Source organism: Theobroma umbraticum, unplaced genomic scaffold, assembly GCF_002168275.2.
Source record: "Theobroma umbraticum cultivar Fairchild unplaced genomic scaffold, ASM216827v3 scaffold_12.1, whole genome shotgun sequence".
NCBI lineage: Eukaryota > Viridiplantae > Streptophyta > Magnoliopsida > Malvales > Malvaceae > Theobroma > Theobroma umbraticum.
Genome location: NW_018397269.1, coordinates 2,835,493 through 2,907,581, shown reverse-complemented (window position 1 = coordinate 2,907,581; position 72,089 = coordinate 2,835,493). Strand labels below are relative to the sequence as shown.

The following is a 72,089-nucleotide window of genomic DNA, read 5'->3' as shown; positions in this document are numbered from 1 at the left end:
TTAGGCTTTTCGTTTTAGCTTTTGATGCTCAACCTGCTCTAAAAAATTATCTGCTAGACGTTCTACGTCACACAGACAACCTTGTACTTGAAAACATTTCTCAATTCTTGGTACTTTTCAAAAGGGTTTAGTTTAGTGAGTTTGATTTGCATCTAAAATGCACCATAGTGATAGATTTTTAGCCATTTGCATTGTATATAAACATGTTTGAATTGATAAATAGCATGCATAAATTATTTAAAATAAAATTTTAAAATTTTAAATAGTTTTCTCATTATTTTTTACAAGATGTTAACTCTCTATATCACCTCGAGAAATCTCTGCTAAGATTCTTTTAGCGGGTTAGGATCCTATCTATCGAGTCATAGCTTTGAATGTGCTCAACAAACCATGATGGGTGGATTAGGTAAGTAACTGAGCTTACCAATTGTATCTCTATACAGTTTCCAGATTAGCTAGGTGACAATACATTACCTAAACATATCATATATATTTTGCTTAACATTTGCCTCTAGTTTCCATAACAATCAAGTTTCCAAGCATCCGAATTTTATGAAACTAATTGAGTAGGACCCACTAATAGCTCAAACATACTTGTGTAAAAGTGTGACTTTGAGTGTGCTCAACAAGTCTCCAATTAAAAGAGCAATTAGGTTATCTTACTATATAGTGGAAGGCAACTTAATCATACACGATACATGATTCAATATTTATCAAGAAATTTTGTTATTTGTTTTTATTAAAGTCTCATCCTATCTTGCATAACATTTATTAATTGCATAAAATAAATCTATCACATGCAAACTACTTTGGATGATTATGTATTTTATTTAAACTAATTTCCTTGAGCCATTAAAGGAAACTAGATTGGTCAAACTTAGGGTATTACATATAAGACTCTTCAAAAATCTGTTTGTAATCTCTTTGTCTTTTGTGGCGCCTCGGATCTTCATCATCAATTTTTTTCAAAATTCAACTCCTAATCTATCTTAATTCTAATTACATTTGAATATAGAAACTTCGAGTTACATTTTAGAGGAATAAGATAAGGAAAGAATTTTACAAATTGAGATAAAGAGATAAGACAGAAGACGTAGGCCCTATTTAAAAAATACCAAAAAAAATATTGAACCATAGTATAATTATATTGGACCTAAATCCATAATTATCCACATACGTCGATCAATATGAATATATATATATATATATATATAGATTTATATAAAATTTAAAACATGTCTTATTCAAATTGCAAATTATTTTATATATTTGGGACTAGCAATTTTTCAATATTTAACTTCGCCAATTTCAATTTTCTGGTAACCATTTAATTCTATATATGAAAACTTCTTTCATATATGGTAAGTATTACTAAGCAAAATTAGTAATTTATCAAATCCTAGTCTTATTAGGATTTGAATTAAATTTTATTATGAATTAAAATATTTTTAATTTGTTGTCCTAAACACTTTAAGCAACTCTTTTACTAATCCAATTTAATCAAAGATTACATATTTTTTATTACCTAATCTTTATTAAGTAATTTAGATCAAATCTAAGACAAGAAATTCTTTAATTTAATCTTAGTATCTTATTCAAACTTCCTTTCTTAATTAAAGGAAATTTATTCATGACAAAAGACTTGCCTTCATTTATTTTTGACTTCCATAATTCTAAGAATCAAATTCCTTAATTTTTGGTGTTAATAAATAATTTCAGATATCTTTAATTTGCGGAATCAAATTCCTTAATTCAAAATATCAGAATTTATTATCTTTGTGGAACTATTTTTATAATTATCCAATGAGCTTTTGAATATTATTGACTCCCATAATTTTAGGAATCAAATTCCATGATTTATAGGTGCCATAAATTAAATCCTGACATCTTTTATTTAAGAAATAAATTCCTTAATTCTAATTATGTCAAAATTATCTTTTAGGAAACCTTTCCATAAATATTCAATTGCCAATTTATAATTTAAATCTCACCAATTAAGAATGCAATTCAGGCATGTAATTAATGCCAAAATAGTGGCATTAGTTAGCTGTAGGAGGCATTGGTGTAGTCAAAATTTTCAGTTTTTATAAGACCTTAACTTTGGGAATTTCAATTTCAAAATTTTTTTTCTGGTTAGCCAACATATGGATGCAAATTAATTGGTCAAATCACCCCAAAATCGTGACTCTTTGTTGTTGCTGGTGGCAGCAATGATGCTACTAATTCTTTTTTATGGTCAGCTAACATATGGAGCCCTTTCATATTCAATTTTCATAATTTTTGGATGCAAATGAGTCAAAAATTGTGACCTTTGTCTGTTAATCACCCACGTTTCCATCTTTCTTTGATCTTGGACAAAACAGTTAAATAGAGCCAACCCATACAGGTTAACTAGGACGCAATTTACAGTTACTATGGTGGTATTAATTAAACTCTTTCAAAATTTAAAATTTTAGCCAATAAGTGCAATTAATTGCACAAATTTAAGCTCCTTTCAAGTTGCCCAAATTTGTCAAAACCATGGCCTAAAACAACGGTTGGCAGCAACGGTACCAGCCATGATTTTGTGGCTATTGCACCACCATTCACCTTTGGCTGACAATCCTTCTTAGTACATTGGTTCCATGATTTTTTCAGAATTTTTCAAGGCCATTAGATGCCTTTTTGATACTGAAAACCGAATCACAACAACTGTTGGACAAAATCGAATTTTGCACCTTAAACTGCACAAAAATTTAATTTGTGCATCTTATGCACTTCTTAATCTAACCAAATCAAGACACTAAAACTTAGATTAGTATATCCAAAATTAAAATTTAAAATTCACTAATTAAATCTATCTAGAAAATTGAAACAATTCCAAAATAGATTTTAAAAATTTTAAATCCTTACCAGCTTGAACTCGAACATATAAATGTTGAATCAACAACAATGAAACATCATTTATATTATGACGAGCCAAGAGAGGCTCTAACGCCATTACTAAAACGGCATGAAACTCAGAGATAACAATTATCATACGCTGCAGAAATTAAAATTTAACGTACCATGCCATGCCACCACCAATGGATTCCATTGGTGATTTTAATACAAACAAAATTTAAAAGGAGTAATAAAAAATGTTACCTAGCCAAGTGATGTCGTAATCACGATGGCAAATCCTCTTTATTGAGAGAAGATACAACACTACTCTTGTTTCCACTCAAACTCGTGAACACCACAAAGGGTGAAAGAACCCAAGCCATCCAAGCATTTTGCCTTCAATGGTATCCACACAATTGCACTTGAACCTTCAATAAGGTAGGAGCTTTTAATTACTCTCTGTTCTAGTAGAGTGGACAACAATTGTTCTTTTCTTCACACATATTATAGGTCAAACCACTCTAGAGAACTTCATCATAAGAATTTTCTCTCAAACACGAGAGGCAGCCAATTTTTTTTTTTTTTGGTTTTGACAACTAAAGTTTCATAGTCATATGTTTTTATACCTAGATTAAACAACTCCCATAATTGCAACTAAGGGTCCAATATTCTAACCCATTATAATATTGGCCCAATACTTAATTAAACCTTTTTAATTTAGCCCTTGAAAATTAAAATCAAATTAATTTCCTTTGTCATGTTTGCAATTAAGGTTCTAATATTATAACTATTTATAATATTGACCTTACACTTAATTAAACTATTTTAATTAAGTTCTTAGATGTTAAAACCTAAAGTATGATTTAAGTCCAACGTAGATAATCACACTCCCAATTTAATTCATAATAAAACTTTTGTGTGTGATCCATTAGATTCCTAATAAGTTGGCAATGGAATGAAATTGTAATATTAATCGCTTAATTCAATTCTATAGTTCAAGATTGACATCTAACAATGTATTATGGCCACCTAATTGTTAAGAAAGTCAAGTATCCTTTGACAACCTTTTAGTATACAGTCTATCAATATTATTCATTCCATCATCATATATTTTAGAGATGACAAGAGCATGGTATAGTTTCTACGCTTATTAACCTCCATATTGATTCCTATAGTTAGATCATTAGCTTTTTAGAGACTTATGAAACTCTTTTCATAATCTCCAAGTCGCCTTGACTAAGGACTTCAATAAGCTAATGTCAACTAAGAATTGATAGGATATGTCTCCTTAAATCACTTAAGGTAATAATTCTTATCTTGACCATTTATTTGCCTTCATATGTTTCATGCTATATCTAAAAATATCTTGTTTTGGCATATTTGGTTAGGTACTAGTGGGGATGAAACCAAAGCATAACATTGCACACATAAGACAGCTTGGTGTCTCAAGTTTAGGTAGTATTTATACAACTAACACATGAAAAGTATTGTATAAACACTTAGGTGAAATATTAAATGCACTTCTCATGGCGAGTTATGTTCAGTAAACTTGCTTTTCTAGGCAAGCACCTACATTTTAGATCCAAGTATATTTATACTTCAACCAATGAGAATGGTTGCTTACTTCTCAAGTAAGAAAAAAAGAATGTATTAGTCTTTAGGCATCATTGACGTGCAGTCTCAACGATACATCGATAAAGAATATTTAGAGATTATATTTTGATGCATAGGGATTTCATAATTGCAACTCATTATAATTCCCCTACAAAGCATATTAATTTCATATAACACATTATAATTAATGTCTTATTGATGAAGGAAAACTTCTGATAATTTAATATTAATGATATTATTGCATGATTGGAATCAAACCTTAATCTATCACCATCTAATTTTGCATAAGGCCAAGATCGAGCATCACTTTTTTTTTGAAAACCAATAATTTGTCTTCTTCTACTTTTGATTGAAGTTCACGAAGGCCATTTTGTCCTTTCTTCTACCAATTTTGAAAAGAAAGGACCAATTTGTTGCCGTACCCTCCTTTCTCCTCCCATCTCAACGATTTATCTCTTTTCCAATCTTTTACCTCTACCTATTTCTCTCTCATCTCTCTCCAAAATATCCTTAAAACTCAAAAGAATTGAAATATTGTAAAATAACTTAAAAACTCTAAGATTAAGTGTTATTGTCACGGGTCATTACCTTCTCCTAATAAAACTAACTTGATAGAGTGTGCAATACCATACTTACAGGTTTTCCAAGATCTTCTACTTTCTCAATGTGAGATTAATTCTTTTGAAATGCTTGATATGGCATTATTTCTTGCCAAATTCGACAATGTCCTCGCATTGTTGGCCACCCTACTTGCCTCCCCTTTGGAGGTGCTTGGCGTTGGTAGATTCTTGATTAAGTTTGCTCTGATACAACTATATTACCCAAAATACATATATACTTCCTAAATGCGATAAAGTTTTTGTCTCTACCATTACCATTGCATTTGTTATGCTTCAAATATCACAGAAAGTTACGAAGCCCACTTAAAAGTTACAAAACAAAAAGAAACGGCTGACAAGTGGACAACAACTCATGTTAACTTGGACCGGTGGGGCCCAAAATCCAAACGCCACGATTTCCGAAAATCATTTGAAAACACAGAAGCGCTCGAAAGTACCTCTCGCTGACGGTTAAAATTCCTTCTTCCCTAATTTCTCGATCCCTTCCGAAAACCAGACCCACTTAGGGTTTTATAATTCGTTTTCAATCCTGTTCTGGGGTTTAAATTTCGATTCTTTGGGGTTGATTGGATTCGAAACGACAATGTCGGCATCTAACGTCTCCATCTCTGCCACCCCGCGGCGGTGGCTCGCCGTCGGCCTGTTGTCGTCGGCGAGAAGAAGTCGAGCATCGAGTTATTGACCGCCGAACCGAACCCTAATGGATTAACATTGGGGATGATAAAGCCGGTGCCGCTGCCACTGCCGGTCACAGCAGAGATCTGAGCCACCACTCCGTCCGTGGCGAGGCGTCGAAGGACACGGTGCAAGCAAGAAAAGCCGCCTTGGGTCAAAATTCGAACGCTACGCTGCGGCGGACACGGAAAGGAGTGCTCAACAAGACTGAGAAACCCTGGTGGTTGACTGTTGTTAGTATCGTTACTAAGAATTTAGTGCTTTTGCTTGTTTGTTTGGGTTAGTTCAGATTATTTGGAGATTGGCTATGAACAGTGGGGAGGCTAGTCGGGTTGGGACACAGATGGGATTAACTGAATTTGAGGGCAGGGTTGCTGAGGTTGAGAGTTTTTTGAAGACTACGGCGAAAATGATTCAGGTTCAGGTAGAGGTTGTTGATCGGAAAATTGAAAATGATATTGGTGGGTTAAGGAGAGAATTGAATGAGAGAATTGATGATCAAATTGGGGCAGTGGAGAGTTCATTGAAGAAATTGGAAGAAAAGAGTGAGGGATTGGATAAGTCCTTAAGTGAATTGAAGAGTTCGAATTTGTTGACAAAGGAAGAGTTTGACAAGTTGTATGAAAAACTGATAAAAGAGAAGGGTGAAAATGGTGACAATGAAAATGCAGTGAGTTTGAGTGATCTAGGAGCCTATGCAAGAGAGATTGTTAAGAATGAGATTGAGAAGCATGCCTCAGACGGGCTTGCGAGGGCTGATTATGCTTTGTTTTCGGGTGGGGGAAAGGTTGTTATGCATTCCGAGCCCTTACTTGTTGGAAAGGGTAGCAACTGGTTTTTGAAAAGTAGTCAAAATGGGGTTCATCGTGATGCAGACAAGATGTTGAAGCCAAGTTTTGGAGAGCCAGGACAGTGCTTTCCATTGAAAGGAAGCAACGGGTTTGTTCAGATCAAACTCCGCACAGCTATTATTCCGGAGGCTATTACTTTGGAACATGTTGCCAAGGTAATGTTTTCATTATGATTACATTGTTGTAAACTTGTTAACTATTTATTGTTCTACTTATGTTGATGCCTTAATTTTTGGTTTGGTTTGTGATGAAATGTCCAATTAGACTTCAGTTTCTTTAGATATGGAGCCTGAAGCTCTAACATAAGATTCATAGGCTGTGAATATTCGAACTCGAGCTCCAATAGCAAGTCTTTTTAGCTAAATAATTTACAAGTGATATGAGTTATAGCTCTATTCTCAACTCTTGATCTTCTATAACAGTCTGCTTCTTACTTCTTCAAGACCCTATTTTTCCACTAACTACTAGGTTATAACTTTTAATAGACTTCTTATAATTAGAAGATCTAGCTGAATTTGCCTTTTAATAGGCCCTAGTTTGACGGTGGAAACAATACTTATAAAGTTGGATTACATGGAACTTATGGAATCAAAGAAAAAAGCATAAACAAACATAATACTTGGATCTCATTTTAAATCTGAATTGTCTTAGTAGTCTGTTATAACACCCTACTCAACCCTGTGTCCTACCTCTGAAAATAAATAGATAAATATTTGTGTATTATTTTTTCCTGTATATGTATATAATGAGGTTTAGTATTCTTTCCTTTCCTTTAATATTGGTTTCAGGCAGAGAGAAATAGGTTAATAATACAATGCTGAGGCTTGATTGAAGAATATTTGTCAGATGAGAACTAATTAATTCATTAATATTTATTTTAACAGAGGCACACTTTTGGAAGTAGTGGGTGAAGATATAGATATTTGTAGCATTGCTAGATTTGCATTGGGTAAAGAGAGCAAGTGCCACTTTTACAGATAGAAAAAATTGGATAGCTAGGACGGGACACTTGATGGTTTGTTTTTCTTCTATATCTCATTTTTAGTTTTCACTAGGCATTTGCAACCTGATAAGATATTATCAGTTACTTTGAGAACAAAAACATCCTTTTACTAGAATATTATTTAAGTGGTTAAGATTGCCTAAACGCCTTGTTAGTTTTTGTCCTTTTTTTTTTTAATTTACAACATCAAACTTGAAGTTGCATTATTAATTCTTGTTAACTTGTTTGTCTTGTTGTTTGCCTATCTTGACTAAACAAGCATTTTATAAGGAACTAAATACGCATTTTAAATTTAGAATAAGAAAAGGTTGCATTTGGATGAAGTCATCTTTGCATCTTTGATCTAAGTGCATCTTGTGGTGAGGCATAATGGGTGATGGACTGCCAAATTTGTAATTTACCTTAGTCACTCGATTAATGAATGGAAAAATCATTCTTTGTTGAAATTTCCATCTATCATTCTTGATGCCTAAATTAGGATGACTTGCCTCTTTCTCTTTCTTTCTTTCTTTATATATATATAATATATGACTTGGTTTCATTTAGCATTGCCTGTCTCATAATTTTAAGATAATAGCTTCCAAACATATTGTTGAAAATGTTGAAACATTGAGCCAAACAAACTAATATGACAGCAAGAACTTTCACAAGAAATATAGCCAAATATGCAACAAGAAATAATAGGCATGAAAAATAAAAGCAACAAGAACATTGGGATTTATGTGGTTTGGCTTTAACCCTATTGTCCATGGGCAAAGGCAACGAGGAATTTTCACTATAGTTAAAACAGGATGAAGACTACAAGTTTTGGTTCCTAGAACTCACCTGTGGATATTATACACCCCACAACCTAAGAGCAAGAGCTCTTACATATCTCTAAACTCCCTAAACTCTTTCTTGTGAGAAGCAAAAAAGAAAACAAAATGGAATTTGATTACTCTTTTTGACTTTTATACTTGTCATTTCTTGCAACTCTAAATATGTCATTAATGAAGGTAAAAATAAGGGCAAACAATGGCAAAGGGAAAAAAAAAACCAAGGGTAATGGAAGGAAAAAGAGAAAATGGTGGGCAGCACTGGAGTTGTCTTATTTTTCAAAGTCATTTACAAAAAATTTCAGATATATCACTTTGTTATATTGGATTTGAGAGTTAATGGGCTATATAATTATTTCTTATTTCGATTAATCCAATTAACAAATTTTCAATCTTATAATCGATATCGATTAATTGAAGGTCCATTTGGATCTGCAGTGTATTGCAGTGGGAGCCTCCTTCCACCGCATTGTACCACACATCCAAATGGGCATTTAGTCAAACAGAACGAGCTTGTGAAATTAATCGAATAGCTGAACAAATTGAATGGTTTTAATTGAATTCTTTGATTAATTGGATTTTGACCAAATAATGCTTAACCCTAGGAATAGTGTTGCCTGACCATTTTTTTTTCTTTTTCCTTGGTTTGTATCTTTGCCCTTGCCATTGTTTGTCTTTCTTTCTACCTTCATTAATGACAAGTTTTGGAGTTGCAAGCAATGGAAATGGCAAGTCAAGTAACAAAGGATGGACAACCTCAATTTGATTCGTTTTTGCTTCTTACAAGAAAGGGAAAAAAAGTGAGTTTAGGGAGTTTAGAAAATTTGAAGAGCCCTTGCTCTCGAGTTGTCTGGTGTAGTTAGGGATCACAAAATAACTTGTACTTGATTGGTTTTGCTCTAGTGTTTTTGTTTGAAATCAAGGGTGAGGTCGGGTTTTACTATAAAAAATGGGGAGAGTCAGTTTGGGTTTAGGGTTCCCCACCTCACCTCTCCGGGGGTATAGATAGAAATAATGTATTTTATATCTATAGATATATGTATATTATATTAATAAATTAATTATTTAATTCTAATTAGAGTGGTTAACTATAATACTATAATATATTTAAGGTAAGTAAGATGCAATTTACATTAAAAATAAAAATTTACATAACTATTAAACTAAAATAATATCATAAAAAAACCAATTTTGTGGCAGGGTGGAAGGGATGCGGGTTGTATATTTTTCTCAAGTCGGGGCAAGGTATTATAGTTGCTAACTTGGTGTGGGGGCGAGGCATTAAAGTTGATAACTTGGTGTTGGGGCAGGCAAAAAATCACCTTGCCCCATTTTATCTAGGTGAATTGTGAGCACCGATACTTGTTGTATGTTTATCTTATTTTGGCTATAGTGGAAATTTCTCATTTCCTTTACTTGTATACTTAGATTTAAAGTTGAACCATGTAAATTCTAGTGTTTCTGTTTCTTTTTATTTTTTGCATTATCTCTTGCTGCATATTTGAATATATTTCTGGTCAACTTTTTTGTTGTCATGTTAGCTTGCTTGGCTTGGTGTTAAGGAAAATCTGCAAAAGAAAAGCCAGCCCTTAGGATTTCGCTATACTCATCTCATAGCTAACGGGGCAATTATTGTTTTCTGCAGCAAGTATAATTTTTAATAGAATAATGTTTTATTGTTGCTTTATGTGCTTTATGTTTTTTGATTTTGAGCAAGATGTTGAGGTAAGTCTGTGGCAGACTGGCATGCTTGCAGTTTATTTAGTATAAATTTTTTTATGTTTTATTGTTGAGTGATTCTCTAATTGGCACATATAAAATTTTCATTTTCTTTTTAATTGTAAATTTGTTGGTTTTTTTGGATTACTACATTTATGTTTTATTTGTTCAGTGGTTGTCCCTTGTGGATTTTTGCAGTTTATTTTTTCAATTTCACATTTCTAATCTATTTTTTTACTTCTTTTTCCTAAAATTTAGAAATAAAAGATGATTTATTTATTTTCATTTGGAACTTTTTAGAAAATATTTGAAACCTATCTTGTGATTTGGCTGATAGAATGAAAGACTTACTGATGAGGTCATATAGAGTAGGATATGGTAGAGGTAATATTGAGGTGAAAAGAAGCAGCAATCCATTCAGAATAACAATGGTGGGTGGATAATGAATGTCTTCCTCCTATATGTAGAATTCTGTATATTTGTAGGAAGTTGATGATGAATCTTGACTTAAAGGAATCTAGCCTTTAGTTAAATCTCAACTAATGCGATTTTTATACTTGGAGTGCAATTCTGCAGCTGGATTTGCCACCTCACCTAATTTTCTCTGTATAGGCCCCACTGACATGCACCCCAAAGTGGTTGTCATCAAGGGAATGGCCTTCAGTTTAGCTATCAAAACTCACCTCAATTTGTAAAGGAGCTTACTGTTACTGTTACAGAACCTTTCTTCTGTAAATGTCTCAGTAATATAAACCCTAAAATGCTTGTCTACAAAATGTAGCCTTTATGCTAGCTATCAAAACTCCTGTAGTTTGTCTTCAGTCTCCCTTTTGGTGTCTCAAGGTTCATAATATGGAGCTCTGTACTCCCTATTTTTGTGGATGAAATGCCTATCCACAGTACTGTTTCTTTTTCTATTTGCAGTAAATCAGGATCCTATAAAGTAGAGACTGATGTCTTTTCTGTGTATATGCCCTGAATCTTTATTTGGGTCCTCAAATGGGTGTTTAATGCTTCAATCAGGCTGGTTCCCTCAAGATTTATGTAAAGCCACTTACCCTGCAAACATCTAGCTTCTAGGTTTTTTAATTTAATAAAAACATTTACTTTTTGCAAAGATGCAACCTTCTTATGATTGAGAGTATAGTTTTTGACAGTACGAAAATTTGAAGTCTGCATTTATCATCATTTATCAACGGTGCTTGCCTTTGCTATTAGCTACTTTTTTCCAGCAAAAATAAATGAAGGGCTAATTTAAGAGAGTGCTCTTTCTGTTTCTGTTCTCTATCAACTTTATCGCAAGTGCTAAATGTGTTGCTCTTGTACTGTGAACAGAATGTGGCTTATGACAGATCGAGTGCACCCAAGGACTGCCGTGTCTCTGGCTGGCTGCAAGGTCGTGATCTTGATTCACCAGTTGATGGCTATAAGATGTTTCTTTTGGCAGAATTCGCGTATGACCTTGAGAAGAGTATCGCGCAGACCTTTGATGTATTGTATGCAGCAGGTGTTGGCGTTATTGACACGGTCAGACTGGATTTCTCTTCCAACCATGGGAGCCCCTCACATACCTGCATTTACCGTTTGAGGGTGCATGGTCATGAGCCTGATTCTATTTCAGTGGTGAAAATGCAGTCTTGAAGCATATCATACTTTGCCATCTGCTGCATTCCTCTTGTAATTGTTGTTTTTTGTCTCTGTATTTAATTACTTAGGTCATTGTACTCGCTAGATACGGACTTCTTACTGTGTTAAGATTTTCTTTTCTGTGTAGCAAATGAATGTGATCTACGTGTATGTTTTTAGTTAGGCTTTACTTGAATTAAGAACATTGATATGTATGAAGTTTGAACCAGAAACAGATGAGCTTTAGTCTCTCCTCCTGGAAGGAAAAGTTTGATAGAAAAAAGACAATTTGCTTTAGTCTTTTGGTTCATTGGGTCTTGGTTATGTTGTACAAAAGGCATCTTGTAGGTTGAAGATAGTGTGAAACACATAAATATTCAGTCTCACTCTAGTATCAATCGATACAATTTTTCTTATTGCATTTATTTATAAAGATGAGAGCATGGCTGCTCAACAAAGTGTTACTGAAGTGTAATGTACCCTGAAAAAAGGGGGTTGGAAATTCCTATCTCTGTTGGATGATTCCTTGTTTCATTGGACAGGGGACAGGTTTCTTCCACACTGCTGTGTCATGCAACCTATGAATTACAATAATACCATATGACATTTTTCATTGTGATTTTTTATATGCCCAAAACATGAGCAGAGACATCCATGTGTGGGTCTCGCAAGGGCGCACGATCAGTACTGCTGGCTCATGTGATGCAAGGGCCCTTTAGAAGTAACGTTATCATGAGTAATCTAATCAAAATCTAAAGCATAATGATTCTCAGCCACTTAAAATCATATAAAACGTATGCCAGTTGAGTGAAGACAGGATGACTAACTCTTAACTATCGGTGGAATTATGGTTATTTTCTTTATTTCTCGTATTTATAATTATAATGATCAAACAACTTTTCTTTATATATATATTAAAAAAATAAAGTTTGGGGAATATTAAATTCAAAAAAGTTGTAATCGTTTACCAAAAGTAGTTGATCACCGCATGATTGTAGATGCTCTAACACAAGCCAAAGTTCATAGCCAGAAAAGAAGAAAACAATGGCAGGCATGCTGCAAGCAGCTGGTGCTTCTCTTTCTGTTTCAAGTCTCGTAATAATGCTGGTGATTCTGCTCAACTCAACTTCATATGCAGCAGCAATAAGTGCTTCACTGAAGTCCCTCAACGGCACTGCCTCCGTCGCCGCCGACGACGACATGGAGGTGGAGTTCGTGATGGATTCCAATATCAATCGGATGCTAGCAGGAGGAAGCCCACATCCGATCGACGCCAGCCTAAACCCTGGCAAACCAGCTGGGAACTCCCTGCCTCCTAAGAACTCCCCAAAGAAAAATCAGCCCTGTGGTATCTACACTCGTGATTGCCACCGGTACAAGTAAGCCGAGCATATCCATTACCCTCCCAAATGGGAAAATAAAGCTTGAATTAGGGTCATCATTATTTCCTTAATTTTGTAATTTTCATTTCTGCTTCATTAATTTTGTATGCATGTAATTGAAATTGTCATGTACCTACCATTAGCCTCGCATCACATAAATAAATATTGCCACTTGTTTGATATGTTTTTCTAGGGAATTTAAGTAGTTTAGATTACTGAAAATCGTTATTATATTATAAAGGATAATTAAATAAATGTAATAAGAACATATTGTTAACTCTAATTATGTATTTATGTTATCAGAACAATACAATTTACCAAATTTATTAACATCAAAGTATATTACAATAAAAGAAGAATTAAACCTAACGAAGTTATGTTATATACTTGAAAGAAAATTATTAAATATTTCTTTATATACGATATTTATTGTTTCATTCGATCGTCCATCATCCTATGTGATAAAAAATTTCAATCCTTGATGCGAAGTAATTCTTAAAAAAGCAATATATAGTTGACCATGTGTGAAAATGGGTTTAGATAAGTATAAACCAACTTTATCAAGTGTTCAACTTTATTGAGTGTTTGACTTTGACTTTTGTTGATCGTCATATTATAAGATAATTTAATTGAAAATTATTTTCTATTAAAATTAAAAAATTATTTTTTATTTTTATTATTACTACTATTTTAAGAATGTTTGAATTCATTGTTAGCATGTATACAAGATATAATTTTGTCTTTTATAATGTTTGAAACCAATTGTGTAATGAGCAGTCTAGCACCATTGCATAATCTAGAGTCTAGTTAATATTTCTGAATAGCATAATTACACAACCTACTTTAAGATTGAGAATATGATAAGATATACTAGAAAGCTTGAGTTTAGGAATTTTGTTCTGCAAAACAATTCATGGTTTGACATTTGATATGTTGGATGAGAAATTGTATCATTGTTGTAGTATGTCTTCATTTCTCCTAGTACTAAGGTAAGAGTATATGTATTTATTAAATCAATTGTTTCATTGTAAAGGGTAACCAGAGCTATTTTTTTTTTGTTTTTTATGAAACGATCCAAATCCAACCACTGACTCAGTAACTTTTGGACTTAAACTACGTAGCTTTCAAAAGATTAAGCTCAAGTTGTTAGTAGTAGAGAACTTGGATTGTTATATAGATCTTAATAATCACATTTATATAAGATGTGAGATATTGGGTATCATAATCCCACTCACTCAAATCCTTGATGTCCTTATCAAAGCCACACATCACATCCACAAGACCAAGATCTCATTAGAGCAATGTGAAAGCTCACATTGGATCGGCGCAGACTCTGATACTATTTGTAACGACCCAAGTCCAACCACTGATCCAATAACTTTTTGGGCCTAAACCACGTGGTCCTCAAAAGCTTAAGCTCAAGTTGCTAGTAATAGTGAACTTGGATTGTTATATAGGTCTTACCAATCACATTCACATCAGATGTAGGATGTTGGGTATCACATTTTAGATACGCAATATCAATATAAAACTTTTCAAAATTATCATAAACTTCTTTTACAATATTTTTTATTAGATCATTCATATGTGGAAATAGTAAATCATTAGGTAGTTTAATTGAATACGAATCATCTTTGTTTTCATGTATAGTTGTTTTTGAATTTCCATCACCTATATTTAATAATTATATTCCAAATGCCTCAATTTCATTCTTTGATTGTTCATCTAAATCATTTTGTTGTAATCTTATTTTTTTTAATGAAATACTTTGCATTGAGTCCATAATGACGATTGATTTATTGTAGCATGTTGTGTGCTTTGCTTATGTGATGTGAAATGTGTTCAAAATTAAATGCAAAATACAAACAAAGACTACATGCAAGTGTACATAATCGCAACAAGTAATATGGTGATAAGTTGAGTTTGTCGATCTCTCGAGAGGTTGGTTTGCTGGTTGTTGCTAATTACTAAAATTAAAACAAGCTAATTTTATCCAAGCACCACATTTTGAAAAATGATTGAAAAGTAATATAATTAACTAATTCTAATGTAAAAAGTGCGAATAACAAATTGAGGTGGAAGTAATGGTTTAATAATCTATGATTATGGTATCATTTAATATTTCACTTGGAATGGTGTTTTCTTAATTACTTAATCTTAATGGAAATTGATGCTAATATAAAATCCTAAAGTATGTGTAATTCTCCATCGAGATATTAGATAATTATCTAATTTAACTGAATTGTTATATGTCTATAAGAAACAACTAAATTAAGTTCTTTAATCCAAGGTTCTAAAAATTGACTATATGTGACAACTAGGCTTATGCCTACCTTAATAGCACATCAAAACACTTAAATTCAATTCTAAGTGTACTGAATACAGATTACCCCAATCAAGGTTTAAGTTAGACTAACTCTTTCAAGTATCATCTAAATACCTAAGCACATTAAAATGGTGAACAAGCAAATAAAAGGGCAATAAATATAGATTTGGGTAAACATCATTGTTTCCATAGAAAATAAGTAATAAACTAACACAATATACAAGCTACATATTAAAATCCACCATAACCCTAGATTAAGAGTTCTAGCTTAACATATTTAGTATACAAACACAAATCTCAGCAAAATGAAGCATTTTTACAAAAAGAGTTAGAGAGAGAAAATAAATCTAAAGTGAAAAATTCTCTAGAGCAGCTTTTTGATCCTTCAATCTCTTGATTTTCTATTCTTTTCCTTCTTTGGTTCCAACCTCTTTTTTTCCCAAATTAGTGTTTGAATCCTCCTCTTTTCTAAGTCGAAAAAAAAATTGTATTTATACCCTCTGTATTGGCTGTTTGATGTAAAATCGAATGGCCACTAACGTGCAGATTCATGTGTTGGCCCAAAGGCTAGCGCCTAACTGCCAAGCTACTGTCCACACAGCATGCCATCTACTATAATCAGTCAAATTTCTCTACATTTTTGGCCATGATCCCTTTTGAACTAGATGAAGTACTAAACATTAAAGTTGTAGCTCTTTCTTTTATCTTTCCATAGGTCTAAGAATCGTGTCAATTCGAGTTTTGTAGCTCAAGATATGCTTCGAATACTGCAGCATGATCTAAGGTCAACTTAAGCAAAAATGCATAATCTTTAGCAAATTTAACTTCCATGCTCTTTTGCACATTCACCAACATATAGCACAATCAATAGAAGGTACAACCAAGACTTAATAATATGAAAATAGACTCAAATTAATTAATTAAACTATAACATGCATAACGTAAATCCTAAGAAAAAAAATGTAAAAACAAGGCTAAATTAATGAAAGATAAGAGGACATTAGTCATTTTTAAGCTCTAAAAATTCAAGATAACTCTATAAAATAGGGTTATTATAACATTGATAGTTGTTCTTGTGCCACCTTTAAGAATGGGTAAAATTTGTTTAAAGTTCCTCCTAACAATACTGTTTTTCCTTCAAAAGGTTTAAGTTTAATTTCAGACAAATCATCATACATAATATCTCTTAAACTTTTGCCTAAAGCTTGAAAACAATATCTATGAATTATAGGAGCGTCATCTTAAACAATTAAAGTACATGCTTGAACTGATCTAACAAGTTGAGTTCCTTTCTTTATTTGACGTATGGAGCACTGGTTAACAGTAAAATGAATTTTGAACCTTAATGCTAAGACCTGTCCTTAACATATACATATTCGTCCAAGGACAAGGACCTATACACTTATTTGTACAAATATCCTCTTACTATTCAAATCTCATTAACAACACATGAAATCCAACAAAACAAGGAATCCAACAAAATAAGTATTCCCCCTCTAAGCCATGGGTGGACCCACGTACAGGGGAGTGGTGTCACATGACACCACTCAATTAAAAAAATTTTTATTTATTATATTACTTATTTAGAGTTTTATATATTTAATAATACTAATGAATCATTAATTTTTTTACAATTTTGTAGAGAGTGGGGTCAAAAAGTAAATTTTATTAAAAAATTTATATATTAATAATATCTAAATATTCTTTTAAAAAATAATATTTAAATATTATCAAAAAATAGATTTACCAAAATACAATTTATATATTAATATTTACATATTACATGGAAAGACAAAAAAATTTCCTTCTATAATTTAAAATTTTATTAAAAAAAGTTAAAACTTAAATTACTCTCCATTTCAAAAAATTCAAATCCTACTTTTATGACTTGCAATGATATTTCTTCTTCTCAGTTATTGGCTATGTTTTCTCTCTCAAAACAATTCAACTATACTTCAATTGTAAGTAATTTTTAACCCAAATTAAGTTTTTAAATACTTCATATCTAAATATTTTGTAATTAATTTGATAGTTTGGGTTCATAATTATAATCTAGCTAATAGATTATAATATTGGATGTCAAATAATATCTTGAAATTATGAGTCTTTTTTTTGTAGATATTGATTTTTTATTTTTTATATTTAACTTTATGTGGTTTATGGATGTTTATATTTAGTTTTGATAAATGAATAGAAAATTGTCATATTATTAGTTGTTGAACTTGATAATTTGCTATGTAAGTTCATATTTTATTTAATTCTAATATTTTAGTTTATGCTAATCAGTCGTAATTTTTAACAAGTTTTTATAATTTAGCTAAATAAGCCATGGAAAGAAATTTTAAAAGAAAAAAAATTATCTCACAAGACTCAGATCTTGAGCAACAACAGTAAAATTCTACTATGATCGTACTTAATAATCTTCTAAGTAAAGTTGTATTGAATTTGATCCAAGTACTCTCTTGGTAGACCCTGGATTGAGAAAAAAATTTTTTTTAGTATCATTCTAATGATCAGGATGAAATTAGAATAGCATATTTGTAGAAAAAGCCATGTCAACCTTGTGACCATAAGTTCCTCAAAGAATTATTTGTGGGGCTCGTCATCGATTTAATTCTTCTTGGTTTAATGACTATGGTAGCCGGTTAAAGTAGAGCATACAAAAAGATACTGCATTTTGCTTGTGTTGTTATTTATTCAAAAATGAAATCAGAAAGTAAGGGGGAGGTGATTCTTTTGTAACTGAAGGTTTCACAAGTTGAAACAAGAAAGAAAGAAGAAAGAAAGATTAGGTACTCATGTTGGCAATTACAATAGTGCACATAATAAAGCTTTAAAAAAATTCCAAGGTTTGATGAAACATAAACAACATACTAATGTAGCATTTTCTAGGCAAATTGAACAAGGTAAAAGAGATTATAGAACTCGCTTGATTACATTGCATTAGGTTTTTTTTGCTCCAAGAGTTACCTTTGCGAGGACACAATGAATTTGAAAACTCAAAGAATAGAGAAAATTTTCTTGAGCGTTTGCCATTTTTAGCTGATTATGATGATGAAGTGAATAAGTTTGTTTTGGAACATTCTTAAGAGAATCTTAAATTGGTGTCCCTTAAAATTCAGAATGATATTGTGAATGAAGCTTCAAGTGAGACTAAATTATCAATCATTAAAGATCTTGGAAATGAATTGTTTGGGATATTAGTTGATGAGGCATGATGAGGCGCGAGATGTATCAAGCAAAGAACAGTGGATGTTGTCTTACATTATGTAGATAAAAGAGGCTTGGTAACATAATGATTTCTTAGTTTTGCTCATGTTATGGATACAAGTGCTAGATCACTTAAAGTAATAATTGAAGCAATGTTTTCTAAGCATGGGTTAAGCTCGTCAAAATTTTGTGGACAAGGCTTTGATGGAGCTAATAATATACGAGATGAATTTAATGGCTTAAAAACTTTAATTATGTGAGAAAATGAATCAGTTTACTATATTCACTGTTAACATTTTCCTTTACCATTTGACCATCATCATCTGAAGACTCATTTTCCTTGATTAATGTGAATTAAATTGAATTTTTTTTTAGAATTTTGTATTTCTTGTACTCCCTGCTAACATTTGAAATGAATATATTTAAACAATAATATTAAAATTAATTAATATGTATTAAAATTATATTAATTTTATTATACAACAAAAACAATACAAGTTGTAGTTGAAATTTATGAAAAATGAGTATAAATGTCAAAATTCATCTAAAAGCTACATAAATCCAATAGTTACAAAGAAAGAAATTACTGTTCCCCATTGTCAATTGGTTGTTTCTCTTCCGCATCATTAAAAAAGGGCGGTTGTGGTTGTGGCTGTGGCTATGACTGTGCTTGCGACTATTGTGATAAAGACCTAATGCCAAGTGTCGGTTTACTATGAAGGAACTCTTGGAGGCTTGTTTGAATACCTAGCATTTGGGTATGCAATTGCTTCATTTCTACCTTCATTTCATGATAGCCCTAGATTTTAGAAAGAAAAGCTCACGTGACATCACTAGAAGGGGTCGAACCACAAGTAGACTCAAATGTCTTAATCGAAGCAAGTAGTTTAGTAGCCAATGTCTTGTTGCCAAACTTGTAGACGTGGGTTCGAGTGGTTTACACTTCGACCATGATGTCAAATCAAATTTCAATTGGGACAATGGATCTTGACTGTACTTCTGCAATAAAGTAGAAACATATGATTCTTACAAATAAAAGAAGAAATGAAATATTATTTAAATTGTTGAATAACATATACACATATAAAACTATATAACGAATATAAAACAAGTAATTTTTATTACTTATGCTCACAGTCTTTGACTTCTTGTCTAGAAACTCACTGACACCATTTTGTCGCTTATTCGTGTGCTCAAAGAGTTCGGAGAATGTCATTGGTTTTTGCAACACCTCGGACTACAATCACAATGATAGCAATCATCACAACAAATCCATCATCGACATAAGTCACCAATATAATGAATAAACCTAATATATTGAGAACACATAAAATAATCACCCAAACAATAAACACATCACATATATAAATCACAACAACATGTTTTCGCAATCTCAAACAACACAATGACAATAAAATGCTTTTCAGATTTGATGATACATAAGTTAAGAACACGTACCATTCCTTTTTTATGGATTGTGAAAGGTAAAGAACTACATGCGTGTTTAGATATGCTATCGCCTTTCTCTGTCAATCGATTTTCCCAAGCCTTCCAAGATTAGTGCTACCACTCTTCCATGGCCTAGGCTATATTGACAAGCTTATCCCAGACTTCAACAGTGATCTAAGGGTGCACTTTCCCTTTGGTTAAGAGGACATCATCTTCAACGCCTACCTCATTTTTTGCTTTATTATATTGGTCCCTTAATAGATTTTTCAACCAGCCCTTGCAAATTTTCTCCCATATTTTACGAACCATCGAAGCATCTATAGTGGCCCACATGAAACACTCTTACGTTAAAAATAAATATTTAAAAACCTAACTTTCCTTTAGAGGATAGAATGGTAAATTCTTAAGTAAGCTTATAAAATTTCTTGTTTTGAACATAAAACTTGAGTTTCTGCCTTTGAAAAATATTGCACTTGAAGTACTAAGTTGATTAGATAAGTGTCAAGGAGATATGAGTTAGAATGGACAAGTTTTCAAGTTGATCTTTACATTCTAGAGCAAAAGTATTGATAATCCTGAAAGAGATATTAATACTTGCTACTTAAAATGCTTTTAAAAAGGGTATTGAAGAATAAGTATCGATTCCCACTGAACAAATATTGATACTTGATGAACAAGTATAAATACTTGAAACCTAGAATAAAAGTATCGATACTTCTACCTTAAGTATAGATACTTGTCATCATTTTCACAAAAATAAAAAAGGGAAAATAGTATTTTCTCACCCAAAATTTACGTAAAAAGATACCTTAAACCCTTGTTAGCTTTATGTCGCCACTTTTTGCCATTTTCAACAACTTTCAACCCCTTTCTTGCTCTTTTTCTCTTAAAGGTCCCAATTTTTAAGGATTTTTAAGTTTATCTTGATTTATGAAAATAAAAAGGTAATGGTTCTACCTTTTAAACTTCAAACCTCTAATTTATGCTTTTTCAACAGATTTGTGTTTTTTTCTCCAAAGGTTTTGAACCCAAATTGATTTTACTACTTTTTAAGCTCATTAAGGTAAGGAAATGTTAGTTTTAAGCTTATGAATCATTAATCTATATTTGAATAGTAGATTAACTAATTAAACAGCTAGATTAAGCTAGTTTGGTTAAGGTTAATGATGGCTTAAACTCAAAATCAGAGATTCATAGTCTAAAATTTGTTTATGATTGTATGGTTATATATATAGGATCGAACGAAGCTCTAAGGATTTAGCTAGAGTGAGGACATAGTCTTTCCATTTTATAATAAGTCAACAACTAGATCGAGGTGGGTAGACGTGACGTTTTAAAACTATTTTGCTATGTATAAAACTAATTATTAGTCTCTATAAATGAAATGATTTAGTTTCAAGATGAACGAATGATGAGATAAAGGCTTTCTTGGGTCTTGTGGGTTATACCTATTTAGGCCTTTGGGCCAATCATGTCTTTAGATTAGGGATGTAACAAAAAATATATTAGTGTTATAGAAAAAATATATTAATATACAAAAAGGACTAATATTTCAACCTCTTGAAGACAACATGATACCTTAAATTTATGCCGCATGGCATCCTTCACCTTGATAAAAGCATGCCTCCATGTAGGCCAAAGCTCACAAAAGTTACTCATTATTATTCTAGTGATGGTTGGAGTTATTCTAGTCTCTGCAAAGTACTACAAAATTAATACATCTTTATTAGAATGCATTACTGAACTTAATTTGATGAATGAAATTAGTTAATTAGTAAAAATTACCTTTCTCCGATAGGATCGGAGGGCCCTTGGTCCTTAGATTATGGTGTAGAGTTTAGTGCATCAGCATTGGTAGTAGCAAAGTTACTGACCTCTGCCAATGCTGTAAGAGGTAACGACTCTAATAGTGGAGTGACTTGAGTAATTGATGATGTAGAGCTCGAAACAGACAATGGAATGGTTGTAGGTGGTGTAGAGGACAAATGTGGCATCGGTGTTGTGGTTGATGAAGGTAGCACAAGAGGTTATGCAGGTGAAGTATTTGTGCCACTCGATTGTCCTCGATGGCCTGCAGTAGTCTTGAACTTAACCATGGTGCAATACTTTATTAGTAGAGGAAAATAACCCATTATTAACAATTGTCAATAAATACAATGCATAATCATTGAATAATATATTCATATGAAAATAAAAAAGATGTGAATGTTAACAAGAATTCAGAACAAAATGACAAACGAATCACCATCAATAAGTTTTAATGTCAACATCTTTACATCATTAATAAGGAAAAAAAATTAATCATCAATCATTATCTGAACATGTGAACTCATTTTCTTTGTTGTCATCTTCATCATCATCGCTTTCATTATCATCGTTTTCTTCTACATCTTCATCTTTTCCTTCAAATCCTTTATTTGTTAAAAGCAACACAAGCATGTAAAACTAAGAACTAGCACAAACCATCAATCACACAAGTTATGAAGCAAAAATACTTAAGGTGGTTATGAGTGTGCCAAATTTAGTGATCTGGGGTGGAATCAATACTGGAAAGTGTGGGTTCAGTGGTAGAGGGGTTAGGTCACCAATGAGTCACGTTCGAGCAATGAGAATCAACGATGATAGGGTTTAGGAGTGTGGGTCGAGATGCTCGAGGCAGAGGGAGAGAGGGAAGAGAAAGGAAGCAAAAAAGGGAAATGGGAGGGAAAGAGCCATAGTGGGTTCATTAATTCGAAATATTGACGAAAATCTCATCGATGACAAAAGTGAGGCATTGTCAATAGAAATTTCATCGGTAATATTGATGAAAACTAAATGACTTTTTAAATACATATCTTTGATAGATTTCTACTGACACGTTATTCTATATTCTGACCACATATTCGGTCAACAATCTTGTAGGCAAATTTCATCTATATCTAAAATACCGACAAAAATAATCAATCATTATTTGTTACGTCATTCACTTTTAATGCGTGTCAAAGAATTATTGACCATTTATTGATAGATCTAATTTCATTGGTAATCTACGTCGATATTTCATCGACAACAAGTCAATCTCGTATCTGTTGGTATTTGTTGGTGAGCTGTCAAAAAATAAAAACAGAATGCTTCTGATGGAATCCATTTTGTTTGCAAAAGTCTATTGTCTAGTAGATGTTTCTTTGGGAAGAATTCAAGTATGACCTTGGAAAGAGTAATGTGTGGACTGTTGATGTACTGGAAGCAACAGGTGTTGGCGTTATTGACACGATTAGGCTAGATTTCTCCTCGAACCATGGAAGCCTTTTTCATACCTTCATTTACCGCTTGAAGGTGCATGGTCATGAGCCTAATGCTGTTTTAGTGGTGAAAATGCAATGTTGAAGCATATCATACTTTGCCATCTGTATTCCTTATGTAATTGTTGTGTTCTTTTGGTCTCTATATATAAATACTAAGGTCCTTGGACTTCTTATCGTGTTAAGATTTTCCTTTTTATGCAGCAAATGAATGTGATCTACTTGCATCTTTTAGTTAGGCTCTATTTGATTTAAGAACCAGTTGAACTAGAAATAGATGAGCTTTAGTCTCTTTCTAGCAGGAAAGTTTGATTGACCATGATGTTTGGTTTTGGTAGTCCAAGACTAGAATCTTTTTTTTCTTAAATGAGTATATTGGTCCTGTAGCTATTATGGTTTACATCAATTTGTAAGGCATTATATGTTTTGATTCATTAAGTCAGGTCTCATAGTTTTATTCTACAAAAGATATCTCGTAGGTTGAGGCTAATGTGAACATTTAAATATTCAGTCTTCCTTTGATATCTAATCGATGTGGGATTCACAACTCTTCTATGAGACCGTGACTAGGAATGTAAATGGGTAAGATACCGGACTCCAAATCAATTTAATTAAGAAAGCATATGAATCTTATTAAAATCCGAATAAAATCATAAAACATTAATTAAAACTGAATCATAATAATATAACATTATCTGTTAGTACTCGAACAACAACTTAAATAATTAAAAAGTATATAAAAAATAAATATTATATTTATTAATTTATAAAAAAGAGGTTCATTAAGATGACAAAGGTTGTGGTGAAAGTAAAGAAGATAACATTTGAATTTCACAAATTACAAATTTTTGAAACATTATATATTGGGTTTGGATTTAGAGTAACTAAGGCTGATATCTGAAACCTGTCTAAACCCAAATCGAGTATTAAAAACCTTGTCCAAATTTGTCCCTTAACTGAATATAAAATCTTCAAATCTTATATAATCGGATCGAATATCCGTAGATACTTGTATTGTAGCAACTCATTTATACCCCTAACCGTGACACTAAGCACGAGTCTCTAATAGAAAAAGAAGGAAAGAGAGAGAGATTTTCTTATTGCATTTATTTATAAAGATGGAAAGCACGATTGCTCAAGAAAGTGTTTCTGATCTGTAATGTACCATGAAAAAGGGAGTTGAAAACGCCTAGCCCTGCTGGATGATTCCTTGCTTCGTTGGATAAGGGGACATAGGTTTCTCCCAAATTCCAGAGTCATGCAAGCCACGAAATACTATAATACTATATAAGAAAATGAATTGTTGGTATCGGTTGTGACGATCAAACTCTATGGTTAGGGCGGGGACCGTGACCATGAAGCCTAGCTGGTCTAAGCCTTTAAAGGCCACGGAATGCCTTTGACCGGCTTGAGCGGCTAAAAGACTGTACATCCTATGATCTGAGCAGAAAAGAAAGTTTCAGATTGTTTTTAACTAATATTTATGTTCTCCCCTTTGTTGTTGCTTGGTTGACAGAAAGGAACAGCCTAGGACCAACAATTATTGCAAATTTCAAAATCAATGGAGCTGGTCAAATATAGGTTTGTGGAGCTGCTTGAGTGAGTTCAGAGGGGCTAAAGTTGAGTTAAATTTATTATGTTTTAAATTAAAGAGAAAGAAGAAAACCCATGCAAATGCATTCCTTATGAGAGACAACCTTGAATTCAATGAATATTAAATGAGGAAACAGCTAAGTTTAGACTAAAATAACAAATGGATGAATTGAATGGAAAAAGCCAAATATCATCCATTAGAAATCAGGGAAGGAACTCAGAAATTCTGCAACCATGCTTCCTCTACTTTGGGGATCTGTATGCTTCGATTTAAGGTATAGCTACCGACCGTGGGCATGGCATGGCTTGGCTTGGCTTGGCATGGCATGGCCTGTGTTGTTTGTCTTCTTTCGAAAACCGATATCCAATTGTGCAATCCTTATCCCTTTTGGACCAATAGAATTAATGCCTTGTTTTCTTATAGAAAAATTTATGTTTAATCAGTGATTTAACTCAAAGAAAGGGTTTAAAATTTTTGATCCAATGATTTGTATGACCAATAATTTGGGATTAACGTGCATAAGTACATGATTTTGGTTTAATATTAACAGTCAAGTACAAGTAGTATGATTATTACTTACATGTATTGCGACAATAGTGTTAATTTAAAATGAAATTTGATAAAAATTCAAAAATAATAATAATCTCGACATAACTTTACCTTTTTATTTTTAAAATTGTTTTGTACTCATTGGTACCGTTTCTATCTTTGGCTAAGTCTTTATGAGCAGAGTCAAAAGAATTCATTCCCTTTCCTTTAACCTCTTCCCAGAAATGTTGGAGTACCTCCTTTCCATTGTCCATGAACTTAACGTTTCTGCACATGTTGTCATTGTTTTCTACAACTGCAATAATAGACTCATATGGTTTAAACTACATCAGTTAGCCAACCTGATTGCACTTGTCATTGACCACATTCATTGCACCTAAAACACCTATATAGAGACATCTAACACAGCCCCAAACTTCTTTCACTGTTTTCATTTCTAGACCTTTATCCATTACTGGTATCGCTTTTGGATGCCAGATAAAATTCTTGGCTTCACCTTTACCTACTACTTCCCAAGGCATAAAAGGATTTTCTTAACTTTCCTTCAAAGCTCACAAACCCAAAAGCAATGGGAACAACAAAGAGAGGAAGAAAGAACAAACAACAACCTAGCAAAAGCATCCAAGTCTTTACACAAGAATGAAGACAGTTTTCTTGAGGGGACATTTGAGATTCAATCCCCACTTTTGACCGTTTCTTTTCCACTTGATTCTCTCGAGAAAATCTTTCTATCTCAACCAGACCAATCAAAAACCAAAACAACCCATGTCCATATTTATAACATTAAACAAAAACAGTTGGGTTCTTAACCTTGTCCTGCAGTGCTGGCACATAAATCTAAGGGAACAGCTTTTTTGGGTTAACTCGAATACCTTGACTTGTGACCTCTTACCAACTTCTCTTTTACAGGCCATTGGCTTCTACCAGTTCTAGAACATTGGAAAACATCATCCAACATTCTAACAGTTTTTCAGGTTACTTACCTTCCATTTCTGTCTTTCTTTGTATTCTTTGACCCTTATGTCTCCTTTAACTTGTTCTGTTGACCAACTTCTCATAGAAAATAAGAAAGAAGAATTCTTTACTTCTGTATATAATGCCATCAATTCAGTTGACTTCCTTCTGAATACTCCATAATCAGATTCTTCCTTCCTCCATAGGCTTGGAAGTTGAAGCCATACCCTTTGTTTTTCCTCTCCTGGTAACTAGTTTTATGATCGACTTTAAAAAAAAGAAAGTTTGGTCTTTTTTTTTGTTGGATTTTCAATGCACTCTATATGAAAGATTCTCAAAATTTACCAGTATTATTTCCTATTATATGCGTGTATTCAAACAAAATTTTCCTTCTTTTTAAAAGTTTAGGAGCTTTTTGATTTGCAGGTTCTAAGTTTTCCAGAGGTTTCTGATGATTGGAGTTGGACTCTCTGGCATGACTCTAATGAATCAAGACAGGACAAACCAGCAGACTTCAGTAAATGCCTTATTCTTTTGCTTTAATTTAATATTAACTCTTATTTCCCCCCACCTTGTGGCAATTCTGTTAGTATTTTCTATGTTCAATATTTTCAATGATATTTGTTAATCTTTCCTATTTCCTTTTTAATTTTTCAGTCTTTGATCGGTAAAATATTTAGTGTGAAGGGGAGAAATCAAAGTAAAGAGACTGAAGTTTCAATTAGTTCTTCTGGTGAGTGCTTATGGTATCAAATATGACCATTTACCAATTATCATTATTTTCTTCCCTAAGAAGATAGATAGGCACAGAGAATGTTCTTGCTGTCTCTTCTTTAATATTATAATTATAATTATAATTATTATTATTTTGTCAAAGATACTATTCTTTTGCCTTCCCCTTTTCCGTGGAAAGCAATCAGCATAAGCTTATCTATGGCTCCATTTAGTTTTATTTTTATTACTTGCTTTCGTTTTTTTTTTTTTTTGGTTTTTGTTTGTGGAATTAAAGGGTTTATTTGGTTTTGAATCAATTGGAATTCTGGGTTTTTACCATTTACTTTTAATTGGAGAAAACTTTTAAGAAGTAAATAGTAAGAACAAGTAGGAAATGAAATAACTAAATGAAAAGTCTAGTTGTATGGAAGGATCTTGTTTTATCCTTGCTTTATCTGGTTAGATGATAGTTCAAAGGTTAGTCCAAACTGCAATGATGATGATGAAAGCATGTATACGTATATGAAGTGAAAAAGTGGAGCCCATGTGGGGTATTTTGTGGTCTTTGTGCAACAAAGAGATAGTGGATATAATGTCTTGAACAGATATAATCTAAGGAACAGACAAATGACTATATGAGGGGGATAAATGGCAATTTGTTTGAGAATATATTCTTGTTTGAACTTTTATCTAAGACTAAGAGTAAGAAAGGAAGCAAAGGAGAGGATATTTTTCTCTGGTTCTCTCTATCACTTCTGTCCAATAATAGTAACGTATTTATTTTCTCTTCCTTGCCTCTTAAAAATTCTTCTTCCTAGTTCAAAGCAACTACTGGTAGAGAATTAAGTGTTACAGTTCCAGCCACAATGTTTGGTCGTAAAAGAAAGTCTTTTTTTCTGTCATGAACTGCAGTTAATTCCCTTTCTTGTTGGACTTTCACTCTAATCTTTGTATCTTTCTTGATTTCTTGCCTGTTGTTTTGTTTTCTACAGAAGGACAATATGATTTGCCACTTGAACCTCTGCTTTATAGAGGTGTAAGCACAAAAGTGCCTAGTGAGAATCTATCCTTCCGGTAGTCATTACATTGCATTTTCTTCCTTTTTATCTCCATCCTTTTAAACACAGGCATGCTTGTTGGATTAACTGAACTGTTCTGGTTCATTTGGTTGCTTTGTTAGTGTTTTCGTTGCGACATGGAATGTAGGAGGCAAATCTCCTGATAGAAAACTCGATCTGGATGATATTCTTCAGGTCCGTGAAGAATCGGACATATATGTTTTAGGGTAATTCTCTTTCTGCCTCTCTGTCTCTCTCAGGTTTTGCCTTGCAATTCGCAGATTCATATTTAGTTTTGAGTTTCTGTTTGGAACTTAGAATTTCTTCTTCATGACAACAAAATATGGATAGACTTAAAGAAAAGTTAAGATACCTTTCTTTCTCATAATCTAGTGTCAAAAGCTTTTTACCGTACAGCTTATTCTCTGCCAGGGTGTTAAGATATCTTTGGTAGGATGCCTTCCGAAATTATAGTTTCATTACTAAAGGTCATATTTCATTGTCCCTTAAGAACAATTTGGTGTTGTATGTTATAACACACTGGAAAAGTTGCTAGCACCTGACATTGGGGTTTAGGCATTTAGCAGGACCTGCCTGTCAGTGTTGACAAGAAAAAATTCATTTAAATGCTTCTGTTAAAAGATTTGACTACCATAATTTTGAGTAAAGATGCTTTTATCATGCAAATGATGGTTTTTTTTTTAATTTAAATTGTTCTTTTGGATCTTTAGTTTTCAGGAAGTTGTTCCATTGAATGCTGGAAATGTGCTAGTTATAGAAGATAATGAGCCTGCAGCGAAATGGCTTGCCTTGATTAATCAGTCACTGAACAAAGCACATAATGTGCCATTAAGAGGACCAAGATCCATTGCATCTTCTGGGGGCTCACTGGTTTTCCAGAAAACTTCACTTAGAAAGGTCAGTAAGGCTTTCAGAACCGAGAGTAAGAGGAGGCTAAAGAGTTGCAACTGCCCTACTGACTTGGAAAGGAAGAATGGCAAGGAATTCTGTTTCCGGTGCCCACAATCACAAACAAATGAAAATGAATTTTCTTCAGAAGAGGATGAAGATGGATCTAGCAACTTTGATACAAACCAGATTAAGTATGGCCTTGTGGCATGTAAGCAAATGGTTGGAATTTTCCTCACTGTGTGGATGAGGAAAGAGCTTGTGCAACATGTAAGCCACCTGAGAATCTCTTGCGTAGGTCGTGGAATCCTTGGTTGCCTTGGAAACAAAGTAAGTTGAGAACTGAACCAGCTCGAGATGCATTGTTTGCATATGGATATCCATATGAACATTTATTCCATACAAATACGTTATACTACAATATTCATTCTGTGATGCAGGGGTGTATTTCTGTAAGCATGATTTTCCACAAGACAAGCTTCTGTTTCTTGTGCTGTCATTTGGCATCAGGAGAGAAAGAAGGAGATGAACTTAGGAGAAATGTGGATGTAGTGGAGATACTTAGAAACACACAGTTTCCAGGGATCTGCAGAACATCTGGTAGTCGGGTGCCTGAGAAAATTCTGGATCATGAGTAAGTATCTATGAAGCCAAGAATTTTTTGAAGCTTTTCAAAGATCCCTGTTCTAATCTAATAGCAGTTTTCGACATCTAAGAATCTCTGATTAGTTGACTTCTTCCCTGGAAAATTTCCCCAGTCGGGTCATATGGCTAGGAGATTTGAATTACAGGATAGCTTTGAGTTACTCTGATACTGGAAAGCTGCTGAAAGAGGAAGCCTGGGATGCACTATATGACAAAGATCAGGTAGCTTCTTATACACCATAGATAAAAACTTGAAAATTTGTGAAAGTTTGAGCTCTGTGTCAAAGATTATAATTATTTTGCTTCTCATAGCGTTCAAAAGAACAATATATCTTTTGACTTAATCTGTATTAAACTGGGGCACCAAAGATGTTGATAAATTCTGACTGGTGGCTGATAATTTTAGTTTGGATAAATGACTGCTAATGTATGCTGCTGGAAATACATTAGCCAATCCCATCTTATGCTTTTCAGTAAATAAAGCACAAACAGTAACATTCATCATGGAATTTGACAAATAACGACAATCTTGGGATACAAATATTATACTGAAACCATATTAGTTTTCTTTGCTACCTGACATGGTGAATGCCTCAACCTGCTTAGTTTTTGCCTTATGTTTCTAACTGAATTTATGATTAGTAGAGTTGCTTGTAAGCATCTCAATCATTGCAGGATTTTTCCTGTTACATCATACTAATATGGAACTAGTTGCTCATTGGATACACAGCTTAAGATCGAAAGGGAAGCAGGGAGAGTGTTTAAGGGATGGAAAGAAGGCAAAATCTACTTTGCACCAACATACAAATACTCTGATAACTCAGACAGTTATGCTGGAGAGACAGTAGAAACAAAAAGCAAAAGGAGAACTCCAGCTTGGTAGGTACATATAATTTATCAGTATTAAACAAACTAGAATGTTCAAAACTATAAGATCTAAACAAGTTAGGAAGTTTTCCAGGTGTGACAGAATCCTATGGCGTGGAAGCAAAATATATCAGCTCTCTTACGAGCGAAAGGAGTCCCGGTTCTCTGATCACAGGCCAGTATGTGCAACATTTTGGGTGAGTGTTGAGGCAACAGAGGATGGATCAAGGAAAAGATGACCTTTGCTTCATAACAACAAATAATTGCAGTAAAATAACAAGCTTTATGAGCATACATTGGCAATGATTTTTTTGTTACATAGAATGCTAACTCTTTGGGGAACTTGATGCCTGGAGTAGGAATAGCAAATGTAACCCCTTATTTGGATAAAGGAAAAAGAGAAATCAAAATCAAAATAAACTAATATCTTGGGCTTGTTTATGTAACCCTTTCTGTTCTTTTTATGCTTTAATAAGGAAGAAAAGCTTGAAGGATGAGATTCTCCCCATACATATGTTCCATGGAGCATCCATTTTACATATAGATAATGTTGTTTTTGGTCTGAGATATGGCTTGAAGCAGTCTGCTTGTCTTTTCTTCTGTGGAATTGAAACAACTTCTCCATCAAGTCTCATTGCAGAATCAAACTTGATATGGATCAGGATTGCCATGTAACATCAATCCAGTTGAAAGTACATTCCACCTATACTTCCTTTACAAGGCAGAAATATCTATTGGAGATGTACCTGAAACCTATACATTTTCTTTGGGATAATGTTGAAAATTCTCCCCACTTTTATCGAAACTTGAAGTTTCGACTTTTTAACTTTTATTGTATTCAATTAAGACTACATATAGTCCAAGCTAAGTGGAATGTATTTAAAAGTGTATATGAAATATAGAATATTGTTAATACATGCTACGTTTTTACCTGGGTAATGCTTGCTTTTATGCAATCTCAAGTTGTTGGAATTTCTTGCCTTAAAAAGTGAATATATATACATTTATATATTTATATTTATATTTATATTTATATTTATATATATTCTTAGTTAGCTGTAGTATTAGATTATTCTAAAGGTCATTTTTTATTATTGAACCATTAGAAATAATAATTCAATTATTTTATTAGAAAAAGCAGAATAATTAATTAATATTTCCATTCTCCCCAATTGTACATTCATTTTTTCTTATCAGCATATATTAAAATTATGTTCATTTAAGAAAAAAAAAACACTTTAAACTCTTAGGTTCCCTATGTTACATATTGACTTTTATATGCCTATTTAAATATATCGATTAAAATTTATATCATTACATTATGTTCCAAAATTATACTTTTTTATCTTATGATATATTATGCTTTATTTTTTACTATTTTGAATTTTAACCTAATTTTTTAATTTTTTAATTTTAATACCCAAACCTTTAAATTATTACTATAAATACTACAAGTATAAAGTTTTTTATATAATTATATGCAAATACATAATATATTTTATTATGTATAGAATAAAGTCTGAAATAATAATAGCATAGAGATTATATCTAACAGTTTATATAATATAATGTAAATATTTAATAATATATTACATAACAATACTTAACAATCATAATCATGCATAGTACAGTGTTACAATGTTAATATCATATGGTATTACAGTTTACTTATAGATAATAGTGTTTCTTATATTTATATACTAATAATAATAAAGTTTATAGGCTTTTATTATTTTATGTTAATTTTCAATGTTTATAATATTAATTAATACTTAAAACATTAATATGTTTATATCTCCCTTTTTTTGTCAAGTTTAAATTATCTAATAGTTATTTAAGAATTTCATAAAAGGAAAGCATATTAGAATCCCTATTTATTTTATTATCATTAAATAAGAATTTTATAAATAGATATATTAAGGTATTATAGCTTGGCTATATTGAAAGTAGCAATTTGTATAGTTTAAATAGTCAGTATAAGGTAGTATCACATGGTGGTTCTTCAGACCACCCAACCGTGTGGTTTTGGGTTCAACCTTTAACTTGGTTCTGGAATCCAAGTTAGCTTAAGGTATGCCTACCAGCTGATTTTCAAGGCCACTAGGATCAAAAAACAATACAATATGCAATATGTAATGCAAGCACACTCACCTTAACACTAAGCACTAGCCCAGCAAGCACTCAGCACCCAAGCACAACAACACACAGCTTTCGGTCAACAGGCTCACAACACACCCACATAACGATACACAGCTTCTGATCAGTAAGTAAGCACACGCACAGCACACTAGGCCTTAGGCCAGCAAGCAAGCATGTAGCAAAAGATTGAAGTAAAGAGAGGAGAAAAGAGCACTAGAGAGAATTTGAGAGTGAAAAGTGTGTATTCATTAAGTCATCAGCTGTACATATCATTTACAAGGGCTATTTATAGCTAAAATTTCCCTCCAAAAGTGAACAAGACATTTTTGGGCGGGAGTGTCACAATTTCAATAGTTCAAGCCATTACAAGGGCTAGGGTGGTGGGCTGGTATGGTGTCTAGGTCGTCTAGCTCGTCTGGGCCTCCCATAAGCAGTGTGCCTGGGCGTTGTACGGGGTGGCTCGCCTAGGGGCTAGTGTTGTGTGCCCCTGTTAGGCAGCTTGCATTTGTCTCATGCTAGCAAGTGGGGGTTTTCTCCCAGTAATACTCCCCCATATGTTGACATTCCGAAACACCTTCGGGCCTCCTCTAATGCTTTGAACTATAGTCCGTGACACCTTTTCCCACCTAAGCTAGCAGCGCTGTCGCTGTCGTGTGGAAGGCATCGGTCTGATCTTGGAACTACCATAAGTCTTTCGTAGACTCCCAACTAGCTTCACTCTCAAGCAGTCCCCTTAACTTCACAAGGTATTGATGTTGGGGTATGTGGTGCTGTCGTCTGAGTACCCTATCAACCAGCACTTCTTCCACCTTTCTGTCATATGCTACTTGGATGCCCAATGGAGCCTTGTGGCTCACTCCTCGTCTAGGGTCCCCCTCATCACCATGGTAGGGCTTCAGCATACTTACGTCGAATATCGGATGCATTTTCGGCTTGAGCGGCATGTCCAACTTGTAAGCCATCTTACCTATCCTCTTAACCACCCGATATGGCCCTTCATACCTTCGAACAAGGCCTTTGTGCAAACCCTTGTTCTTTAAAACCAACTATAGCTTGACCATCTCCATATCCCCTACACTGAATGAGCCTCCCGTCTAGTATGATTAGCCCATTTTTTTACCCTATTAGTAGCCTTGTGGTGACAAGCTCAAGCCAAGTCATGATGCTCTTCCCAACTCCTAACAGTTTTGTAGGTAGTTGGTGCTGATCTGATATAGCCTATGGTAATGGCGCTGGGCATATGCAGCTACTGCCCCATCACAATCTCAAACGGGCTGTGGCCAGTAGACTCACTACGTTGCAAGTTGTGCAAAAACTGGGCCATGTTGAGCCACCTCGGCCAGTCAGTCTATGTGCCTTGCACGGAGTGCTGCAGGTAGAGTTCCAGTAGTACATTCACCTGCTCAGTCTGCCTATCGGTCTATGGGTGGTTACTAGTGGAAAAGCATAGTTTTGACCTTAGCAATCTAAACAGCTCTATCCAGAACTTTTCGATAAATCGCCTATCTCGATCATTAATTATAGTGTGCAGTATCCCCCAATACTTCACTATGTGTTTCAAAAACAGTTTGGTCGCTTCCTCTGTAGGACATTCTTTTGTAACCGGTATGAAGGTAGCGTACTTCAAAAATCTGTCTACCACCACCATGATACTGTTGAACCCATCAACCTTAGGCAGCTTCATGATGAAATCCATACTAACACTATCTCGAGGTTTATCCAACACCGACAACGGGTTGAGCAGTTCTCTCGACCTCTACTGCTCAACCTTGTCTTGTTGGCACACTAGGCAAGTTCGGACATAGCCCTCAATATCGTCCTCCATTCTTGGCCAGTAGTAGTCGACGCTCAGTAACGCTAGCGACCGGTGTGCCCCCGGATGTCCTACCCAGTGACTGTCATAGCATTCTTTCAATAGTAATTTTTGCAAGCCCCCATGCTGCGCCATATAGAGTCAGTTCCCCTTGGCATATATTAGTCCATCACTCACCCAAAATCGTCGAGTCTTGCCTGCCTTGGAGTGCTTCAGTATAGAATATGCGGTAGGGTCGTGCGTCATGCATTCTTGGATGCGCGATAGCAGTTTCGCTCGCACCTCACCGGTGGCAGCTAGCGTGGCCTTCAGCTCAGTGCATCGACCACTAAATTAGCCCTGCTCGGCTTATATTCCAATGTAGAGTTAAATTTTGCCAACAAGTCTTGCCATCTAGCCTACTTTGGACTTATTTTTTTCTGGCTTTGAAAGTAAGATGTGGCCATATTATCGATTCAAACCACAAATTGAGCCCCTAGCAAATAATACCTCCATGTTCGCAAGTAATGGACCACAACCGACATCTCTTTCTTCTGAATCGCATACCGTCACTCGGTATCGTTTAGCTTGCGACTCTCATAAATGATAGGATGCTTGGTTTGCATTAGTACCTTTTCGATAACAAAGTCAGTGGCATCTGTGTGCACCTCGTACTGCAGTGCATGGTTCGATAGCCCTCATACCGGTTGCTTACACACTGCTCGTTTCAGCTAGACGAAGGCTTGCTAGCACACTACATCGTATGCCCACGCTCTACCTTTTTTCAGCATGTTTGTAAGTGGTGTAGCGATGGCCGAATATCCCTCAATGAACCTACGATAGTAGTTAGCCAATCTTAAGAAGGATCTCAGCTCTTTTACCTTGGTAGACGGCTTCTACTCTTAGATAGCGCTAACCTTGGATGGGTCTATCTGGATCTTCTCATCCCCCACACTATGCTTTAAAAACGGTACCTCGTACAAACTACAACAACACTTTTCTCTCTTTACATACAGCTCATGCTGTCTAAGAGCCTCAAAAACTAACCCCAAATATTCCACATGGTCGTGCAAAGTATGGCTATCGACAACAATATCATCAAGGTAAACTACCACAAATTTATTAAGAAAAGGTTGTAGTACCTTGTTCATCAAAGTGTAGAACGTTGTCGAGGCATTTGTTAATCTGATTGGTATTAACTAAGAACTCATAGGATCCATACCGAGTAACACACATAGTCTTAGCTATATCCCTTGTCACTATCTGAACTTGATAATATTCGGATCACAAATCCAATTTAGAGAACCAACATAGACTGCCCAACTAATCAAATAAATCGGTTATGAGCGGAATAGGTTACTTGTTCTTAACCGTCAGCTTGTTCAAAGCCTTATACTGAATGCCTAGCCATAATGAACAATCATGCTTCTTTTGAAACAAAACTGGAGCATCGAAGCAGACTTGGATGGCTTGATGAACCCGACATCGATAAGTTCCCCAAGCTATTTTCTCAATTTTGTCAACTCGAGGGGACCATCCGATAAGGTGCCTTGGAGGGTGGTTGTGCCCTTCGCATCAACTCTATATGATGATCTACTTTACGATTGGGAGGCAAGCGGCCTAGCAGCTTGGGAAGCATTACATCCTGAAACTCCTCTAGCACCTCAAGCACCTCTATTGGAGCCTTAATCACACTGCTTGGGGTATTTTCCAGGCTCAACATAGTAGCAAAGGTCTGCTCACCCTAGCCAACTACATGGCAGACAATATTTTGGTCAACTGAAAGCGCCCTGTTTAACTAGCACCGCACATTACTCCCTTAAGTCTAGGATACATATGCAGTCATTGTGCGGTACAAGCATAGCCTGAATTCGATCCAAAATTTCGATCCCCATAACTAGCTTGCAGTCGTCCATCGGAATCACCTCTATATTTTCAACCCCATGCCATTGTCCCAACTGCACATTTATCCCCTTAGCAATACCTTTGGTGCGTACTCTCTTATAGTTTATAGTCTTAACCCAACCCCTTGCACTGTCGACCTTGATGCCCAACTTAGCGATGCATTATTCAGACACAAATAGATTGGAAGCACCCATGTCCACCAAAGCTTCCACAGGTTGACCTGCTATAATCAATTCTGCATACATGAGCCTTTTGGCTCTGCTGCCAGACTTGTTCATTACTCTCAACAGCATTGAACCCAATTTGACTACCTTAACCGGTTGCTCCTCCTCCTAGGAGGCAATTGCCACTAGCTTTGAGCACTTGAGGTAGTCTTGAACCTAATGCGGGTCGTCACATAGGAAACAGCTTTTAGGCTTGTCCTCTTTATTTTCAAAAGGCTTCCCTTTCCAAGTAGACTTGCCTTTCTAATTTGATTGTGGCCTGCCATCGCCACTATCTTTGTCTTTGGGCTGCTTGCCCTTGTTTGCCCAGCCCTTACTTTTATCCTTAAGCTTGGTTGGTGAAGCTTCGTCCTTGTCCGATTTAGAGTAATCAACCAAACTCTCAGCCACTACCATAGCCCGAGTGAGGTCCTACACATCTTTCCTCTACAGCTTCTACTTGGCCCATGGCTTCAAGCCGTCTATGAAAGTAAAGAGAGCTTCTCTTTCCCCTAGATTACCCACTTGTTGAGCTAGCTTACTGAGTTCTTTAACATATTCTCAAATTTCTCTACGTTGTACCAATCGACGCAGCTTACCCTTAACCTCATCCATGGCGTATTCCAAGTAAAATTGTTTGAGTAAATCACTCAAAAATTAGTCACGTGAGTACTAACGCTCCCTCGAGCTTATTATTGCACTGCCTCCTTCACTAAAGTAATGTTGTATCTCCCAAATATATGAAAGCCGCGATGATCTCGTGGTCATCCGTAGCAATCTTAATGACCTTGAAGTACTGCTCCAACTCTCAAAAAAAGTTATCAATTTCCTTGATATCCCTTTGGCCATAAAATTCTCTCGGTTTAGGCACTTCAAGCCTCACCTTTGATAGTGCGGTAGCCTCTTGGCCACCTACGACTTTTGCCATGCAAACTTCCGCTCTCAATTCCTCCAATTCATGCCTCAAGGACTCCAACATGCTCTCGAGCTAAGCATTTCTCTCGATCATAGTCTCAAGGGTCTCTCTCACCATTTTCTGGACCTCCCCTTTGAGCTTTTCATCCCGAGCATTGAGCTCATCCATGTACTCTTTTTGCACATCAAGGCGGTCTCACATCTCGTCCACTATCACTTCCACCCTTGACAGCCTAGCGTCGAGAGGAAACATAAGGTCACGTGAAGCAGACTTACCCCTTCAACCAACACGAGTTTCCCTTCCCTCGAGTGTGGCGTTTGGCATACTTGACCCATTAATAGCCATTTCTTACTTCCGATCACCTCCTATAAAGCTTGCAAACTATGGCGTGTGGTATGATTGCAAACTATTCGCAAAACTGATCGCAAACTATCCCAACAGCTGGTAGTCTCGTAGTTAATCATAAACTGCTTTGATACCACCTGGCACGTGGTGGTTCTTCAGACCACCCAATTGTGCGACCTTGGATTCAACCTTTAGCTCAGACCTGAAACCCAAGTCAGTCTAAAGTATGCCTACTAAGTGATTTTCAAGGCCACTAGGATCAAGAAACAACATAATATGCAATATGTAATGCAAGCACACCCACCTTAACACTAAGGACTAGCCCAGCAAGCACTAATCACACAAGCACAGCAGCACACAGCTTCCGGTCAGCAGGCTTATAGCACACCCACACAATAGTATACAACTTTCAATTAGCAAGCAAACACACACATAGCACACTAGGCCTTAAGCCAGCAAGCAAGCATGTAATAGAAGATTGAAGTAAAGAGAGATGAAAAGAGAACTAGAGAGAATTTGAGAGTGAAAATTGTGTATTCATTAGGTCATCAACTATACATATCATTTACAAGGGCTATTTATAGCCAAAATTTCCCTCCAAAAGTGGACAAGACATTTTTAAACTGGAGTGTCACAATTCTAATAGTTCAGGCCATTACAACAGCTGGGATAGTGGGCTAGCATGGTGTCTGGGTTGCCCACAAGTAGTGTGCCTAGGCGCTATATGGGCTGGCTCTCCCAAGGGCTGATGCTGTGTGCCCTTACTAGGCAGCTTGCATCTAGCTCATACTACCAAGTGAGGGTTCTCTCCCAGCAATACTCCACCATATGCCAGCACTCCAAAACACTATCGGGCCTTTTCTAATGTTCTGAACTGCAGTCGATGATAGTAAGACTATGTAGTTGTAATAACCCTAAGTTAAACAGGTCATGGCTTTAAAATAGAGTTAAGTACAACCATTTCTTTGCTACTTCCAAGACACGTTTTGCAAAGTTAAGTTGGATTCTCCACTTCAACTCTGACCAGAGCTCATGGACAACTAAATTATTTTATTTTATGTACCAATATGAAAAAAACTTGTAAAAGTCCAACCAAAAAAGAAATTGGCAGATTAACCAATGGATAATAGAGTACCTTGGACTACCCCTTTAAATTAAGTAAGATTAGAATATTTTATAATCAGGTTCAAATTAATGTATTTGGATAGGATTCATGTAGTGATTTTAGTCTACTTACTACTTGAATCTTGTTATAAATAATAATTTTTTATATTAAATTATAGTTACATATAATTTTTTTTATTTATAAATTCTTTATAATTAATGTAATATTTACTATAATTCATTAATAGTTCTAAATATAATTTATTTTTGGCATAGTTCTCAAAAAAGCCTTAAGCTATTCAATAAAATTCAAATAAGCCTCGATTTTTATTTTTTATTATTTTTAACTAAGCTTTTATATTTTTATTTTAGATTAAATAAGTCATTATGACTAATGATTAACTAATTATTATTAGTTAAAATACTATTTGTCATTTTATATTCGCATGGCACTGACATAACGTTATTGTGGAGGGTGAAAAATGCCACATAATCATATTATCATATAAAATTAACATGTCACATCGTCATCAATTTTAATATGTCAACATACCACATTAATATCAATTATATTATGTGAGCAGGTCATATCAGTACCATGCGGTATAAAGTTACTAATACTATTTTGATTAAGTTAACCATTATTAATAAGAGTTTATTTGATTCAAAATAAAAATATAAGAACTCATTTGATTCAAACTAAAAATACAAGGACTTAATTGAACGTAATAAAAATATAATGATTTAATTCAACTTTCTTAAATAGTTTAGGAGTTTTTTAGATATTATGCCTTTTTATTTTTTATGAATTAACTTTAATTTATTAATTTAATTTTCATTAGTATATACAGAGAAAGTTATTTTAAATTATTTTAATCGTGTATTTAATGAATTACATTTAAGATATTCGGATACGGATTAGGTTAACAAATTAAAAAATTAATTGAATATTTATAGGGTCTGAGTGCCTTATCAAATAATAAGATTTGGGTTAAAAAACCACAAAAACAACAAGTATCTTACCGGAAAACATTCCTAATCGAAATATACAAAAAAAAAAACCAAAAAAATATTTAAGAGCTCAAACGTCTAGGTTATTGGTTATGTGTAATTAGTTTGGATTGTTTGTCAGACAAAATAACATTATTCTCAAACACAAAAACTAAATGCCCATGAATTAATTCTTACTTATTAATCTATGCTATTTGTGAGTAGTCTTATTGTATTTATCGATTTCTATCTGTTTGAACTAGGCAGCATTTTTGAGAAAAAGAAAACATAAAAGGGGAGGAGAGAGTGTGTGGTATGCTACCAAAATTTAATAATTACAAGCACTAATATTTGCATTGTAAGTGTGGAAGTTATACTTTGGTGTCCTTCGACCTTACTTCACATCACACCTTCTAATTTGGTGATAGTTTTTCCTTGAACGATCCATCCTCTCCTCCTCCCACCCCACATATATGCATTCATTGCCTTTACTCTCTACATGCCCCAAACCGACACCAAACACACTAAACTTACCCAAAACCAGCAACCCTGCATAATTAGGTTTCGTTTGCTTATTTATTAAGATTATAGAAAGTAAAAGAATAAACTATATAATTAACATATCTCTTCAAGTAAAAGTATATGAAAATTTCATTGAGAGAAAGTTTTACAAAAATTATCCTACAAAATGATAGTGATATAAGAGTGTATAAAAAGATATATAAAATCTCCTTTTTAACTTAATCTGCGTATATAAAATAAAATCAAATCTATCCAGTTAGGATTAAAGTCCTTTAATTAGCAGTACTTTTCCCAAAACTATTAGTAACTTGGGTTTTTAATATTCTCAAATATATCATCTTAAATTAAGGACCCTTTGTTGGCACTTTACCCAAGACCATTACCAACTTGAATTTTTCTTATTGGCCATTACTAACTTGCTCCAATTCACGTGATCTCTCTCGCTTTCTCCTTTTGGTAAGAGATAAGAAACAGCAGGACAAGAGAAACATACCAAAACGTTATAGTTTCCATCTTAATTCTTATCAACACAAGAAGATAAATTATAAATAAATAAAAATTAAATTAAATTAATTTAAGATGATCTAGCCACATGGTGTCTCTCTGTCACCAAGGCATGCATGTATGTATAGAAGAACACCTACGTAGGCAGAATCTACATACCCATAAATCAATATGCAAGTCTTCCATTCCTTAGTTTCTTCTTCTTCTTCTCTCTTGGCCTTTCTTCTCATTCTTTCCTCACCTTTGCTAACCTCACCCCAATCCCAACCCCAACCTCCTTCCATTGCATGCAAATCCACTCCCTACCCAAAGCTCTGCCGTTCGATTCTCTCTGCCTTCAAATCCTCGCCCTTCAACTCCTACAACTATGGCAAGTTTTCTGTCAAAAAGTGCCTTAAACAAGCCAAGAAGCTTTCCAAGGCTATCAACCGTTACCTTACCCACAAAAAATACACCTCGTCGACCCACTTGGACGCCGGTGCAATGCAAGACTGTGCCCAACTGGCCGACCTCAACGTTTTTTCCTTGGAGAAGATCTCCGCCTAGTTGAAGTCGGCTGACTCCATGACTGAGGCATTGGTGGACCGAGTCACGAGTCTGCTCAGTGTGGTGGTGACTAACCAACAGACTTGCTTTGATGGGCTTGCGGATGCTAAGAGTAGTTTCGCTAGTGTTTTGGCAGAACCACTGGCCAACGTGACTCGGTTGTACAGTGTCTCGCTTGGGTTGGTGACTCGCGCATTGGACCGGAACCTTGAGCGACGTAATAGAAGTAAGGGGTCTATAAACCAGGGTCCTTTGAAGAATGGGGTTCACCAACCACTCGAATCACCCATTGAGGTAACAAATTTAGTGTAAATTGTTTAGTGCTTCAATTTTCTTTTTATATATATTATACAAGAAAGGACTCTTAGTTTAAATTATATAAAAATTATGCAAAAATAATAAATCTTATCAACAGAATATATTCCGTCAATAAATATCGATAAAATGTTGACCAAAAATCGATAAATTGATTCACAATATATTAACAACGAAGTATTGACATAACATGTCGTTTTATAAATCTTGTGTTTTAGTTTATACATTAGAATTCCTAAATTCTAGTGTTGAAGTACATTCTTATCATTGTTTATCTTCATTATATTTCACCCCTTTTTGTTTATTAGAGAGAAAGAAATATACCCATGCATTTGAATGGTGCTATAAGAGTTACTACTATGAATATTTTATGGGGCCATAAAGTTAGGTCAAACTCTAATAGATTTCAATTTTGCTTTTATTATGTATATATAGCATAGAGCATATATAGGAGGAGCAATAGTTTAGTGGGTTTTAATTGTTTGTATAGTTTCTAAGTATAGCTTATACCCCATTAACGTGTAGATTTCGTTCTCTCGTATAAATCTAAACAAATTTTTTTGTTTTTTCTTTTCTTTTCTATTTTATTTTATTTTTTAATTTTGGGCAAAAGTAACGAAGTAAAAACCTAAATTTCCGGCCGCATCTCATTTGGCACGTGACCAAACACACGAACATGAAAAGAGAGAGAAGTCACGTGGGTTTGCATTTTGCACTTGAGCTTAGCTTCCATTAAATTAGTGCTGACTGTGAGCTAATGGGCAAACCGCGTTATTTATGTATCAAACTAAAATTATTTTATTTTATTGTTAGATTAAATACAAAAAGTCAAAATAAGTAAACAATAATACTCTCATATATCCAATAAAAAAATAGCATATATATCATGGAATTATGAGTTTTTTTATTTATATTTTTTAATTATATATTATATAAGAATGTCAATGAATACTTTATAATCAGACATCTTACATTACACAATCTAATTAAATAAGATTAATATATTTTATAAATGAGTTTGGATAATAAAACTACTACCTGTTATGGGTTTGTGTACTAGTTTTAGTGTAGCTATTATCTGAACCCGATTATAAATAATAATTTTAAATTTTAATTTTATATATATTATTTTTTGTTTATAAGTTTCTTAAAATGAATATAATACTTTCTAAAAATTTATTGATGGTTTTAATATGATTTAAAACTTTAATTTATTAATTTAATTTTTACTAATAATATACATAAAAAATTAATATAAAATTATTTTAATAAGATATTCAATTGATATGAGTATTTAATGGGGAATGTCCAAGATGTTAAAGATAAAGGTTAGGTTAATAATTTAAAATTTTAATAGTGTACTTATAAGTTTGGGTATCTTATAAAATAATAGAGTTCATATTAAGATATTTTAAAAATAATAGGTATCTATTGATTGACATCCTTAGTCTTAACTTCAAGTTTGGTTCTCATATTACTTATTTTATTATCTATTATTTCTTCAAACATATTACTAATCATATAAATCACAATTTATAATTATATCTCAGGCACGTCTCAATCCCTTAACACCACATGTTATTGAGACAATTTCCCCAACACAACCAAAGGGTTTTGTTTCACTGTACTACTGTGCTCTAATGTGTGTGTATATTTATACAAGTGATAAATTATACTAATTGACCTAACCCATAATTTGGCGCTGGCTCTACGGAAAACTTCACATGGCAACAAATCAACAGATCCTTCTAGGGGACAATGGATGCTTATTGAAGCACAGGGCAAAGGAGTTCTCGTTAGAGATACAGTCATAGTTGGTCCATACGATGGCGACAACTTCACAACCATTGGGGAAGCCATTGCTTCTGCACCCAACAATTCGAATCCCTAAGAAGCGTATTTCATAATCTATGCTAGACATGGATATTACCAAGAGTTTATCATCGTCCCCAAAGAGAAGAAGCACATTATGCTGATTGGAGATGGAATCAATACGACCATAATCACCGGCAACCATAATAGGATCGATGGCTGGACAACTTACAATTCTTCAACCTTTGGTATGAACATCAGATTTTTCTCTTACTTTTCCAAGTTATGGGTTTCTTTGGTGTAATCTTAGCTCTGATTTGACTCTTTATAATTTGTGAACTTTGTAGTTGTCAATGGAGAGATATTCGTAGCCGTAGATGTTACATTCCAGAACACAGCGGGTCCAGAGAAACACCAAGCCGTGGCAGTGAGGAACAGTGCTGACTACTCCACATTCTACCGGTGCAGCTTGGGCATCAGGATACACTTTACGTACATTCCCTGAGACAGTTTTACATGGAATGTGATATCTATGGAACAGTTGATTTCATTTTCGGGAATGCTGCTGCTGTATTCCAAAGCTGCAACATCTATGCTCGGAAGCCATTGCCTGAACAGAAGAACACCATCACAGCCCAAGGTAGGACTGATCCGAATCAAAACACAGGCATTTCGATTCAGAATTGCACGATTGAAGCTGCACCGGACCTGGCAAGCAATTTGAGCTCCAACTTGAACTTTTTGGGTCGACCCTGGAAGCAGTATTCCAGGACAGTGTTCATGCAGTCGTACATTGATGAACTGATTAGTCCCCCTGGATGGTTGGAATGGAATGAAACGTTTGGACTTGACACTCTATATTATGGGGAGTTTGGAAATTATGGACCAGGTGCTAATACAAGCACGAGAGTGAAATGGCCTGGTTATAGTTTATTGAATGCTACGCAAGCTATGGGTTTAACAGTCTACAATTTCACCATGGGAGATACTTGGTTGCATGAAACTGATATACCCTTCTCAGGAGGCTTATACCATTGATGATATATATATATATATATATACACACACACACACGTAATCTTTACTACTTATTAAGCATCCAACTAAACCACTTAATTTGAATCATATATACCATGTGTTCCCAATCTTTGATTAAGTCATGTGGTCTGACATTTGATCAACGAGGTTATTAAGGGATGATAATATAAAGGAAATGATAAAGGAGTTCAAATAGGCCAAATAAAACATATAAAATGTTTGTTTTTAAAGTTTATATTATTTACATATGTTATCATTATTTTTATTAAAGGTGGTAAAATATGATTGAACTTGAAAACTTGCACGAATCAAAATCTAAAATTGAACTCTATCTGCTTTGAACTAGTAAAAGAAAAAAAGTCAAAGAATCAAATCTAGAAACAATCAACTAAGAAAAAAAATCTAAATCAGATATAATTAAACTTGATCAGACAATGTGATTCAAAAGCACACCAAACTTGAAACAATTCGAGCCTGAAGTGATTGATTGATCTAATTCAAAACTCGTAAAAAATTCAAATTTGTAACCAAAGTTCCTTAACCTATAATAAATGATTTTTTTCAAAATAAGTAAAATCCACAAATGATAAACTTTTTTTAATGAAAATTCTAAATTTTTAAAAATTATTTATGATTATTATACAACTAAATTTGACTCTCATGCTCATTCAATAAAACAATAAATATGCATGATCAACTTATCAAACACATACATCAATATACTAGAATGTAGTTAGATAGATTCGGTCCTACATCAATATACTAAATTTTTTCAAAATTTTGTAATTTTCAAAATTAAAATATAATATATATATATATATATATTGCATTAAACACTTTGTTAGCTTTGAAATTTATCCAAGTTTGGAAATGACAAAATTCAATGTTCTAAATATGCATTGGAGCTAAATGTAAATAATTTTGAAATGGAAGAATTTTTCCCTTGGTGTTTTAAAGCTGTTTATAAAAAGATAGATTTATATGAATGCTTTAAAACCAAAGTTCCAGCAAGTAAGAATTGACTTATGAAAGTGAAGCATCAATTCCTGCAAAATAAAAGGCAATATATCTTTTTTGTAATAAGAAGGAATCAACTTGCTAGTAGAGGAACTATCCATTATGAAGAAATAGAAAGTTATTAGATTGCGAGAATCAACCTCTAAAAAAGACTCAAATTGATTCTTGAGAAGGTAGAAGCAAAATGAAGAGCCATTGGACAAAGATAATTGACTTCTCAAGTCACCAATGATTTATTCCTTGAGCAACAATGAAGAAAATTGGGAAACTTGTTGAAAAAGCAAAGGAAGAGAAAAGGAGAAGATTTGAGCAAGAAAATCAAAATTTGAAATTTCAACTTGCCTTCTAAAGAAGAAAAATCGATATTTGGAGAGAGTACAAATCAATTCATGTGAAACAGAGTACTTCAGACTTGAAGGGAAAAGAAAAAAATCGATTACTCAAGAGCTCAATGATCGTTTCCTAGCAAACAAAAAGCATCGAGCTCAAAATCAAGACAAGAGGAATCGACATCTAAAGAGTAGAAAGATTGATTTTTTAAAAATAAAATGTCGCAGGCTACAAAAAATCAACTTCTCAAAAGATCAGTAATCAACCCCTAAAGGATGGTTGACACGATTCAAATTCGCTCAACTTTTGAAATTTGAATATTTCTTTCTCTCTAATGGGCAGAATTCAAGGGTGACTATAAATATCCTTTAAGAACTTCATTTAAAAAGACAAAAGAACACCAAGAAAAAAAAGAGAGAAAATCTTCATTCCAGAGGAAAAAAAGCTTTTATTCTCAAGTCTACATCTTTTTCACTCTACAACACTCTCAAAAACAAAACATTCATTCTTAAGCTTACATTCTTTGATTCATTTCCATTTCATGTACTTATACTTTGTTGATTAGCCTATCTAAAGGCAACAAATCTTGCAATCCACTAGTAAAAGGTTATACCTCCTTGAAAAGGTAAAAAGGTTATAATTGAGTATGTGAAAAAGTAGTTTAGTTATACCTCCAATAAAAAGGCAAAGAGGTTATGCCTAAACCTTGAAAAGACAATGAATTTGTGATAGGTTGTACTTAATCCTTAAAAGCCAATTGGTTGTGAAAGTTATGCCTAAACCTAGTTGAAAAAGGTAATTGATAGTGGATTCAAACTCCTTGTGATTTCAAAGAAGATGACGTAGGCATTGTGAGGTCGAACCTCTATAAAAATCGTAGTTGTGCTTTTTTTTTTTCTTTCCTTTCACTTTACTTGGTGCACATCTTATTTATCCGTGTTGATATTGTTTGATCTTCAACGTTTATGCTTAAAGTTTTAATCTTTAACTAGTTCTTCAAGGAATGTGAAATTTTAATTTAAAAATGAATGCACTCTCTATTGGTTGTTTTTACCCTAAGCTTCTTCAACAAACAACTGGTATTAGAGCAGGTTCTCAAGTTTTACAAGTTTAATAACCTTTAAAAGTTCCCAAAGAAAAAGCTTGAAGTAGCATAAATGGCTTTAACAAACTTTGTGGGTGAAGGCCAATTGATGATGAACCTCCACTCTTCACTAGTGAAAACTATCCATTTTGGAGGATGAGGTTTGAAAATTTTATTAAGTCTATGAATTTAGATCTTTAAGATACCATCTTGGAGGGACCTCACGTTCCCACAAAACTTATATATAATGTTAGACACATCAAGACTAAGGTTGAGTAGGATGACAAAGATAGGAAATTGGTTCAACAGAACCATAAAACAATAATTGCCTTTCTACATGCACTTAGTGAAATTGAATTTAATAGAGTAGTAATGTGCACATCTGCCAAAGAAACTTAAGACACATTAGAGAATTGTTATACTGGCATTAGGTAGGTAAAAAAGTCAAAGGTTGGGTTATTGACTCTAGCTTATGAACTATTTAAGATGAAAAAGGAAGAATCGATCAACAAAATGTATGAAAGGTTCACCAAGATTATAAGGGAACTGAAAGCATTAGGAAAAGAATTTCCAAATGCTTAATTGGTAAAGAAAATCCACTATTTTCTTCTTAAATCATAGGGATCAAAGGTGATAGCTAGTGAAAAAACAAAGGATTCAAACAACCTTAAGCCAGATGAACTACGTGGATCTCTACTTACCCAAGAGATGCAACTAAAACATGAGAAAGAAAAGGAATGAAGCAATCAAGGGAAACATTAAGGAAAAAGGCATAGCTCTTGAGATTGTTAAAGGAAATCTTGGAAAGAACCTACAAGAAAATGAACAAGAGAAGGAAAATGATAAAGAAAAAACCTTGTTGATTAAAAAATTCAATAGATTTTTGAAGAACAAATAAGGTGAAAGAAGTAGGAAACCTTTTGGAAAGAGTGTACCAAAAGAAACCTAACGAAAAAACTAACATGTTGAAAGTCAAGCAAAATCATATTTTTTACTACGATTGTTGAAAACTAAAACATATCAAATATGAATGTCCAAATGTCAAGATGGACTACCTAAAGAAATAAAAAAAAAGGCAATTGTGGTTGCATAGAGTGATGAAAATGGGTCCTAAAGTGAAGAAGATGAGGAAATTGCAAATTTTTGTCTCACGACCTTTAACGACTCCAAAGATGAGGAAAAAAAATACTTGAAGTCAGTTGTACAAGAAAACAAATCGCAATACATTGATGCTGAATGCTTAAGTCATGTAATAATTGTTGAAAAGGAGATTATGGCCTTAAAAACAAATAAGGAAGATATGTCATTTCAGGGCAATGCAAAAGGCAAAGTTGAAGATATTGATGCTGTAACCTTCATGGACATAGAATCCACTGCAACAACCTTTAGCTATGGACAATCAATCATCGAGCCTCATTCTTTAAAAGGCAAAAACTAAAGTTAAGGGAAAAAGGAAATGAAATTATACATTCAGGCAAAAGACTATGAAATTTAGAAGATAATCAAGGATGGTTCTTTCAAATTGGACAAGAAAATGGATGATTGGGATTCAAGTGGCCTTGACAAGATACAACTAATTCAATGCTAAAGCCATGCATCTTTTCCTTTCTATACTTGAAAATAAAGATTATCGTGAGGTCTTTTGATGTGACAATACTAAAGACATATGGGACAAACTAGAAGAAATGTATGGAGAAGGAAAGGAGTTAAAAGAAGAAGATAATTTTGCAAATGAGAGCTCAACAAGTGATGATGAATCAAACAAATTTTGACTCTCGAGGCAAGGTTATGTGTTAAGTCCTTTGTCTTGTGAATCATGTTCATTTTCCAATGATGCTTTAGAAAAAGCCTTTGATGAACTAACCTATGAATATGAGAAAATGAAGTTGAAACATGAAGAGAGGATTTCAAATCTTAATGTTGAAAATGAATTCTTGAAAAATTAAAAACTAAATTTAGAAGATGAAAGTAAAAGATTAAGAATTGATGTTGATATTTTTTTTTTGGAAAAATTTGATGCTTTGGGAAAGGAAAATGAAAAGTTAATTTTTTTTTTTTGAAATGTTAAGAAGAAAGCTGACTGAGTTGATATTAAGAGTAAAAAGTGTGAATCCTATAAACAAAATTTTATGTCTTAGACTAACAAAAAAATCCAAAGAGATTTGGATACCCAAAATGAATGAAATTAACTCTTGTAAATGAATTAGATTAAGGAGAAATGAGATCTTGAAGATTGATTGGATTTTAAATGTATGGTGGAAAATGAAAAAGAGAAAAATAGGAATCTCTGTTACCTCATCAATCTTCATCAAGGCTTAAAGAGGTAAATCTTTTATTCTTTAACTTATTCTTCTTAATCCTTGAAGCAAATGTGGTATGTATACGCTTTAGCTGCATCTACTTGGATAATATGTTGAAATGCCTACAAAATTGTTGCATTTGCATAATATTTCATGCATAGGCATCACCTAGGTCAAAAAGATCTCTTAAGAATTGATATTTCATAAAAAGGAATTGACTTTTAAATTTACAGGATTTTCCTAAAGTTTTTTTTATTAAACACTAGGAATCAATTTGTTCTTTCTTAAAAGTCGATTCTTGAAAAATGGTAGGAATCCTAAAGGAAGCTAGGGTATAAGAATCAACCTTAAGAGCTTTTTAGGTCAATTCTAAAGAGTCTAAGAAGTCAAAGATGTTTGGTTTTTGTATCGAAAAACATAATTCTTTTTTTCAAAAAAAAAACCCACTTCCAAAAATCACAATTCTTTAAAAAGTTCTTCTTCTAAGCCTCATCTCATCAAAAACATCACTAAGATCAAAAAGTTTGAGTCCTTTTGAAATTGCACCAATAAACTGTGTCTACAAACCAGTTCTAACCGTCAATCTCAAAAACCCATTCCTTTTGAGAAAAGTTAGTTGAATAAAGGCATCAAATTTTAAAGTCTTCTTCATAATCAAATTCTCATTTAGTTTCGTTAGATTTAACGCTTCTATTTGATTCTAAGTTTTGAAATGACAAACAAGTGATCAATATTGTTTTTCAAATGTTTAAAATTCTTTGAAATGGTTTAAATGAAAGAGATAAGCGTTTTAGATTGAAAACAAGCAAAACAACTCTTTATCTAAAGATTCTACCTTCTATTTATCGATGGACGTTCTTCATTTATTGATAAATAGGTTCATCTATTGATAAATGAAAGATATTTATCAATAGTTGTTCATCGTGGCATCTGGGTTTCAAAGACTTAGAACATCTATCGTTAGATGCCTTGCATTTATCAATAAGTAGAAACTCGAAAGCTCTTAGAGAGTCCCTTGACTTCCATTTATCGATTAATAATGATATCTATCGATAGATAAGTGCGAATTTCAAATTTTTCAAAGGCCATCTATAGATAGATTTTAAAATCTATCGATAAATGGTGACTGTTGGAGCTTGGAACAAAGTGCTAAACAGTTAATTTTGCATTAAATACACCTTTAACCACCTCAAAAGCTTCAGCAACTATGAATACAAGCTCCCACCACATTTATGAGGGTTGGAAGATTTCAAAACACAATTCAAAGAAAATATTGCTGCTCTCGACATTCCTTAGTCTCATTTACTTCTCACATTTGTACAAGTCTTCAATTGTAACATTTATTGTGCCTTAATTTCCTATCTTCCTTCTCACCAAATGTTGTACCCATCTAGCTACACAACCTTTAAAAGGCATTTCAGCTCTTCTCTCTTCATTCATTGTAATATTCTGAGTGGTTATATCTTAACTAAGTTAAAAGGTAGTTTGAGTGGTTATACCTTAACCAAAATAAAAAGTAGAGTGGTTTTGCTTGAATCATAAAAGGTATTGTATTATAAGGTTGCATTTGATCTATAAAAGGCATTGTATTGAATTTCATTTCAATTGTGGATTTTAAATTCCTTAGTGAATTTAAGGGAGAAGACATAGATAAGGAGGCCAAACCTCTATAAAAATTCTTGTGTTGTTTTCTTTCTTGTTCTTCTCAAATTTATTCATGCTTTTAACTTGTTTTCACTCCACAAAATTTATTATTTTGCTCAATTTCAAAAAGGGACTTGGTTTAAGAAAAATTTTTATTTCTCTTAAATTTGGAAAGAAATTTCAAAATATTCTAAATCACTTCCCTTTTGGAAATTTTCACATTGAGCTTATTGTACTAAGAAGTTTTCAAAGACTACCTTGTTGCACTCAAAAGGTTCAGCCATGGCTCTAAAGAGATCAATAGAGGAAAATGGGAAAGCACTAGTAATTACTTCAAAAGTTTAGAAAACCTAAATATCAAACCCTTTCAATGTAAACTTCCAAACCAAAACAGATAAGAGAAAATTTGAAAATGGGTATGCCAAGACAAAAGTGGTTCATGGAAGAGTCATCGATTTGGAATGGTTCAAGAAAGAATTTAGATTTCCCTAGCTTGAAAATCTACAAAAATTAGGGTGATATTACTTTAAGTTTAAGAAAAGCTGTTTATGAAATTTGGTAAAAGTTTTCTACTTTAATGTGACAACAATGTATATAAGGGATAATGATGAAGACATGGTGGATCACGACAAGTTCTCCTTTACATCTATTGCTAGAAAAGAGTTAATCATTACTCTTACATTACTATTGTCATGCCTCGAAATAGAGATATGACACAGCCATATTACCTCGAGATTAAGGCCCAAAGTGATACGAAGCCTAACTATTTTTCATTATTCTCGAAGTCCACAAATGAAGTAATTTTTGCAATTTCATACTTACATTCTCGTTTATGTACTATTACAATCCCAATAAAGTCTCCAACATAATAAATTAAATAATTAAAACTTAAATATCAATTACACATAATCAGAGTTTCAACAAAGCTAACAATGTCTCGACACTAAGGTAAACTTCCAAAATTGTTCTCTTAGCTCCCACAACTCTAAAGCTATCAATCTCTAGTCATTGGCAAAACGATAAGTGAAGGAATAAGCAAACCACGGTTCAACAAGTACAACCACACACACCTTACTTGATCAAGCATCATTTTCAATATATCATATAGTTCATTTAAAAGAATTTTACGAAATCATACTTTCAAATAGTTAAACAAATCATTATATTCAAAATAAGGAATTTCGTAAGTTTATAAATTATTGATCATCAAATATCATTCTTAAAATATCATTCAAGCAAATCATAGTTTCAATCTTTGAAACTTGTAAACTTTCATCATCTTAGCTACGATCACTATTATATCCCGTGACAAAGGCTGTATCAACTAATCATTCTCATAATCATTACTAACTATTATATCTTGTCAGTAAGGCTGTGTGCTAACTATTATATCCCTTTAATAAGGCCATAGAACTAGTTTTAGTGTCGATTATCCTACTTCTTAAGGATTATTTCATGGCTCTTAAAACATTCTTTAAAAATGATCAAACATTTCATTTCATTCATAAATTGACATTTGTCATATAAATCAACCAAAACATTCATGAAACAATGGTCGTCGTATATGTAACTTAAATCATCTGTAAATCCATTTTCCATCACATGAGTAAACCAAATCATTCACAAATTATTGTTCATCATATTATTAAGCCCAAAACAAAAAATACACATATGCTTGACCTTATTTTCATATAACGAACATATGAAATAAATGTTTGATTCTTTCAAGATATATGCATATATGATAGTTTCAAAATAGCAAATACTTGCTATTATATTACTTGTTAATGATACGTGCCTTGCTTGAGAAATTAACAACAGTTGCTAAACTTAAGTGACTTATATATATTAACCTAGTTTATATTCTAATAAAACCTAGCATAAAACTATGGTTTGGGCTCAATTATTTTTAATTAACTTGAAAGGCCTGTTTTTCACTTTGATACATTTTAGATACCTTAGCCCAAATGTCATTTACACCAAGATATTATAATTGCAAAAAATGTTTAAAGCCCGCAAGAAAGAATGCACTCTCCTATATGTATGAAGAAAATGAAATCTCTGAAGAGGAATTGAATGCTGAATTCTTAGTTGGCCCTATCACATCTCCAAAATGTCTAAATAATCCTACTAGGCTAAAAGTGGATGAAAAAGTTTAACACTTGATCATCACCAAAAATCTCAGACCCTTTGCGCATAGACACATTCCGATAACCAGTGAGGTTATGTGGTTTATGCATCACATTAAGAGATGCATTCCAATAAATCTAGCCTAATTTATTTATAGAGACATGGAGGTACTAGCCAAAAGAGGAAGAAATAATCTTGCTTATGGGACGACCAAATTTGAAATGCTAGACAAATGGAAGATAGAGACATCAATAGATATGCCTATAATGCAATACAAGGTCAAACATCTTAACAAAGCATCCCTTGGTAGAATGCAAATTGAGTATGATGCTATCAGCAACAAATGGATAAAGAAGAGTGAACAATAAAGAGTTTTAAGAAAAAAGGAAGAAACAACAAAGTAAACGCCAAATATTAAAACTTAAACGACCATTCCAAAGACTCCCAACACTACTAAGCACAGCTTACATGGGAAACATTGCATATCAACATCTGTGTAATAGACTAGACAAACAGTAAAAGCTTGCTTTGACAAAGCGAGTTGAAATCAATCAAGAACTTTAGGAAGTAATGGCCAAATGTGCATATGACCTTGACAATGTGCTGAATCTCTATAAAAACTCTATTAGCAACATGAATGATGAAATAGCTAAACTTTGAAAAGGAATGAAAGAACTATCAAAATGACAATTGAAACTTTTCAAACATCAAGCAAAGTTAAATGCACAGCTTAAAAAGGGACCATCTTTGTCACCAAATATTTAGTCATTACCATCATCACCAAAATCATAACCGTTATTTCCAAAACCTTGAACACAAAACTTGCATTCATACATTTTGTGCATCAATGTCTACAATGCTATGTTATTTTGTCTATTCTTTGTACTTTAATCTGTATTTAATGAGATATTACTTATCTTTGTCTAATTGTTGGCCTCATTATTTGATTACTTGTGTTACTAATAATCTTATGCCTCTTGAGCTTTGAAATTGTATTCTCTATTTTTGAACTCCTTTTAATAAAACAAAAAAGGGAGAATATTTGGAGAAAATTTGCCATGCCTTTTGGTTTTCCAAGCCAGATTTTGCATTCCAAGTTTTCACAGTTTTGAAAAATGTTTTGAAAGGTAAGCATAAATTCAAGGAGAGTTTCTTCCCAAGAAAATTTGGCTTTTAATTTTGCCTTATCAAAAAAGGAGAGATTGTTAGGTTTGAAATTGGCCTAAGTTTTGAATTGACAAAATTCAGTGTTCTAAATATGCATTAGAATTAAATGTGACTAATTTTGAAATGGAAGAATTTTTCCTTAAGTGTTTTACAGTTGTTTGTAAAAAGAAAGATTCATATGAATGCTTTAAAATCAAAGTTCCAACAAGTAAGAATCGACTTTTGAAAGTCAAGCATCGATTCTTGAAAAATAGAAAGTAATATATCTTCTTTATAACAAGAAGGAATTGACTTACAAGTTGAGGAAGCATCAATTTTTAAGAAACAGAAAGCTACTAGATTGTAAGAATCGACCTTTGAAGGAGACACAAATTGATTCCTAAGAAGGCAGAAGTGAAATGAAGAGCCACCAGACAAAAATAATCAACTTCTTAAGTCACCAATGATTGATTCCTAGAGCAATAATGAAGAAAATTGGAAAACTTGTTATAAAAGCAAAGGAAGAGAAAATGAGTAAATTTGAGTAAGAAAATCAAATTCTAAAATTTCAACTTGCCTTTTAAAAAAGAAAAAGAAATCGATCTTTGGAGAGAGCACAAATCGATTCTTGTGAAATAAAGTACTCTAGACTTTAAAGGATAAAAAAAGAATCAACTATTCTAGAGCTTAATGATTGTTTCTTGGTAAACAAAGAGCATTAAGCTCAAAATCAAGACAAGAGGAATCAACACCTTAAGAGTAGAAAGATCGATTCCTTGAAAACAAAATGTCACAGGCTATAAAAAAATTGACTTATCAGAAGATCACTAATCTATTCCTAAAGGATGGCTGACATGATTCAAATGTGCCTAACTTTTGAAATTTGAATATTTCTTTCTCTTTAATGGGTAGAATTCAAGGGTGACTATAAATGCCTTCCAAGAACTTCATTTAAAAATAGAGAAAAACACCAAGAAAGAAAAGAGAGAAAATCTTCATTCCAAGAGGAAAAAAGCTTTCATTCTCAAGTCTACATCTTTTTCACTCTACAACACTCTAAAAAACATATCGTTCATTCTTGGGCTTACATTCTTTGATCCAATTCCATTCTCTTGTACTTACACTTTGTTGATTAGCCTATCTAAAGGCAACAAATCTTGTAATCCATTGGTGAAAGGTTATACCTCCTTGAAAAGATAAAAAAAGTTATACTTGAGCTTGTGAAAAAGTAGTTTGGTTACACTTCCATTAAAAAGGTAAAAAAGTTATGCTTGAACGTTGAAAAGGTAGTGAATTTGTGATAAGTTGTGCTTGATCCTTAAAAGGTAGTTGATTGTGAACGTTATGCATGAACTTAGTTGAAAAAGGTAGTTGATAGTAGATTCAAACTCCTTATGATATCAAGGGAGAGGATGTAGGCATTCTAAAGCCGAACCTTTATAAATATTGTAACTATGCTGTTTCTTTTCTTTCTTTTCACTTTACCTACTATATATTTTATTTATTTGTGTTTTAATTATTTGATCTTCAACGTTTGTGCTTAAAGTTTCAATTTTTAACTAGTTCTTCAAGGAAGGTGAAATTTTTACTTAAAAACCAATTCACCCCTTCTTGGTTGTTTATACCTCAAGTGTTTTCAACTAACTAACTTAATGTTTACATTATCTCTTATCGTCTTACGTTAAAGTTTGCATTAAAAGCAATTCCAAAAGAATCAAAGCTTGAAATTATTAGCATGCAAAGCATTAAAATAGTTAGCATAATCTTCCATATAAATTGTTTACCTTTAAATCTTGCTAAACCTTAAAGGTATTTTGTAATAATTTAAGCGACTTGCTAGTATATTTCCAAAAAAATGATAAGATAATAAGATGGTGCTTACTCATTGGTCTATCATGCCTTTAAAAGAACAGTTACCTATGTTTGATCAAGCAACAATCTTATCCTTTTCCTTTTTCTCATATTCACCTTTTCTATTTTCACTTGGCTTCTCCATATATGACTCAAAGCTACCCCATGGTCACTCCAATTCCATTCCATCCTAGTTATGAAGTAAAGTGGAAGTAACCTAAACAATATCTTTCATCACTATCTTAATTGGTAATGTCATCTTATCCTCTTGAATGGAACCAAGCAATGGAAATTCTCTTAAGTTACAATTAGGAGGAAAACGGATGTGATGACATTTGAAAACTTTATCTTTCTGATAAACTTTTTTGAGATAGTAAAATCAAATTTGAAAAGTTTCTACTTTTTATAAACATGATAGTCTAGTATATCCATTTGGACATGGCACTGGTGGCACACTTGCCGTCACCCTCCCTTTACCACCATCATCAGAAACCATCTTTCATTAATAGAAACACAACCTCTCAATGCATAAAATCATTCCTTTTGCAAACTGCTTCACTTCCTTTAACCAACACCTCAACCAAGTGCCAACTCCTCCTCGTCTAATAAATAACCAATCTTTTCCTATCAAAAAATAACCTCACTCAAGCTTAACTCTTTTACAACAACAAAATTCCCACCGTGAAGCTCTCGATTCTTTACAAGATAAAAAAAGCCACGGGTTTATTATTGCAAGCCTATGGCCATCACCAAGACATCAAAACAAGTCAACAAGTTCACCAGTTGGTGCCTTCATCGACCCAATTTCAAAAAAACATTATCCTTAACACCTGTTTCATCACAATATACTTTATGTACGGCTCCCCTTTCAATTTTTGTTTAGTTTTTGATGGTTTAGAGAAGAAGAATTTGTTTCAATGGAATGTAATGGCTAGTGTGTTGGGAACAACATGAAAATGATCATGGCAGCAGAAGAAAAATAAAAAAAATCTAAATAAACTAAACTAAACACCACGTTGTACCTACCATGGATCTCTTTTGTGTTTTAATGCAAATAAAGACTTTGAGAAAAAGAGAAGCAATCAAAAAAATCATATTATCTTGCCAAGTGATGTGGTTATCACAATGGTCACCTTTGGGTAGTCAAACCCGTGAATACCACAAATAAGGAAATAACTCGAGCCATGCAATTGCTTGGCCTCTTACGGATGCACACACAATTACAATGGAAACTTTAACAAGGAGAGAACTTCTCACCACGCTTTTGTGCTAGTGAAGTGGACAATTGGTTGTCTTTCTCTTTGTCACCCAATCTTTAGCTGAACCACATAAGAAAAACTCTTCTCGAGAGCTTTCACAAGGGTGGCAACACAAGAAAGAGACTCTCAATTTTTCTCACCAAAATTTTTTCTCTTGAAAGGAGGGTTAGAAAAGACCTTTTTATATAGGTTAAATAATTTACTTATTTTTCAAATAAGTCCTTAATATTATAACTCCTTATAATATTGACCTAGTACTTAATTAAACCATTTTAATTAAGTCCTTAGTAGTTAAAACCTAATTAATGGTTTAAGTTTAACTAAAATCATTATACTCTTAATTTAATCCATAAAACAACTTTTGTATGTGACCCATTAAGTTCCTAACATGTTGGTAATGGAATTGAATCATAATCTCTATTAATTAATTTAAATGAATCATATTCATATTAAATTAATTCAATTCCATAAATCAAGATTGGCATTTAGCTATACATCTTGGCCACCTAATTGTTAAGAGAGTCAAAGGGTTTTTTGACAACCTTTTAGTATACATTCTATCAATGTACTTCATTCCTTCATCATATATCCTGAAAATGATAAGAGCATGGTGAAGTGTCTACTCTTATTGATCTCTATATTTGTTCCTACAGTTAGATCATTAGCTTTATAAAGACTTATGAAACTCATTTCATAATCTCCTACTCATCTTGACTAAGGATTTGATTAAGCTAATATCAACTAAGAACTATTAAGATATGTCCCTTTAAATCACTTAGAGTGATGATTCCTATTTTAACCACTCATTTGCCTTCATATGCATCATACTATATCTAAAAACATCCTGATTTGGCATCTTAGTTAGGACTCGTAGGGATAAAATCAAAGTATAGCATTTTACATATAAGACAACCTGGTGTCTCAAGTCTAAGGATTATTTACATGACTGACACATGAGAACTATTGCATAAACACTAAAGTGAGATACCAAATGCACTTCTTATGTCAGGTCATTTCAGTGATCCTACTCTTCAAAGGTAAGCACACACTTGTTAGTTTCAAGTATCTCTTTACTTCAACCTATAAAATCAATTGCTTATTTCACAAGGAATATAACATGTGCCGATCTTTGAGCATTATTGATGGCTCTTCTCAAGAATTCAATGATTAAGAACTTTTAAGAATAATTCTTTGATGCATAAGGATCTCGTAATTGTATCTCAACACAATTTCTTTATAAAGCATATATAGTTCCATAGGGTTTTATCTACATAAGTATAAATAGTAATTAAATAACAAACTCATAGATAAAAAACTATCTCAATGTTACTATAAATAGTAAAATGGCATACACAAATATCTTAAATTGTAATTCCTATACGACTACAGATTGGCTTATAGAGCTTATATTAATATAGTGGGTATTCAAGAAACTAGCTTTATGAAGAAGTTTTGAGGACTTTTATTGAATTGGTTTTGAAAACTGAGTTTAAGCTTGATAATTTCACTTTCTTTTATGTGATTAAGGCTTGTGGAGGGATTTTGGATGTGGGTTTAGAACAAGGAGTTCATGGGATGGTTATGAAGTTAGGTTTACTTAGAGATGTTTTAGTTTCGAATGCTTTGATAGCTTTTTATGGGAAATGTGGTATTATTTAAGAGGCGTTTTAAAGTGTTTGATCTTATGTTTGAAAATAACTTAGTTTCTTGGAATTCAATGATTTGTGTGTTTAGGGTTTTGGTTTTTCTCAAGAGAGTTTTGGTTTGTTTAAGATGATGGAATGTGAAGAATGCTTGGTTCCTAATGTGGCTAGTTTGGTGACTGTATTACCAATGTGTGCAAGGAAATGAGATGAATTGGGATGGTTTTGCATTGTTTAGTTGTGAAACTGGGATTAGATTAAGAACTAATGGTGAACAATACCTTGATTGATATGTATTTGAAATGTGAGTGGATATCTCAAGCCAAAAGCTAGTTTAATAAGGATGATAATAAAAATGTGGTTTCTTGAAATACAATGATCGGGGGATTTCAACAGAAGGTAATATTAGTGGAACATTTGATCTTTTACAAAAAATGCAAATGGAAAATAAGGAAAAGGTGAATGAAGTTACTATATTGAATGCGTTGCTTATTTGTTTGGAAAATTTTGAATTGCTTCGCTTGAAGGAACTTCATAGATATTCAGTTAGGCATGGTTTTTCAAGATGATGAATTGGTAGTTAATGCTTTTGTTGCAGCCTATGCAAAATGTGGCTTGTTGTGCTCTGTTTAACTTGTGTTTAATGCTATTGAGACAAATATTATAAGCTCTTGGAATGCACTAATTAGTGGTTATGCATAAAGTGATGCTCTTAAGAAAGCTTTAGAGTTTTTCCTTCAAATGACAAATTCTGGCTTAGAACCAGACCGTTTCAACATAGGAATTCTACTTTTGGTTTGTAGTCATTTGAAATCTTTACACTTTAGTAAAGAGATTCATGGATATTTACTATGAAATAGATTGGAAATTGATCCATTTATTGTTCTCTCACCATTATCACTTTATATTCATTGTGGCAAATCAATTACTATAAGACTATTGTTTAAGGAAATGAAAGACCAAAGTTTAGTATCTTAGAATGCACTTATTGTTGGCTATTCACAAAATGGATATCTAGATCACGCTCTAGTTCTCTTTCGTCAAATGTTGTCAAATGGAATTCAACCTGATGAAATTTTCATTAATAACGTGTTTAGGGCTTGTTCACAACTATCGATTCTGCGACTCGGAAAAGAAGCACATTGTTATGCTTTGAAAGCCTTGCTAGCATAGGACATATATGTTGCTTGTTCAATAATAGATATGTATGCAAAAAGTGGTTGAATCGAACAATCTCAAAGCGCTTTTGACAAGTTAAGGAATAAATATGTGGCATCATGGAATGCTATAATTGTAAGATATGGACTTCATGGTTATGGAAGCGAGGCATTGGAGCTATTTGAAAACATACAAGCAAGCATTAGGTCATAAGCTTGATTCTTTCACTTTTGGTGGTATATTAATTACATGTAGCCATTTTAGGCTTGTAGAAAAGGATTTGAAGTATTCCAACCAAATATAGAATTTTCATGGCTTGACACCAAAATTGCAACATTATGCATGTGTTGTGGTTATGCTGGGTCGTGTTGGATGACTGGATGAATATTTGAAACTCATGAATGAAATGCCCAAATAACCAAATGTTAGAATCTTGAGTTTATTACTCAGTTCCCATAAAAAGTATGGTTCACTAGATATCGAAAGGAAAGTTATTGAGAAGTTGTTTGAATTAGAGCATAACAAAGAAAATAATATGTTTTACTCTCCAATTTATTTGCTTGATCAAGAAAGTAGGATGATATAAAAAAAGTTCGGCAAATGATGAAAGAGATTGGCCTTCAAAGGGATGATGGTCATAGTTGGATTGAACTGGGAAGGAAAGTTTATAACTTTGTAGATGGAAATAGTTCATTTACTGACTCTGAAGAGATTTGCAATATGTGGAGAAGAATAGAAGAAACAATATGTAAAATTGGATATAAACTTAATACAAACTCTGTGTTTCATGAATTAAGGGATAACGAAAACATTGTAGTATTATGAGGCCTTAACTAGAAGCTTGCAATTTCTCTTGCGTTGTGAAAGACAAGTAAAGATGGCATACTAAGAGCCAGCAAGAATCTATGCATTTGTGTGTATTGTCACAATGCTGCCAAGCTTATATCAAAAGCCATTTAAAAAGAGATTATTGTTTGAGACAACAAACGTTTTCATCATTTTAGAAATGGGTTTGTTCTTGTGGAGATTATTGGTATTGAGTAGTGACAAGGAAAAAAGTTTTGGTAGTTCATTTCACAACCAGTAGAATGGAAAGAAAAGTAAGAGAAATTCTTGAAATATGAAGAAGTAACTAGAGTTGTACAAGTAATTGTTTTTGCTTGTTATTTCATCGTCAAATCCTTACAAAGATTCAAATAATAAATAATATGATTTGTTCTCTATATTTATACTAAAATAGATGAAAATTGTAGTATATTAGCTCCAAGAAGAAAAAATGGAGAAATTGGGGAGAGTAACGTTTTTTATTGCTTTAGTATGAATGAAGGTTTCTTTTTTGCTGTACTAAGTAATTTGCTACAGTTTCTGAGAAAGGCAAGCTCGATTGCTACTGACTTCTCAGTTTATAGTACCTAAGGATCTTGCTAAAAAGGGAATTTGGTAGGCTCTTTCAACCTAGTATATACTTTTTTCTTAGTAATAAAGGTTTGGCCATTAGCATCCAAGGTTTAATCAATAAGTTTTGTCTCCTCAATTTCTCCCTATTAATGACAACTCTTTTGGCTAAGTTCTTGATTGTCAGTAGAGTGTGCAAGTAGCAAAGGTATTGTGGCTATTATATAAGGGCAATAGAAACAAAAGTTTGTTTGAAAATAAACATCAAACTACTTCCGAGAGTTATTGGTCATGCTTTTGTGTTATTAAGGAATTTGTCAATAGAGATTGAGTGACGTTGACACCAGTATTTTACCTCTTGTACAATGACAGAAAATTGCAAATAATGTTGTTAAGATTAATAATGTTGATGGTGTTGTGTGTTGTTGTTCTTTTTAATTCTTAAAAGAGATCTCGCAGGTTGAAGATAGTGTGAACAGTTAAATAGTCAGTCATTCTACAAATGGTGCACACCAATTTGCAAGGAATTGTCCACTTTGATTTATTAGGTCTCACGATTTTATCCTATAAAAAACACTTCACAAGAAGAAGATGATGTTAATACTTAACTACCTACTCATATTCTAGTACACATTTGATGTGTGATTCATAACTCTCTTTGGGATCGTGATACTGTTTGTCATTACGGATTTGGATTTTGTCAATTTTCAGTCTTTCACTTTTTAATCAATTTAGATTTGATTGTGTTTAAATTTAAATCTTTCAAGGTTATTCTGAATTCGAAATCATTTTGTCACCTCTAACAATCTTGACCATTTAAATTTATTTAACACAAGGGTATATCGTAATTAAATATTATAATAATATAAGTTATGCACATAAAGTTGACTTATGAAAAAATGTGAATATATTGAAACGTGTAATTTTGATATCGAAGCTATATAAGTTTTTTAATAAAAATATGAAATTTTAAGGGAAGAGACATTTTAATAATTAATATTATTAAAAATTACCTAATATTGATAAAGTATATATAAAATGAATTTGGTACCATATAAGTTTCTTTTCTAATAAAAAAATGTAGCTTTAGTATGAAATATAGAAAAAGAAAAAGTTGTGAGTATTTAAAAGGAAGAGAGTGAATATAATTTTGAAATGTCTCAAAAAAGAAAAATGAATATTTTAATTTGGAATAAATGGGGGTGATATTAATTCCAAGTTTATTAATGTTACTAATTAAAAAAATCTAATTTTATAAAAATAACTGGTAAAAAAAGTATCATTTTCTTTTTATTTTTGAAAATAAAAAAGTATTATCTTCATGAAAGTAGGTAAGGTAAAACAATATGATTTTCACATAAGCAAATGAGTAAAAGAGATGAAAATAAATAAATAAAATTAAAAAACAAAAAAAATATTTTAGAAATTTAGTAATGAATTTTGTTCCAATTTCTAGGGTTAGGAAAAAAAAGAAAGAAAGAAAAGAAAAGAAAATAAGTTTGGTTCCACCAAGGACAGATTTCATCATCGATAAAGAAAGCTGCTTCTCTGAGAAAGGAACTTGAAGAACAGAGCAGACCCACACATTCTCTCTTTTCATCTAGAATGCCATTTTTCAGACCATTTCTATCACTGTAAGTTTCTTGCCTGGAATAAGAATTTGGCAGATAACCCAATTTTTTAGTATTTCCCTTGTCTCCAAATTTCTTCATATCTTTGGGTTTTTTGTTTTCTTTCATTCTGTCTCTGCCCTTTTGCTTTTGCAGCTCATTTCTTAGTTATTTTGTCAGTCTGGGTCATTTGGCATTGACTTCACCAATGCTACCCTCAATTCTTTTGTAGGATTTAAGAACTGTTTCTTTCATTTCTATCTATTTATGTAGACTCATGCTAATTTGGGTATTTCAATTGAAATTCAATAGTTTAAGTCATTACAAGGTAAGTCATTGCTTTGAGTGATGTTATAATTGATCACTATTCAATTAAACAGATAGATTGAAGGAATGGAGGGCGGTTCAACCTGGGTTTAGTTGAAGCAAAAACATGCTGAATTGCCTGTTATATGCACGGAAAAAATGGATGTGGGAGGGGGGAAAGGGGATAATGTAACGGGACTTAATGTTCTATCTAATAAGGGTGGTGATAATAATTGGGATGTAACTGAACAATCGCCAGAGATAGAGGTTGTTGTTAATCAGGATGATGATGGAGCTGGAGGGGGTAAGCCATTCGTGGGGATGGAATTTGACTCAGAGGATGCAGGCAAGTCGTTCTATGATGGGTATGCAAGGCGGTTGGGGTTTAGTACGCATGTTGGTCAGTTTAAACGTGCGAAGCCTGATGGGCCAATTGTAACATGGGATTTTGCATGCTCAAGGGAGGTTTTTAAGAGGAAAAATATTGAAAGCTGTAATGCGATGTTTAGGATAGAGCAAAGGGACGGAGGGAAGTGGGTTGCGACAAAATTTGTGGAGGATCATAATCATTCTATGGTTACTCCTAGTAAGGTTCATTACCTTAGACCTCGTAGGCATTTTGCTGGAGCCACCAAAAATGTTCCCGAAACATTGGATGCCACAACTGATGTTTTTGTTTCAACGGATGGAAATCATATTTCTTATGAAGCAAATAGGGTTAGGAGTGCCTCCTCTGTTGAACCTAATCGCCTTGTAAGGAATATGATGCCTGTAGGCTATGTCAGACCTTCTAGCCAAAGGAGAATGCTGGGGAGAGATGCTCAAAATCTCCTGAACTATTTCAAGAAGATGCAGGCTGAAAATCCTGGCTTTTATTATGCAATACAGCTTGATGATGATAACCGAATGACTAATGTTTTCTGGGCTGATGCAAGATCAAGGACAGCTTATAACTACTTTGGAGATGCAGTTATTTTTGACACAATGTATCGACCAAATCAGTATCAGATTCCATTCGCTCCTTTCACAGGCATAAATCATCATGGCCAGACAGTTTTGTTTGGTTGTGCATTACTTCTAGACGAGTCTGAGTCTTCTTTTGCTTGGCTATTCAAGACATGGTTATCTGCAATGAATGATAGACCTCCTGTTTCCATCACCACTGACCAAGATAGAGCAATACAAGCAGCAGTTTCACAGGTCTTTCCAGAAACTCGCCACTGCATTTGCAGGTGGCACATCTTGAGGGAAGGACAAGAAAGGTTGGCACATATCTACCTTGTTCATCCTTCCTTCTATGGTGAGCTCTATGGCTGCATTAACTTTTCTGAGGCAATTGAAGATTTTGAATCATCATGGAGTGCTCTTCTTGATAAGTATGATCTCCATAAAAATGAGTGGCTTCAGGCAGTATATAATGCTCGTCAACAGTGGGCTCCAGTTTATTTTCGTGGTACTTTCTTTGCTACTCTTTCTTCAAACCAAGGGGTTAGCTCCTTTTTTGATGGGTATGTAAATCAGCAGACAACCATACCACTTTTCTTTAAGCAGTATGAAAGGGCTCTAGAACATTCTCTGGAGAAGGAAATAGAAGCAGATTGTGATACAATCTGCACCACACCTGTGCTGAAGACACCATCGCCAATGGAACAGCAGGCAGCAAACCTTTACACAAAGAAGGTTTTTTCAAAGTTTCAGGACGAACTAGTTGAAACTTTTGTGTATACTGCAAACAAGATTGAGGGTGATGGCATAGCTAGTAAATACAGGGTTGCAAAATATGAACATGATCATAAGGCATATTTTGTTACCCTGAATGTTTCTGAGATGAAAGCAAGTTGTAGCTGTCAGATGTTTGAATATTCAGGCATTCTATGTAGACATATATTGACAGTCTTCACAGTTACGAATGTTCTTACCCTCCCATCACATTACATATTAAAGCGGTGGACCAGGAATGCCAAATCTTGGGTTGGATTGGATGATCAACATGCTGATCCTCAAGGTATTGAGACTCTAACCACCCGCTTCAATAGCCTATGTCAGGAAGCCTTTAAATTGGCAGAAGAAGGGGCAGTCGCCCCAGAGACTTATAATACAGCAATCAGTGCTCTTAGAGAGGCTGGGAAAAAGGTTGCTTTTGTAAAGAAGAATGTAGCTAAAGTCACACTGCCTAGCTCTCATAATAGTGGAAATAGTCATGAAGAGGGTAGCAAAAAGACTGCTTCTCCGGTTTCTGAAATGGTCCCATCTTTGTGGCCATGGCAAGATGCAGTGTCACCTCGCTTTAATCTTAATGATGTTGGGGCTCCACTTGCTGATTTGAATCAACCTAGCATGGTCCCTGTGTCTATTCATCGTGATGGTGGTCACCCTGATAGCACGGTATGCAGGAAGAAGTTTGTGTCTATTTTATTCATATAAACATTATATGTATGTTATCAACTTAGACATGCTTATGTGTTTTGGCTTATTGTTGTATAAAGCATTAGCAGACCTTTTGTTAGTAAAAATATGTGAGAGTTCTATTTGTGTTGGGTACAGGTGGTTCTCACTTGTTTTAAGTCCATGACTTGGGTTATAGAAAATAAAAATGCAATGGAAGCTGGTAAAGTAGCTGTCATAAACTTGAAGGTATGTTTGCATATACTCTCATTTTCCTAATGATTTTTATAAATTTAATTATCTTGTTTGCATTTTTTTTCATTTTGCTTTTCTTTATTGGGTTTCTCTTTATACATTCAAGATACGGTTATCTATTACATATTAGATACTATGAAAACTGGTATTAAGTAACAACGAATAGCTTACTTGTATTTAGTCTAGTGCACAAAAATCGTTCTATATTGTCCATGGTGCTTCCAATGACTATTTAGTTTGTTGAATAAGCATGCATCATTGTAGCATGACTTCAGGTGATTGCTTTTGATTGCTAATTTTCTGTCACCTCTGTTGCAGCTGCATGACTACGGCAAGAATCCTTCAGGAGAGACAGAAGTGCAGTTTAGGCTCACAAGGATTACGCTGGAGCCTATGTTGAGATCGATGGCTTACATCAGTCAACAGCTCTCAACACCAGTCAATAGGGTTGCTGTCATAAATTTGAAGGTTTGAAATGTTGAACTTATGCCCCTTTATATCCTAGCATATTATCTTTTCAACATTATTATCATTTAGAAACAAAAAAATGTAAAGGAGTTGGTTGTTTCTGATGATCTATTACCTATTTGAATTGCTGCATTGTTTTAGCATTATGAAATTTAGATGCTACATTGGATGTGTTGAATCTGTTCAGCTAAGCTGGCCTGTTTTTTAAGAACATATTGTATGTAATAAGTTTAGCTGTACTATTTGGTATTTCATCAAGTTATAGAGACCATAGTGTGCTTAAATGCAAAACATTGAGAATTTGTTATTGTAGATCTAGTTGGGTAAATGAGCAGAACTTCAGAAACACCCTTTGATATTTTAATCGTTAATTCTAACTTTCATTTTACACAATCCTTATAAATTGCTTCTCTTATTTTAACAGAAGATTATTGCAATTTGAGGAATATTTGAAGGGTAAATTGATGATTGGATTTTGGTCCTTACCAAGAACCAAATGCCCAACTTCTTTGGGCATTATTTATGTTAAACAGAGAATTTCAACCTTTTTTTTGCTAAAAAAAAACCGTGAAAATAAACCTGATAAGCATGTAATGGTCCTTCTTCTTACAATGAGTTAAAGTTGAGTTAGAACTTGAACTAGTTTTGCATTTTTTTACAGACTAAGGATGTTTCCCTCTGTGCATCCAAATTTTTTGGGTTTATGTGTTATTTAGTAGTTCCTTTTACCTGTTGAATATAGAGGCAAGTGGTCAGCATCTTGTGTGCATAGTATGGGCATATTCTCTTTTAGGGCTGAACTTAAAATTTCATCTATCTTTATACAAGACGAAATGCCACTGAATCCCCTTTCTCCTTTTTCTCTATTGAGGCTAGGAAATAATGGAGGCAGTGGCATGGTTACAAGCCTTTTCCTTTCCTCTTTCTTCTTGTTGCAAATATAACAGTTGCTTGGACTGAGGATATGAAATTTACATATATATAATGCAGTACCTGTTTGAACACATGTGTTTGTGTGGCATTTTAATTGATTGGCTTGATAAATGTTGTCAACTTTGGAAGACAAAGGCTAAGTTCTTGGGCTTTTCATGAACAAAGAAGTTGTTTTGGTCTTAGGAAAGGTGTCCCTATTAGCTAGTTAGGCATCAGATTAGTTAAGTCTTGGTGTCAAAGGGTATTTTGGTCATTTTCGTTTTGCCAGAATGGGTCATAGTCCTAGTCCATTGGGTCTTAAATGGCCTACTAAGTTATTAGTGTTTCATATCACTACTTCAGATCTCCTCATTGCCTCTACCTGTATCTTGTTCTTGTTGAGTGCTGAATTTTCTTTTGACTCTCTTTCTCTCGCACAAAGCTCCTCCCTATAAGAAGTTTTTTATTGGATTGTCATTGATCAAGTTCAACAGTTTTAACAGGGAGACCCATTCATTGGAAACTTGGATCTCTCAAGAAGATAATCAATCAACAATCAACTTCACCAAAGGGTATTCTTTATCTTCTTGGTTCTCTTCGTCTACAAAATTGCTACTATCTGAACCCATACCCTTTTCTCAGATTTTGAAAACAACTATGGTTATGAAATGGCTGGAATGCCCTCTTTTTTTGAAGCACAATGTGCATCTTTTTGTTTGAGTCCTTTGTAGAAATCTAGATAAATGTTGACTTGACTTTGAAGTTAAATATGTTGACATGGGCAAATGGGAAAAAAAATGATGAAGAGGTTGCTAGATCTCTGGATCAATGGGGCTGTTAAAAAAGAAAAGGTATGGGAAAATAAGTTGAATGGTTTTCGTACTAACAAATACTTGTGCTTTGTGAGAAACTTGTCCATAATGGCCTACGACCAGTGCTCCAGTGTTGACTTTGACCTTTGATTTACAATATTTTCCTGTGTTATTATCTATATGAAAGTAAACATATAAATTTTTTTATTTTTTATATTTTTGTAGACACATTCCTACTGTCCACTTCTTGACTTTTTGGATATGCCTTGTCTAGCACCTTATGTCTGAGTTGACACTTGGCACTTTTGTCTGTCCACAGAAAGTAGGTTCTAATGATTAATATCGTGTCGTTAGCATTACGTTAAAATATAATGGCACTGATATGATAAATTCAGGAGTATCATCTTTTCTTTCTTGTTCATTACTGCTTAAGATTGGAGTGTAAGATCTGTGATTCTTGTTGCTGTACGGTTTTATTTTTTGTTTTAATGTAATACTACATGTTCCTTTTTTTTTTTTTTTCCTTTTGGGCTTATTGCTTGTTCGATTGCTTTTCTCAGCTCCAAGATACAAAGACAACTTCTGGGGAAACAGAAGTAAAATTTCAAGTGTCAAGAGATACTTTGGGTTCTATGTTGAGATCGATGGCATATATTCGGGAGCAACTTTGATAATTGTAAGCATTTATGTCCACCGTTCAATTTTATTGTTAATTGAATTATAATTCAACAAATTACCAGAATGTATGTAGACGACTTGCTACTTGGAAGTAGGGAATTAGGTGAACTTGGTAATGGTGATGCTAAAAGGCTTGAAGTTCAACAGAGGCTCTGATGGCCATAGAATAAGAAACATTACTATGTTCAGATATATATATATATAATTTCAATACTAGCAATTTAGGACTTGAATTAAAAATATTTGGCTATTTTCATATTCAAGGGCAGAATTGTAAAGCTTTCAATTTCTGGGCTATATATTTTTTTGTAAATATGTGTTTTGCTGAATGGGACTGGGGCATTGTCCATTGGGTCTTATATTGGGTTTAGATAAATTATTAGGGCTTTGTAATGGTCCATTGGGTCTTATTTTCAGTTTAGATAAATTATTAGGGTTTTACGCGGGCTTTGGTTTATATTAGCTAAGTCTCTTTTCTTAATTCTAATGGTTTTAGCTTTTAAGAGTCCAAGCCAGTTAGGAGATGTTATTATCTGTCTATTTATTTAATTTGTGCTGCTAGAATTGGTCTATAATTTATTAATTAAGGTTTGCGTTATTGAGAGTTCTTGGAGAATTTTTTGATAAAGGTCCAAACTTTGAGAAAGTTTGGATTGGTTACTATGATTGTAGAATAAAACAGAGAAAGAGATGGTTAGAGATCTCTGTTCTGATACAGAACTAATGTATGACAGATTTGGATAAGTCTGCCTATTTGGGGTTTACGGTAGGTATGGAAATTAAGGATTTTAAGGATAATAGCTATGGAATGAATTAGGTTAAAGTTTGTGTCCCTTTGGCTTACTTCATGATCTCGAAAGAAGGTTGGAATTGAGGGGAAAGATTACTGGAAATTTAGGCTGCAGAATTGGAGAAGCAAGTTCGAGAGGCTGTTGTGCTGCAAACAATGACCTGAAAATACTATTTGAGAGAGAGAGAAATATGTAGATGGTATATGCATTTATTAAAGGTCCAAAAGTACTCTCAAACTTAACAGGACAGATTCCTAAGGGGAAACTGACTAGTATCTTTGGCGTCACGAATATAATGTAAACTCCTAAGGTCCTGGAGCAATCTAAACACAGCAACATAGATACATGGCTATTCTGCCCTGTATATCAAAATTGCTGGAATCAATAAGATAAAATGCAAAATTGCTGATTCTGAAATTATGAACAAGAGTAACAAAGTTTCTTCGTACATGTCTGTATCAGATAACTTGCTTTTGTATTCTTGGGACTCAATACTCTATCAAAAGATGGTAAAAATTCACATGGTGCCGTAACTCGTACTCATGCCATACCTATTTATAATTATGGAAAAGCACATGAGAGCAAATTTTCATGCTTGGAACCTTGGGGATAGTCTTCTAATGGTGCAATTTATTGAATATGTCTTGTGGTGTTATTCCTTGTAAGAAAATATTACTGGGTATTGAAAAGATGATATATTAGTAACCAAAATGTAGCATCTACACATCTATTCATTGGTTTTGAATTCTTATTTGTATTGTTCTCAAAATTATTAATTTCAGGTTATTCTCTTAAATTACTGCAGTGTGCTTGAATCAGATAACATGCTCTTCAAAAAGATGTATAAGTTCCTACATGTGAGCTCATAGCCATTCTGAGCTCTCTCCACATGTGGAATGCTTGTTGCTGCAGTTCAGATGCTGGTGGTGTGTGGCATTGAGTCTAGTTACGGTAGTATACTTCTTTAGTCGTAGCCAGGTACGGTAATTTTTGTGACAGCAGCCACATTCCGTTTAGTCGTAGGCAATGTCATTCTTGTCTCTTAACTTCTAGTGACAAATGTGTATTAGCTATTTGTTGGAAACTCATTTGTAAATCTAAGTCATGAAAGAAACATTGGCTTATTGGCCTGCTCCCTCTCAACCTCATGTCTTCAATTTTCTGATTGTTTAATCTCTTAGGGTTGAATCACCATATACACTTTCACTTCCTGGAGTCCTGAAGCTAAAAGATATTTGGCTTTGGCATGAAGTAGGATATGATGTTCCATTATATACTTATCTGTTGCTGAGGTGAAGGATGGAAATGTCACGTTGTTAATGACATATTAGTATATCACGTTAGGATCATGTGGTATAGAATTTGATTGAACTTAATAAAAGAATTAGAAATTTATTTAAATCTTTCTAAATAGGTTATGAATATTTTTTAGGTATTATGTTTTTTTTTTCACTCATTGGTGTGCTTGGTGGGAAATATGAAAAAATAGAAGAAAATTATATATATATATTTCAATTATGCTTTGTAGAGTTAAAAAATTATAAGAAAAAAAGAAAGAATATAGTTTTCTTTACCATTATATCTTTTGTAATCAAAGATAAAAGGATAAAAATAAAAAAAATAGATAATTGAAAATTTGTTTTATTTTTACTCACATTTGTCTTATTAATTCTCATTTTTTATTTAAAAAAAAATTACATGCCATATAGTGTTACACAAGAATCTTTTTTTTTTTTTTGAAATTTACTTGAGAACTTTTACGCAAATAAGTTATTTATATCATGTTTTATTTATAGTTTTATTTGCTTTTATTGAAACATTTGCAAAAGGATTACAAGTGATAAATCTTGATAATACAATAAAATTCAGTAATTAATTACGTTTTACATTGACGAAATCAATTTACTAAACATCTACTGTTGTATGGAATATTGAAAAGATAACAGACACAAACATAGTAGTATTATGTCTACAATTATCAAATGTTTGCACTTTACCAATTTAATCTAACTATTACGAACTTATTTTTCTCTATATTTAAAGAATTCTATATTCCAGTGT

The 72,089-nt window shown here is 33.4% G+C and overlaps 4 protein-coding genes and 1 pseudogene across 10 annotated transcripts; all 5 read left to right on the top strand.

Annotated features, from left to right (window-relative positions):
• Window positions 1–5,792: 5,792 nt before the first annotated feature.
• LOC110425882 (SUN domain-containing protein 2-like) lies at window positions 5,793–13,349 on the top strand. Its single transcript, XM_021440956.2, has 2 exons — window positions 5,793–6,777; window positions 11,495–13,349. Exons 1-2 carry the CDS (start codon window positions 6,079–6,081, stop codon window positions 11,798–11,800), a joined length of 1,005 nt encoding a protein of 334 aa, XP_021296631.2. The 5' UTR covers window positions 5,793–6,078; the 3' UTR covers window positions 11,801–13,349.
• A 12,611-nt stretch (window positions 13,350–25,960) lies between these two features.
• Window positions 25,961–31,169, top strand: LOC110425829 (DNAse I-like superfamily protein). Of its 5 annotated transcripts, XM_021440876.1 has the most exons (11): window positions 25,961–26,550; window positions 26,737–26,777; window positions 26,957–27,047; window positions 27,188–27,263; window positions 28,237–28,318; window positions 28,425–28,529; window positions 29,034–29,541; window positions 29,652–29,845; window positions 29,970–30,078; window positions 30,587–30,735; window positions 30,818–31,169. In XM_021440876.1, exons 3-11 carry the CDS (start codon window positions 26,982–26,984, stop codon window positions 30,960–30,962), a joined length of 1,434 nt encoding a protein of 477 aa, XP_021296551.1. In that variant the 5' UTR covers window positions 25,961–26,550; window positions 26,737–26,777; window positions 26,957–26,981; the 3' UTR covers window positions 30,963–31,169. The 5 variants fall into 5 exon arrangements, with proteins under 5 accessions (XP_021296551.1, XP_021296550.1, XP_021296554.1 ...); XM_021440875.1 differs by lacking the exon at window positions 26,737–26,777; XM_021440879.2 differs by lacking the exon at window positions 25,961–26,550 and having other exon boundaries at window positions 26,575–26,777; window positions 30,587–30,739; window positions 30,818–30,955.
• Window positions 31,170–41,314: 10,145 nt separating this feature from the next.
• On the top strand, window positions 41,315–44,854 carry LOC110426047 (putative pectinesterase/pectinesterase inhibitor 47). The gene is given in 4 exon segments (XM_021441126.1): window positions 41,315–41,982; window positions 43,709–44,064; window positions 44,164–44,283; window positions 44,286–44,854. Coding segments are annotated over 4 exon segments (1,713 nt in total).
• Window positions 44,855–53,520: 8,666 nt separating this feature from the next.
• Window positions 53,521–61,456, top strand: LOC110426046 (pentatricopeptide repeat-containing protein At1g18485-like; annotated as a pseudogene).
• A 1,825-nt stretch (window positions 61,457–63,281) lies between these two features.
• Window positions 63,282–71,171, top strand: FRS3 (FAR1-related sequence 3). Of its 3 annotated transcripts, none has more exons than XM_021440928.2 (6): window positions 63,282–63,445; window positions 63,802–66,112; window positions 66,272–66,361; window positions 66,686–66,835; window positions 69,120–69,235; window positions 70,848–71,171. In XM_021440928.2, the coding sequence occupies exons 2-5, from the start codon at window positions 63,887–63,889 to the stop codon at window positions 69,228–69,230; spliced, it is 2,577 nt and encodes an 858-aa protein (XP_021296603.1). In that variant the 5' UTR covers window positions 63,282–63,445; window positions 63,802–63,886; the 3' UTR covers window positions 69,231–69,235; window positions 70,848–71,171. The 3 variants fall into 3 exon arrangements, with proteins under 3 accessions (XP_021296603.1, XP_021296601.1, XP_021296602.1); XM_021440926.2 differs by having other exon boundaries at window positions 70,834–71,171; XM_021440927.2 differs by having other exon boundaries at window positions 70,811–71,171.
• Window positions 71,172–72,089: the final 918 nt, after the last annotated feature.

Excerpts from the sequence above, each read along its gene's own strand:
- LOC110425882 (XM_021440956.2), top strand. The coding sequence starts at position 6,079 with ATGAACAGTGGGGAGGCTAGTCGGGTTGGGACACAGATGGGATTAACT. Across the intron at positions 6,778-11,494 it reads CTTTGGAACATGTTGCCAAG|AATGTGGCTTATGACAGATC; the intron begins GTAATGTTTTCA and ends TACTGTGAACAG.
- LOC110425829 (XM_021440875.1), top strand. The coding sequence starts at position 26,982 with ATGATTGGAGTTGGACTCTCTGGCATGACTCTAATGAATCAAGACAGG. Across the intron at positions 27,048-27,187 it reads GGACAAACCAGCAGACTTCA|TCTTTGATCGGTAAAATATT; the intron begins GTAAATGCCTTA and ends TTAATTTTTCAG. Across the intron at positions 27,264-28,236 it reads AGTTTCAATTAGTTCTTCTG|AAGGACAATATGATTTGCCA; the intron begins GTGAGTGCTTAT and ends TGTTTTCTACAG.
- FRS3 (XM_021440928.2), top strand. The coding sequence starts at position 63,887 with ATGGATGTGGGAGGGGGGAAAGGGGATAATGTAACGGGACTTAATGTT. Across the intron at positions 66,113-66,271 it reads GTGGTCACCCTGATAGCACG|GTGGTTCTCACTTGTTTTAA; the intron begins GTATGCAGGAAG and ends TGTTGGGTACAG. Across the intron at positions 66,362-66,685 it reads TAGCTGTCATAAACTTGAAG|CTGCATGACTACGGCAAGAA; the intron begins GTATGTTTGCAT and ends CCTCTGTTGCAG.